Source organism: Diospyros lotus, chromosome 3 (assembly GCF_014633365.1).
Source record: "Diospyros lotus cultivar Yz01 chromosome 3, ASM1463336v1, whole genome shotgun sequence".
In the NCBI taxonomy this organism is placed as follows: Eukaryota; Viridiplantae; Streptophyta; class Magnoliopsida; order Ericales; family Ebenaceae; genus Diospyros; species Diospyros lotus.
In genome coordinates this window covers 18483739-18541994 of record NC_068340.1, presented here as the reverse complement: position 1 = coordinate 18541994, position 58256 = coordinate 18483739, and the positions used below count along the sequence as shown (strand labels likewise).

Genomic DNA, 58256 nt, shown 5'->3' with positions numbered 1-58256 from the left:
AATATTTTGAATATATCCTTGACAGAAAATGATATGAAATAAGTGTAAATAAATTCAATATAAGAAAATTGATCATTTTTAAGTTTTATAACGTTGTTGTTGTGAGTATTAAAACTGATATCAAATTTGCTAAAAGTTAACTCTTGTTGAAAGTAGAATGAAAATGCTGAAGTAAAAGAAAATAAATAGATTAGCACAAAACAAATTTTATAGTAGTTTGGCTCAACCAGCCTACTCCACTCCCTGATTTCTCACTAAGAATTTTAACAATCCACTATAGTTTTTTGCAGGATTAGCTATAATCTATGCTTTTCAATGGCTTAATAGTAATAAAAAACGAAAAAAATTTACAAGGAGTAGTTGGAACCTCTTACATTGTACTTTTTAAGGGGATCAAGCACTACCACAACAAGATAAAAGAAGTTTATAATTTTAAAACACTTTGAGAAGGTTTTACAAGATTGAGAACAAATAATAAAATTAGCTTCCACAACAAAAAAAAAAAAAAAAGAGAGGTGAAGAGGATATGAAGATAAAAAAACACTCTCTCTTTTTCTTGATATAAGATGAATACTTTGAGAGGACTTTGCTTGAGAATGATTGTAGAAGAATTTAGCTCAGCATCATCTTACTCTTCTTGAAGCCTATCTGCCTTTGATGGCCTTCCTTACTTCATAACCGTTAGCCTTTTTGCCCATTGGGTAAAACTTGAAAGATAATCAAGATATATTCCATTCTATTTGATCCCAATGGTTATATATTTAATTTATGCTCAAATGATGTTTTGAAAGCTTTTTTTGTAACGATTAGAATTAAATTGGTCACTTTTTTGGATGTCTATATATAACGACTAGTTTAACGACTATAATTTTCAGTTCCAGCACAACATTAGTCAATTATTTTTGTTCCTTACTCAAGTAAATATAGTTTGTAATTGAGTATTTTTTTACTGCACTTGATTATTTTTAACAGATACTCGAGTGGATTGGAATTTAAATCGATTAAACATAAACAATTACTCGATTACAAAATATTTGTAACCAATTACACTTACTTAATAGAAACTTGAAATAAATACTCAATTCCAACTAAGATTTTAATCGATTCAACCCGATTACATATTCATAGAATCGATTACAAAAACCAAAAAGATGTCAAAATACTTGAGAGTTTATACTTGTTGGGTGCTCTAAAATTTTCTTAAGTCTAAGTAATTTCCCAATAAGTCTTTCTTTAGAGAGTCTTCGAGACGATAGCCTCCCAAGTCCTCTTGAAGGGTCCCGAGGGAACTGTTAAGCCTCCAGTTTGCATAAGTTCGAGGACACCCTTTGAGTTTCTCGGTCCCAAGTCATCATGTGGCCCTGAAGCCTTCTTTGAGACCACCCAGAGATAGCCATCGGGGCCTTGCCTCGATAACGTCTCCCAACCCTCTGGCCTTTCTAGAAGCACTCCTTGAAAGAGCCTTCCAACTCAACTGTGGGTCCCATTCATTCGTTTATAAATACACACCTCCTCGAAGGCAAATGGATCTTTTTCCTGACTCTTGAGAGCCACTTGGCCAATACTCTCTCTATCTCTCTCTCTTTATACAACCCATCTGGGAACCTAAACATTCCTCCATTTGGGACAAAGAACATTCACATGTTACATACATCTGACACTGGACATTCATCTATATATTCTAGACATTCTTCTTGGACTATTGTCTGACTTAGGCATTGGAGGGACTGGTTGGGGAAGTCTCTCGTGTACCTTTCTGACGTCTCTTGTGCTCATAGGCTAAGTCTCAGCCGTGCTCCCTAAAGACCCAGAAGTCTTACTTCCCCAAAGACTCATCGGGGCCCCATTCTTCTTCAACACCTCGAAAGCCCTTCCAGGTGCATAGTCCCAAAGGCCCCGGAGTCCTCCCATATGGGTGTATCCAGATCTGACCTTTAGGACCCCAGCTCTAACCCAATTGACCTTGCCAACAGCATCTTGGACCCTCTGCTTTGGAGAAGGACTTTATTTTTGTTGATTCCCGACAAATAAATTTAATTAGTGTAGTTTTACAATAACAATTTGGCGTCGTCTGTGGGAATCGATCAAAAAGCCATCTTTTTCCAATAGCCATAAGGGTCAGTTGTGTAAATGCTGCTATAACGCTCCTGCTTTGTCTTGCAGTGCCTCCCATTGAGCATAATAAGGAAAGAAACAACACTAGATGGATACCTTTTAGACTGAATGTGGATAAAGAACTCTCGGATTAAGCATGCTTGAGCTAGGGTAGCTTAATGATGGGTGACCCTTGGGAAGTTCATGTAGGCCCATTAGGGTAAGTTGATCTGATTCTTCCTATCGCTCGACGTAGGATGTTACAGCGAGATTGAGGCAATCTTAGACCATCGCATGTTGGAGGTAAGCAAGAAGAACAGGAGTGTGCAATACTTAGTAAGATGGAAGGGAGTTCTAGAGGGGGAAGAAAATTGGGAAAGGGATAAAACTCTATGGTAGTTTGAAGACATCATATGACAGTACTTGTCTTTACTTCTGATAGGGCCGTTGGAACCATCTGGTAGGGGTGGTTTGTGACGTCTCCGGCAAACTCACCAAAAGTTGCCCAGCTCCATTGAAGCATCGTGGCACGAAGGTGGCATGTCATAACAAGATATGGGCAGATGGTAGGCTTAAGTGTTGGATGGCACAGGGTTACCGGGCCAAGGTGGTAACAAGCATGTGAGGGAATGCAACAAACATGCAACAATATGCAGGGGAATGGGTTTCCATGGCTGAGGCACCCGTACATGAGGTAACGATTGGCATTGCTAGCCCTCACGAATATGGTTGGACTCGACTAAGTGGGGGCAGAGGCCATGGGGTAGCCACATAGACTGAGAAACACGGGACACATTATGTAACACCCCGTTTTCCGAGAACGTTAAAACTCAGGACAATTCTGGAATAATTTTTTTTATATATACTACTAAAATTAAAACTAAATCATATCATTGCTCTTATCCATCCTAAAATTTTCATTCATTTATCTCCAAGGAGAATCATTAGAACTAGATCTTCCATTAGAAATGAATGCCAATATGTTGCCTTCCTATCTCAAGTTGAACCCAAAAATATCAAAGAAGCTCTTGAAGATGAAAATTGGATTATAGCCATGCAAGAAGAATTAAATTAATTTGAAAGAAATGGAGTTTGGAAATTAGTGCCAAGACCAAAAGATTATCTTATTATAGGCACAAAATGGGTATTTAGAAATAAGATGGATGAAAATGGAGTTGTAACTAGAAACAAAGCAAGGCTAGTGGCTCAAGGTTATAGCCAAGAAGAAGGTATTGACTATGATGAAACCTATGCCCCTATTGCTAGGTTAGAAGCCATAAGAATGTTGTTAGCATTTTCTTGTTACAAAAACTTCAAGTTATATCAAATGGATGTTAAGAGTGCTTTCTTAAATGGGTATATTAATGAAGAAGTCTATGTAAAACAACCCCTTGGTTTTGAAAATCACAAGTATGAAGATCATGTGTTCAAGTTGTTTAAAGATTTATATGGTCTAAAACAAGCCCCTAGAGCATGGTATGAGAGACTTAATAAGTTTCTCTTAGAAAAAGGATTTAAAAGAGGCCAAATAGATACAACCTTATTTATAAGAAGCCATGATAAGGACATCTTATTAGCTCAAATATATGTAGATGACATCATCTTTGGATCTACAAATAAATCTCTATGTAATCAATTTGCAAATCTTACGCAAGGAGAATTTGAGATGAGTATGATGGGTGAACTTAAGTACTTTCTAGGATTGCAAATAGAACAAGAAGAATAAGGTATATATATTTCTCAACAAAAATACATAAGAGATCTTCTCAAAAGGTTTGATGTTCAAGATTGTAAACTTATGGCTACACCTATGAGTAGTTCTCAAAGCCTAGATAAAGATGAATTAGGGAAGGCTGTAGATAACAAGCTTTATAGAAGTATGATTGGCTCTTTGCTTTATTTAACAGTTAGTAGACCTGATATTATGTTTAGTGTGTGCTTATGTGATAGGTTCCAATCTAATCCCAAAGAATCTCACTTGAAAGCAGTTAAAAGAATCTTGAGATACCTAAAAGGAACTGCAAATCTAAAACTATTTTATGTAAAATCAAATATTTTTGATCTAATAGCATACACTGATGCAGATTATGATGGATGTAAAATAGATAGAAAAAGTACAAGTGGTTCATGTCAATTCTTAGGAAACTGTTTGGTATCTTGGTCAAGTAGAAAGCAAAATACAGTGGCTCTATCATCTACTGAGGCTGAGTATGTAGTAGCTGAAAATTGTTGTGCTCAAATATTGTGGATGAAATACCAAGTAGAAGACTATGGCATAAGACTTCAAAACATCCCAATAAAATCTGACAATACTAGTGCTATAGCTTTAACAAAAAATCCAGTGTTTTATGCAAGAACTAAACATATAGAAGTAAAACATCACTTCATTAGAGACCATGTTCAAAAAGGAGACATAAGCCTTGAATTCATCGATACAAATCATCAAGTAGCAGATATCTTTACAAAACCTCTTGATAGAGAAAAGTTTGAATATTTTAGGAGTGAACTGGGATTAATTATAACATGAGTAAGTATGTGGTATTTGATTTCTTTTCTTATTCATGTTTGTATATATATTTGATAAGGCCAAGATTCAAATATGTCAAATCAATATATAATTGACAGAATGCATTCGAGCCAAAATTTATATGTGATGTTTGGGGCACATCTCTGCAAATTAATCTGTTTTATCCTTAAATATAGTCGACAACATTTGTGCTGTTGTCGACTAAGATGTTGTGAGATTGCTAAGATAGTCGACAGAAGGCTCAGCCTAGTCGACTATGCGCTAAGTGTAAAGAAAAAATCAGTCGAGAGCTATATTGTATTTGTCTACTATTCCTTCGTTTCTTTTAATAATAGTCGACTATACCTCTCTCATCTGTCGACTATACCCTAGAAATTTAATACAATAGTCGACAAAGCCATATCATCTGTCGACTATCATATCCCGCCTATTTAAAGAATAGGCGACTATCGATTTTCTTAAAACCCTAACTTCTCCCTTGTGGCCGATTTGCTCTCTCATTCTCTCTTTGTAAGTGTCGAACTCCATCTCTTCTTGGCATTTTCGATCATTTATCTCTCTCTCTAAAGTGCCATTGCTCTCAAAATGACCCGCTTTTACTCAGCTATATCCAGTAATCATTTTCTTGGCCATATTCCGAGACCTCTCTTGCTCTCTCTCTCTCTCGAGTTGATTTTTCTTCTCAATGGCTCGTACCAAGAACTCGGACAAGGGCAAAGGAAAAGGAAAAGATAAGGTATCAGGTTCTTCAAGCCGTCCTTCATCTCAACCGAGGCCTCAACTTCAACTTTTCAATTCTGAGGGACAACAAGAAAGGTACTCCATTCATTTTGAGTCTCGAGAAGTCCTTGACGGTCATTATTTGGATCTATCATTTCTAGAAACCATTGATTTTCCATACATTCAAATGTTTAAGGACTTTGGTTGGTGGGATTTTTTGACAATTCATAGATTCATATATGAAGATGCAGTTAGGGCTTTTTATTCAAATGCTGACAATACCTATCATAAGAGAAAGTCAGATAAAAAGTTTAAGACCAACATTGGGGATTCTCATATGGAAATCACTTTGATGCTAATCCACAATCAGTTTAAAATTACATTAGATGGAGAGGACTATGCCTCGTGGACTCAAGATTTTGTTCAGGCCAGTAAAGAAGTCATAAGAGATTACTCTCTTACAACTAAAATCTCTGACACATCAAGTATGGACTTGAACACTAGGATTCTTCATCTTATTTGTTGTCAGATGATCTACCCTAGAAATGGAAGTTTCTCTCTTGTTACGAGACTTAACTTGTGGCTACTCCAATGCATTAAGGCTAAAAGAAGGCCAAATCTGTGTTTACTAATGATAAATCTGATGATAGACTCATTTTCAACCAAAACTAGGTCATTTCCCTATGGTATGGCAGTCAGTGTTTTACTGGATAGTCTGGTTGGGAACATGGACAGTGCTAGAAAAGTATATCTCAGCCTCTCTCAACACATAAATGACAAGACACCCATTAGAATTGGTTATGCAAATAAGGATGGGGAATGGGTTAAAGCTGACAAACCTGAAAATCCTAGAAAGAAGAGAAGATCAGAAGGACCCTCTTCATCTCATGAAGATTTAGTGGTTCAAGGTATGACAAATCTAAAATTAGACATATCAAGAGTTGAAGCCAGTTTGCAAGAATTCAGAGAAGAAGTCAGGTTAGATCTACAGAGTCTTCATCAGCAGCAAAAAGATCTATCTTCTCAGATGGGGCACCTTATTCAGATGCTATCCTCCCAGTTTCCTCCACTTGCTGCATCTCCATCCATTCCATCAGTTGCCTCTCCTTCATCAGCTCAGTCTTCTTCTTCATCCATCTCTCCAGATGTTTAGATGATGCCCTCATCATACATTCCATTTTACTTTTGCTTTATGTATGGTAGATTTTCATGTTATTTTTGTTATATGGTTTGTTGAACTAAACTATCACTTTATGAATGAATGTTTAAGTATTGACATTTTACTCTTATTTATGTATGTTTCAATATGGCTGAATGGTTTAGTTGAATTATCTCTATGTGCAGCTTGGTTTAAGGGGGAGTTTCAGTGTGTTTCAAAAAGGGGGAGTATTCTTTTTTTTGATATTGCCAAAAAAAGGGAGATAAAATGAGTGAATTGATTTTCATAATTTTCATATTTATTTTGTCATCATCAAAAAGGGGGAGATTGATATTTTACTCTTAGTAATAAAATAGTTTTGATAATGACTATATGAAAATCAATCTCTATTAATCAATCTCTATTATATGGATTATATGTATGAGAAAATCAATCTTTAAATCTCCTTGAAGCAAAGTTATGAAAATTTATATAGGAGAAATGTTGAAATGTGGTTGAGTGTGCTTAGATTCAAAATAAATATATTTTTGATAATCTCAACTTGCTTTCAAAAGAATCAAAATGAGGTTTTGTTAAGTTTTCATGTTTTAAAAAGGATAGTCGACTATGTGGTTCTGTAATGTCTCGCATCGAGCGATAGGAAGGACCGGAACAACTTACCCTGATGGGCTTACACAAACTTTCCAAGGAGGTCACGCATCCTTAGATTACCCCAGATCAAGCACGCTTAACTTGGGAGTTCTTTGCCAACATTCAGCCCAAAAGGTATCCAACTAGTGTTGTTTCCTTTCTTACTTATCCTCGATATATACTACTCTTCTCTGGGCTCTTGGGGTATTACATTCTCCCCCCCTTGAGCACATGACTTCCTCGTCATGCGACCTTACAACTGGTCCCAGACCTTTTCCCCTTGGGGGCTGCCATCCTAGAAGCCTGTCAGAAGCCGCTCTTTGTACAGGCTCTCGAGCCCCGGCGCCACTCCCCGCCTTCACCAAGGGTCGGCTCTGATACCACCTGTAACGTGTCGCATCGAGCGATAGGAAGGACCAAAACAATTTACCTTGATGGACCTACACGAACTTCCCATGGGGGTCAACCATCCTTGGATTACCCAGGTCAAGCACGCTTAATTTGGGAGTTCTTTACCAACATTTAGCCCAAAAGGTATCCAGCTGGTGTTGTTTCCTTCCTTACTTATCCTCGATATATACTACTATTCTCTAGGCTCTTGGGGTATTACAGGTTCATTCTATTGACTATGCCTGAAAATAGTCGACTATGCATAAGGATAGTCGACTATGCTGGATTGATCTGTCGACTATTTAAGGGTTTTGTCAACTATTTTTACATCTGTCGACTATCAAGAAAGGATAGTCGACTATGGTTTTTCATCTGTCGACTATTTTTGTTCATAAAATTCAAAATCTTCTTCATAGTTTTACATCTGTTGACTATGCCTTTGTATCTGTCGACTATGAAAAATTTGTGTTTGAGATAGTCGACTATACTTTTCTGTTTGTCGACTATGGCCAGTTTTATTTGATAAAATAGTCGACTAACCTATTTTCTCTGTCGATTATGTGTTTCACAGAAACTTATAACGGCTAGTTTTTGGCGCATTAAATGCTCGCCCAACCACCCACAACGGTCCAAAATTCAACTATAAATAGGTGGTTGAAGACGCATTGAAGGCTGTTGAAAAATATTGAATATCTTGAACTACCGTGCCTTCACTGTTACACTGAGCTTTTAACTTTTTCTCTCTGTATTTCCATTTAAGAGGTTTTGATATCTTACTGTTCTATTCTTTTAAACCTCGATCATTCATTTAAAGAGAGAGCTTGTAACTAAGAGTTGTACTCTTAGAATCTCTACTTCAATTTTTGTATTTTTCTTAGCAGTAGCTAGAGGGCCCATTAAATTGGGAGGTTATACACTGCCTAGTGAAGGACTAGAGGACCTGCTTGTATTGAGTAGGGGGTTTGATAGTAAAATTGGTTTTAAAATCCTTAGTGGATAGCTAAGGTAGTGGACTAAGCTTGGAAGGCTGAACCACTCTAAATCTGTGTCTTCACTACTCTTCATCTTTTCTCTTTTACGGTTGCATCCTTGCTCTATTGACTTTGTTTATTCATTAATAAGATTTCATTTTTATTCTTCACCATACGAAAGTTTTTTTTGCTTCTCAAAAGAATTTTTTTTTTAAATTATACCAATTCACCCCCCTCTTGATGTGTGCCATATCAGTTCAATTCTATCACGAACTACCAAGCCCAACCTATAGGATTTTTCTAAATTTTTTTGATATTTTTCTCTATATTCTTTCTTTCTCTTTCTCAAATCTCTCTCTTACTCTCAAATCCTTCTTTCTAATTCAAATCTTCTAACATTTCAAGTTTTCTCTATTTATAGAGGTTGAATTAAGTTTAGTATAATTGTAGTGATCCACTATCTTTTATTATATTATCACTTTTTTAAAATTATTTTTCACTAAATCTCACTCATAATCTTTAATTATTTGTCCATACTCTACTTTATCTTCCACATTTCTCTATTAATTCACCCATTATATTTGATTATTTGGCCACACTCTAGTTTGTCTCCCACATTTCTCCATTAATTCATCCATTATCTTTGATTATTTGTCCATACCAAATTTTGTTTCCTATATTTCTCCATTAATTCACCAATTATCTTTGATTATTTGTCCACACCATATTTTGTCTTCCACATTTCTCTATTAATTCACCCATTATCTTTGATTATTTGTTCACACTTTACTTTATTTCCACATTTCTCCATTATTTCACCCACTATATTTAATTATTTTTTACTTTAATTATTTTTAACTAAATCTTATTTTGAATAGACTATTTTTTCATTTAGTCCATAAATTTAAGCCCACTTTTTTATCCTACTAACTCTAAACTTATTTACTTAGCCTTTCATTTCTCAACTTAGTCTACTAACTATAAGTCCATTTATTTAGCCTTTCTTTTTTCAATTTAGCCCACTAATTCTAAGCTCATTTACTTAACATTTCTTCTCTTTTTTTTTTTTTTAACTTAACCTACTAACTCTAAGCCCATTTACTTAACATTTTATTTTTTAACTTAGCCTACTAACTCTAAACCCATTAATTTTCTCAATTATAATCTCTTAATGGGTGTCAAAAAATATTTTAAATATAAAAATTAATTATTATTATTTTCAAAATACTAAAATATTACACGCTAGCAGGCTGAGTATGTGCGAGACACGGGGGCAATCTGCATAGCCTTAGCAGGAGGCAAGGCTAATAGGCAGGAACGGTTATAGCACCTATGCGGGCGCAACCCACATACTCCCTCAACATGTCGGGCACATTCGCATGATGCACGCTCACGAAGGCCTTACACGCGCGAACGACCGAGGCAGTTATGACAGGTGTCAGTCGGGTGGGCCATGGGACCCAACAGACATTTTTCCCATGTGGTGCATGCAGCCCTTGTGGGTCTGAGGGGACGGTTATGGAGTATAACCACTTGTAATTTTGTACCCTATATATATATGGCTAGATTGGCGATTTTAGTAGTTTTTTAGAGAGTAAAGCCCGTGCCACTCTTTATATTCTCGGATCTGAATATAAAGTTGAGAATTTTCCCGTATTCTTTGTGTGCGCTTTTGTTTATATTGTGCATAAACCCTTTAGGGTTATTCGCTAATCTAAGTGAGCAAACTTAGAGCCATCACAAGGTTGTCGATCGAAATTCAAGGCTAGTCTTGTGATACATAACATGGCATATTCCATAGAAATACTATTACCCAAATAACTATTTATTCACATATATATACACATGAAACACACATAAGTCAAGTAATTTACTTATTGCTTGACTGGTACAGAGCATATAGAGGATTGCAAAAACATTGAACACAATATATATTACTCAACAATAAGGCTCAACATATAACACAAAGATGCATTAGCTTGAACATTATGAAATTTCATTTACAAAAATACATATAAGATGAACAAGATGTAATACCCCAAGAGCCCAGAAAAAAGGGTAGTATATATCGAGGATAAGTAAGGAAGGAAACAACACCAGCTGGATACCTTTTGGGCTAAATGTAGGCAAAGAACTTCGGGGTTAAGCGTGCTTGAGTTGGGGAAGTTCAATATTGGGTGACCCCCTGGGAAGTTCGCATATGTCAATCAGGATAAGTTATTCCGGTCCTTCCTATTACTCGATGCAGGAAGTTACATGTGGTATTAGAGCCGAGCCCCGAGCCTTTGAGCACGGTGGTGGGGTAAACCTCAACGAGGATGCTGAGTCCCTAAGGGGGGTGCATGTGGGCACCTTAGGCAAATTCCACATCGGCAATGCAAATGGGGGAGATTTGAGACCAATTGTAAGGTCGCATGAGAAGACATCATGTGCTCAAGAGGAGGAGAATGTAATACCCCAAGAGCCTAGAGAAGGGTAGTATATATCGAGGATAAGTAAGGAAGGAAACAACACTAGCTGGATACCTTTTGGACTGAATGTAGGCAAAGAACTTCGGGGTTAAGCGTGTTTGAGCTGAGAAAGCTCAAGGATGGGTGACCCCCTAGGAAGTTCGTGTAGGTCCATTAGGGTAAGTTGTTCCGGTCCTTCTTATCGCTCGATGCGAGATATTACACAAGACATATATGATTTATATTCTATAATCTCTAAGCCATCATACGCAAATACTACTAATGCATATTTTGAGTAATTCTTTGAAGATAGGATTTTATTACTCAAATGCATTGAACCTAAACATGATTCATAGACTTAAACAAGCAACATTTGAATGTATTGCTTAGGAAACATTCATCATTAAATGCTTTCAAATACTTGAATAGTTTTGCTTATCAAGCAACACACATTCAATTTTATAAGTTCTCAAAGAGTTCTTCCATTAAATTTCAAAACTTGAGAACTTTAGGGATTTGATATCAAGTATCAAATAGGCAATCTAAGATTATTGGATCAAAACTCAAGAACCATCGTATGAATATATGATCATTTACAACAAGAACTTGATGTGACCTATGCTCTTTGAATCACAACATAAATATTGATCACTTAGGACAACAAACTTAATCCTAAGATTACCTTAAGAATCATAAGATACCTAAGATTACCATAAGATATTTATGCAATATGGATATTTGGAATATCCCTTGAAGTCCTAGAACAACCTATTAACATATTAGGCATATTGATAGATAACACAAACAATCTTAAAACATATTAACATGTTCTTAAGAAATATGAGAATTTAACATATCCTCAAAGATAAAATAATTTTCTCATATAAACAACATATGGATAAGCCTATGAGAACATAACTTACCAAGATTCCTTGAGTTTCTTCTCAAAGCATCCTTAACATGCCTTACATTAAAGTTTTGTATACAATAATCATCATCAAAACATTCAAGAACAAACTCAACAAAATCTTATGTTGCAAACCACAGCCTTTTACATTAACTAGCTTCCAAGCTAGTTCTTCTACCTATTAGGAAAGATACAATACAAGAGATTCAAATCTTACATCTCTTTATCTGAAATCTATCTAGAACAAGCTTTGAAGAAAACTTTACAATGAAGAAAAATAGGCTTGATAAAAAAATGAAGGTGAAAAACAATGGAGCAAAGAAACTAGAGAGTATATAAATTTGAAAACTTGAAAGCCCAATTTTTCAACTCTCTTGAACTTCAAATGGTTTGCCATTTATAATCTTTCATGGTCCCTCTCAATGAATATAACCATTGGAGCCAAATGGTTAAGAAATCCAACTTGCAAAAATCAAGTATAGTTAATCATTAGAATTTTTGCAACAAAACTAGTCAACTGATTTGAGTAATCAGTCGACTATTTTTCAAACTTTAATTGGGCCAATCGATAGTTCCTAAAACTTTTGACTGGAAATGATGTAGTAATAGTCGAAAGCAAGCAACTGAGAGCATGCAAAACAGACAATCAATAGTTTTTACTCTTAAAGATTATAAAAGTGAAAATGCAAGAACCAATTTACATTCTTAAACATATGATTGATAGTTTTAACAGGAAACTTTGACATTTGACTTTACAATGAATGTTTTAATAATCTTTTAATAAAGTTTTATGAAAATAATGATTATGACCAAAACATCATCAAAATTAATACAACATTTACTATTTTGGTTAGTAAGAGATATTAATGATAAATAATGGTAAGTCACATGCCATAAAGTATGAAATGTTCATTGTAAAAATATGGGTGGTTGTTGGTTGAACAATGCACCGAACATGACATTAATAACAAACCACATGATAGAGAGGATTAATGATTTGTTATTAGTTGCAATTGTGTAACTAATCCTCTAATTTGAAACAACACGGTTGTCTTGTGTATAGGTGTGTGAGATTTGCTGGTGATGCTGACGCACCCAAATGCAAGGTGGGAATGTTTACTCTATGTTCTCATTTGACTAGTATATGGAAACAAGTGTTCGTTAGGTAGGATCCATTACTTGTGACTTAAAGTGAATGTCCTAAGCGATCTTTTGTTGGTCTTTGATGGAAAAAGTCCTTAGCCAATGCATGAATGATTGTAAAGGAGTTTTCAACGTGTCATCTCATTATATTAACTAAAATCTATCGCATAGCATCGGATTTGTGAATTTAGTTAACCCATGGCTCTCACTTGGTTAGAACATTAGTAATGGAATGATTGAATTAAATGGTAATTGTCAACAAAATAGGTTCACTTTAAATTAATTTAATTTCCATTTAGATTATCTTGATATGTTGTTAGACATCACTTAAGATTATCATGGTATTTTGAGAATATAGAGAGATTCGAAATAGATCGAAGAGTTTGATTGACTTCAAAGGAATTTGATGTTTCTTAATCACCTTTTGACAATGAATCTAAAAAGTCTCACACTCAAAAGCAAAGCGACCAAAATAAGAATTATGGGGCTTGTATTATATTCTTGATTCTATTGAAAGTTAATTGAGAGTCTAATTGTCATTAAGAGTTAGTGAAGGATTTGTATGCAACAGAATAAGAGTTGTTGGAATTGTCTAAGCAATGACATCACACATCCAAAAGGGGGGTGAATTAGATGATTAAAAATTTTGATTGAGCTTGAAAACTTTTTGCCAAATGGTGAGGTTTTAGTGCAAAATAATGGTGTTTGAGAATAATGCTTATCAAGATCAATGAAATGAAAAATAAATGCAAATGAAACACAAGAAATTTAAAGTGGTTCAGTCAAATGGCCTAATCCACTACCTTAGCTCCTTACTAAGGATTTTAAAGAATCCATTAAAACCTCTTACTTGATCCTAAGTAGACTCTCTAGTCCCAAGACTAGGAATACAACATCCTACTTTGCCAAGTGGGCTTTCTAGCAACCTTGATAGTCAATTATAATGAGATTACAATAAGACAGGATCTAAGAGATGAATATTTTAATTACAAGATCTCTAAAAAATTAAATATAAGGCTTGGAACAAATAATAAAAATTAAGAATAAAACCTTTTGAGAGAAAATTTTTAAAACATTTGAGCACTTGAGAATAATTTAAACATTTAAAGCTTGCAATCAATTCTCTAACCATTAAATGCTCCAACAACTTGATATTTATAGCCTTCATTGACCCTTAGAATTTTATAGCCGTTGGTTTCCATAAATGATCTGCAAAATTAGTCATTAAAATGATATGTGATGAAAACGGTTGGAAGGGTTAAGAGACGGTCGACCGATTTTTATGTAGTGGTTGTCAACCCTTCTTGGCTAAGAGCATGCAATTCATCGATCAAAAAGCTATGAAAGTTGGTCGACAGCAAGGCCTCATGCGGTTGACTATTTCTCATGAGCGGTCGATAGTTTGGCCTTTACATTTAAAAACTTTACTTCAATTTTTCAAGTGCTTCAAAATCGATTTTGATGAGACAAATTTAAAAGATTATTTTGACATAAAATCGTGTTTTTCCAAATGCCATCAAGAGATTTGAGATTGAAATTTTTGGCAGATTGATATTGACTTTCATGATGTGAAATTGATTTTCGATTTCGTGCTTATAGGACTTATAAAATGATTTAGGTGCACCTAAGTGAAATCTTTTACAAAATGTTTTATTATAAAAGTAATATTATTTTTTATCATCAAAACCAAAACAACAAAGGCCTTACAGCAACAAACACCAAATTATCGACTCCTTTCATGAACTGTTAATTGTTTTTCAAAAGTTGAAAACTTTCAACCACTCAATGAATACTGTCAATAGTTTCCATTCGACGGATTGTGCATGGAATGTTTGAGAGTCTATGAAAAGTCAACCAACTCCCAGACAACTTATGACGTTCTAGTACTACATGGATTAATGGTAGATTAATCTAGATTCCATTAATCTTTTCCACTTTAGCATATAAATAGTGAGATTAAAGAAGAATAAAGTTTTAGTTTATGAAGTTAGATTTAACTCTTTATTGATTGCTCTCTTAGTAGCTCCTTTTTGTTCTTCTTCTCCATTCTCTCAATTTGCTCATATGACGAGCATTGTTTTCTGAAAACAATAATAACTTTAAGACCACACATTCCCTTGTACTTTTAATTGGCACTAAAGGCGCTTTAGGGGTTTTTGAAGCTTGCTTGCTTTGGATTAACTAGTCCCTTTACATTTGAGGAGGATAAGATCACATTGTGAAGTATATTATACATCAAATATTGATTCTTCAAGAATGTAGCATTTATTGAAATGTTCGTTTTTGTTGCATAGTTATTGTTTATTGCTAAAACACTTAAGTTTCATATGGGTTTTGTATTTATTGTTGCTGCACATATGAGATGTAAAAAGTTTTTAAAATCAAGCATACCCACATAAGATCCTCAACAAAAAGTAATTGCCAAGTGGGGAAGTGGTAGAGATGATATATATGTGTAAATATATATAAAAGAAAAAAATAAGAAAAGGTGACTATCGTTGAAAAAAAACTCTCCCCGCAAACTCTTTTTTGGATATTTTCTCAACATACATATTAAATTAAAGGCATTTAAGTTGTGGATTTAGAATATTCTTTATATGATGATTTCGTTTGTGACGGTTGATTCAAGTCACTCAAAGATTTGATGTTCTTCCATTGGAATGTGGTTTATTATTTCTCATTTATTTAATAACTTAAGAAGAAATATTGTTAATTATGTGAGTGTTAAAACTTAGTGTTCGTCTAGTTTTACCATTAACTTTTTCTTTGTCGGCTACACCTGATCTATTTACTTACTTTTACGTTTCTAATGCTACCTTTTTCAAAAAGGAAGGTTTCGATCTACTTCTGTAGGATTGGTTGCTCGCTTCCAAAGAGGTCCCATACTGTACTTTTTTAAAAATGTTATATAACACCTAGTTATGACATTCGTATATTGATATATATTTTACTCTATTCGCATCAATATAAATAAATATGAAAATATTATTAAGACACTCAAGTTTGACACTTTGCTATTCTGCATCGATATTTTATGTTATATGTTATATTAATTCAAATGTACAAGATATTAATATAGAATATTAGTAAAAATGTCAAACGTATCCAAATAATTTTTTTAAAATATATAACACATTAATACATGAGTGTCACAAAAAATATCAAAAGTAAATGTTTAAATAATATTTTTATTTTATTTATTTTTAGTATAGGGTGTCTATGCTTGATTAATTTTCATATATTCATGTAAATTACTTTATCTATATATACTAAGTCTCCATTTGAATGTGATAAAACTTAGTCCCAAGATTCCCTTAAATTAATATTTAAGTACTAAGATTGGAGCTCCCACATTTGCATTCCCAACTTGAAGTCTCTATCACTTCAATATTCTAGTTGCACATATACATTGACACTTCATTAATCAATAATTAATACACCTTTCATTGAATTATTTAAACGAGAGGTATATTAATAATTAATTAATAAAATGTTTACATGGTGTTAATCCGGATATATAAATAACATTACTCTAATAATAATGAGTAGTAAAAGGTAAACTATCAACATATTTTTTAAAATTTTTAATGTTGTTAGAAAAAAACAAGAAAATTTATATAAAAAAAGAATCACATCATTAGAGTTGCATTAGAAGTCAACGCCCTGGTATTTTATAATTGACCCAAACCAAATAATGCTTCCAATAGTTGCTAAAGGCTAGGAATCGAGGAAAAAAATATATATATTTGAATTTTTTTCATAACAAACAAGGTAAAGGAGCTCAATCCAAATAGAAAATGAGCATCGAAGTATTCCCCAAAACAAGATAATGATAAATGGATAATTATTATAAATATAATATGAATAGAAATTAATTTTAGAAACATATCAATTAAGCTCTCGCTTTGCGACAATTGTTATATATTAAACTCTCAACTGAAGATAACTTATAAGATTTAAGGGATGAAGAGATCAAAACTTAGATTAAAAATTGGCATTCCAAGTCCTCTTGGTGCCGTTGATCTTATGTGATATGATCGCAATTGACTCATTTTTATTATTTATCTTAAAAAATTTATATATTAAAATGTGAAAAGATTTTTGAGAAACGAGTTAAAAATAAAATATTTAACATTATTTGCTGTCTTCAATTTTCTAGTAACTCTTTTCGACCCCAAACAAGCATTCTTATTTTGTTTACACACACACTCACCGTCTAGATTCTGTCAATGATTGAAGTCTTACGATGACACTTTCAGATATAACACATAATAAAAAAGATAATAAATACATTTCCCAAATCTGACGGACGAGAATATGGTGGCAGTAAGGTCCGGCAGCTAGGGCAGACGACATCGTAAAGGGATCAAGAGGCGCCAAGCAATACGACGCCGTCCAGCCGTGCCGTGCCTGCAAATGCAATTCCTTCTGGAGTGGACTAGTCTTCCTCTTCATCCTTTCCGTATCTTCTAGATCTGTAATTGAGTACTGACATTGTCTTTCGTTCAGCTTTTCTGTGATCCGCATTTTCCACTTTCTCCTTCTTGCCGTTGATTCTTTTCTCCTCCGCATCGAATCTGCGATTCTTCTTCTCCCTAGTTCTCGACCACCTGTTTCGCTATGTCCGGTTACTTGCAATTTAGGGATATTCTATCTTTTTCCTCTTAACCTTAAAGATTTCGGTACGAGGTTGAGTGTTTTGGTGCGTGGCGCCGAGTTTCCGACTGCTCTTTCAGGTGAGTATTCTTCCCAGTCTACTCTGGGTTTTTCTTTTTAGAATTATGTTGATTCTCGATGGCTTTTTCCAATTATAGGTATTGAGAAGTTTGGAACGTTTGGGGTATTGTTTCTAAAATTTATGTTGGTTTTTTTCGCCTTAGCGTTGCTTTGAGTCAGGTAGTTTCAGTTTTTTCTTCTCTTTATTGTTATGATTCGAGGGACGTTTTGCGGTGCTAAATTTGATCAGTAGGGCACTCTCATACAGAACCTGTGGCTAGCGTAATGAATGAGAATTTCTGGGGACGATAGGTAAAGGGTTCCCGTCATACTTGCAGCCAAAATCCTGCGTCAATGGAGAATCAGATAATGAATCTTGGCCCTAAAGGTCGAATCAAGAAGCATGAATTTGTAAGGCTTATCATACAATGTCTCTATTCTTTGGGGTTTGAAAGGTCAGCAAAATCCCTGGAAGGGGAATCTGGTATTTTCTACAAATCTGCGGAGTTTGGATTGCTTGAATCCCAAATTCTGTCTGGTAATTGGGACGCTTGCATAGACACCCTGGATGCGTTAAAGGAACTGTCAGATGAAACAAGAGCTTCGGCATTATTTCTTGTGAGTAGGCAAAGTTTGTTGGAGAATTTGATTCACGGGGATGAATCTTTAGCTTTGTCGGTTCTGCGCAAGGTCGCTGCTTTACGTGTGGGCACAGATAAGGTTCACCACCTTGCTTTTGGAATGATCTCACTGAAGGAGACGGGCCTGAGCAAGGGTGATGACGATGATATCCTCGAATTACGGAAAAAATTGTTGACTGAAATGGAACAATTGCTCCCTCCTCCTTTAACCCTTCCTGAAAGAAGGTTAGAACATCTTGTTGAAATGGCTGTTGATGCTCAAATAGACTCGTGCATGTACCACAACTCATTTGATCTTGTATCACTCTATGAGGACCATGGATGTGGTCGGGATTGGTTCCCTACTGAAACTATTCAGGTACGTCAGATGCCAATGCGATATTATAATTTTTACCTGTACTTTAAAACTTCAAAATAACTATGATTTGAACACTTGATAGTTGATTGCTCTTTGGTTTTATGTGAAGAGCATTCCTTATGTATTGTGTTTGTCCTCTGTATGGGTGAAAATGTGTCACGATCCTAGGGGTAAGAAGGGCATTTGTCAATAGATAACAACTGTATCAGTTAGCTAGTTAGCTGGTAGTTAGACAGTTGGCAGTTGGTTTGTTAAACAGTTGAAGAGCTAAAACGGCCTAACCTCTTCTGTTATACTGTTAGGAGGTAGGCTATAAATGTAATCAATGACTGTGGGAGAAGGGCATCGAATAACAGAAGTATTCCTTTGGTCTCTCTCTCTCTCTCTCTCTCGTCTTTCTCTTTCTCCCATTCTACTCTGTTCTAATGACCGAAATTCCATATTTGTCCAACCCCATTTATTGGGGCTTGACAAAATGGTGAGCTGTTTAATGGATATTAGAATTCTGTTTTACAGGAAAGTCTTCTCTTTTCAGTGAGCTGGTTCAATACCATATTTTTTGCAGAGGCATTCTTCTCCATTGAGTTATTTTCTAATAAATATGGTCTATTATTTATTAGCTTGTGTACTACTATAGTTTAATTTAGGGTAAATTGACCATACACCCCCTGAAATTGGGCTTGTTGACTTGGAGACCCCTTGAACTTTAAAATTAGCCTATTTAGTCCCTAAATTTTCCGAAAATTAGCTACAACACCCTATTCATTACTAATGGTGTTAAGTAAATTGACCGTACGCCTCTTGAACTTTGGGTCTTTGGCCTAGACACCCTTGAACTTTTATTTTTTGCCAAATCAATCTTGGTTTTTTGAGAAAGTTTAGGGACTGATTTGGTGAAAAATAAAAGTTCAAGGGGTGTTTGGTCCAAAGACCCAAAATTCAATGGGTGAATAGTCAATTTACTTAACATTGTTAATAACGGATGGGGTGTTTTGGCTAAGTTTGGAAAAATTTAGGGACTAATTGGGTTAATTCTAAAGTTTAGGAGGTGTTGGAGTTAAATAGCCAAAGTTTAGGGGGCTTATGGTTAATTTACCCTTCAATTTATTTCATCTGTTTCCTTGTTGTATGCCTTGTATATTACAGCCTCTGCTGTACAGTTTTGGTTTTGCTCTGGTTTTCTGTATGTAGTTCAGTTACAAGCAAAATGCTGATAGATTTGGTTGTGCTATTGCCATGGCATTCCTTCTTATGTTGGGTCATCCAATAATTTCAACTTATATATATATATATTGTACACGTAAATGATATGTATGAATGCATAAATTGTATTCTGTTCCAGAGTTATATGAATGCATGAACCGTATTCTGTTATGGCATGCATGCTCTTGAGGTTATGCAATGCAAAATTTAGAAATTTATGCTGTTGCTAGGAGTTGTGAAATTCTTATTTTGTAGAAAGTATTTTGAACATTCTTGGGTCATTTCCTTCCCCGATTCCTGCACGTAATAGAGTGCATATCCAGTGACAGCTTTTATATGTTTTTGTATGATGAGAAGCAATTTATTCTTGGATGTTTGCAATAGATCTTGCTGTCATGATCTTACCCTTAGCAATGAAGCAGAATTACAACATGTAATTATTTATTGCCTCTGTAAAACTTATTGAGAAGATATTTATTTTTTATGAGCAAAAAACCTGTTGATTGATGAAATTTAACCGTGGATTCACATAACTAGCTTACTGGATTTCTTGAATCCTGTGATACGTGTTGTGATTTAAATCCTAGAAAATGTGTCTTTGACCAAATTATACTATATTAGTTCCTATTCTATTGCTAAAATTACATGCTACTCTTGTTTTAAGTTATGACAGATTTTGACTGGCCACAGTAATGAAGTTTGGTTCGTCCAGTTCTCTAACAATGGGGAATACTTGGCCTCATCATCAAGGGACTGCACAGCCATTATATGGAAGGTACCATTTAATCATAGATTTCAGCGACGTGCATTAGATGCATTAAAGCAACTTCATGTCATTAATAGGTTTCTTCTGTTTGTTTACTGCTACATGTTATTGGTAAATTTCGTGTTTTAATGAAAGTCTGATTGGGAGATCTATTTTATTGGGATGGCTGAAAAGGAAGTTCAATATTGAACACCACTAATAGCCAATTTGAAATTTCAGGCTAAATTTTAGTTTTAGATGAAAAAGAAATGGAGTAATGCATACTCAACTGCCCTAGATATTTACAAGATATATTCTAGAATTCTAGAATCTAGGAGGCACCAAAACACTCCAGAACAACTAGAATTCTCTAGAGTAGTCCAAAACTACTATAGGACACTCCATGACGAATTGGAGAATTTTGGAAGATTCCAATAAACCTCAGGGCTTTATCTGTTCTGCTGTTGCAGGCATCAAAATTGGCAGGATGTGACATATGTCACGACCCTAAGGAATCCCCAAGGATATAATAGTAATACGTATTATATGTTCTTCTTTTGGTTGTACTTTTCTGCTATAGCTGTTAGTACCTTCAATTGTAAGCCTATAAATAAGCTAGTGTAGTTAGAGGATGATATGTTTTGAATGATAATGGAATTCAGCCATTGCCCTCTCATCAATTTTCTCCCAATTTCCCTTTAACCTTTCTCTCTTTCTCTGTAATTCTTCCTCAATTACTTCTGTAATTCTCCCCAATTCTTGTTGTATTTCCCCCCTCTTTTAGTCTAAGTTCCCTCGATTTCTTCCAAATTCCTATTCAAACCCTAGGCAAACACTAGGGTTGTGACAAATGGTATCAGAGCCATTGTTCCTTGGCGGACGGATATAGACAGTTGTCTTCGGACGTGGTTGATTTTCGAAACTTGATCTCGATGCACACAGGTTAATTCTCAGTTGAGTGTTAGGAGATCTAGGCGACTCTTGAAGGCTGATCAAAGTTGTTGTAACTGTGCGACTTCTTTTGCTCCTGAATCAAGTTCGACTTTGAAGTAGAATGACGCCAACGATTCTTGGCAAATTGTAGGTGAAGCTGATTTCGTAATCTGATTTTACTTGAGACATTGAAGGCGACGTAGATTTCAATTTGGCTTTTGATTAATACCTAGGCACTGAGAATTAGACAAATTCAGTGCAGCTAATTTCTAACTATTCTAGGTGATATTCCATCGATTTTCGATTGCAACCTCCAGTAGCAGATCCAGAACGAGCGAGTGACTCTCGGATCAAATTTTGCAGGTGAAACAGGAGGTGATTCTCGGTTGTGTTTTTCGACGCTCCTTGAAGGTTAATTTTTGATTGTTCATAGGTTGTTACTTTCTGACTCATGATCGTGTGTTGGAAATTTCAATAGCTGATTCCAGCCATTGGATGGTGATTGGGTGAGAAGAAGGCGCCGACTGGGGTGATCGTTGAATCACCGTGATTGCGACTTCGATTCTGGTGAGTAATGAAGGTGCAGTGTGGGAGAAGGCCCAAGCGATCTTGAATTCGCTTTGATCGTGGGTAGATAGCGATACGTTACAAGGGTCCGACAAGCTAGGCGAACTCCATTGGTAGATCTGTTGCGACCAATATAGGACCAATTGTGAATATCTGCTTTGATTTGAAGTCGACGCAAAGCGAGTGACTCTTGGAATCGATCTAGGTCACTGCATGTGACCAAGGCGAGATCAGAAGCAGGGCCATCGATTCTTGGTTGTGATTCCGACACTTCTATTTGTAGATCCAACGAAGCGGAGCCAGGTGGATTTAGACAATTTAGGCGAACTCTCCGGAAGCTGCAACAGATCCAATAGATTCTCGGATCTAATCAATTCTCGAGGCTACTGAGTTGTGTATTAGGTGAATTCTGTCGGTTGATTCTCGGCTACTGATTTCTGATGCTTCACAACCGTATGGTTCTTGGAAACTAGTCAAGGCAATTGACAGATTGCTGTTTCAAAGGCAAATTTGCAAGGATTTGAATTGAGAAGATGTATATAGGAATTGCAAATACTTGGGTCAGAATTGACAACAAATTGAAAGGTCTATCAAGTAAGTTTGATGAATTCTTGATAAAGTTTACCAAGAAGGATCAGGTTGGAGATGAGAGTTACAAAGAAGAGCTCTACAAGCTGAAACAAGAGGACTCAATTATGGAGTACTTAGACAAATTTGAGAAATTGAAAGCACTAGTGCTCAATTCTAATCCAACTTTGACCTAGTCATATTTTGTATTGAGATTCATTAATGATTTTGATGATATGCTGAGGCCTATGGTGAATATGATGTGTGTTGCCACATTACAACAAGCAGCTGAGAAGTCTAGGATGTAAGAGTGGGCGCTAGAAGTCATTTATAGAAAGCATGTGCTTCTGCCTAAAAGTTATCTTAAGAGCATCCAACAAATTGAAGGAGCTTCTAAGGTTGCAAATCCAATAGAGCAGGAATCTGAGGAAAAATTGGAGTTGGATTGGCCCGTTGTAACTAAAGACTCCAGCAAGGGAAAGAGATTGGACAAGGATATCGGTGAGGATCACATTTTATATTTGCAGGGAGCTGATGAAGTAGCATTGGAAAATGAGGATGGTGATCCAAATGGCTTCTATGCTGCTAATGAGAGGTAGGTATGCAATGAGGACTTGCACAATCCTATTGCTGCTTTGAGCATCAGTCTTGTTGCTACTTCATATGGTGTAGACCAATGACAGGTGTTGGTTCTAGTAGGAAAGGAGCAATTAAAATTGACTAAACAGGAGAACAGTCATATGGTTCAGAAGATGATGGAAAAGGAGGCTGCTGCCATATGGTTCGGGAGTTTGGACATTGGAGAAGGGAGCGTTGACATTGAGATCCTTGAGGTCTACAGTTTATGTCTGTAGGGAAAACAAAAGCAAAGGAGCATAAGAGCAAAGAGGAAGAGGCTTAGAAGGAGAAAGAAAGAAAGAAAATCAATCAAATCACGAAGGCAGGGATTGGATGAATAGCAGGGCCAATAGCTATAAGTTCTTGGGGACAAGAACTCTCTTAATGAGGGGGGAATTGTCATGACCCCAAGGAATTCCCAAGGATATAATAGTAATACGTATTATATGTTCTTCTTTATGTTGTACTTTTCTGCTATAGCTGTTAGTACCTTCAATTGTAAGCCTATAAATAGGCTGGAGTAGTTAGAGGATGATATGTTTTTGAATGATAATGGAATTCAGTCATTTCCCTCTCATCAATTCTCTCTCAATTTCCCTCTAACCTCTCTCTCTTTCTTTGTAATTCTTCCCCAATTCCTTCTGTAATTCTCCCCAATTCTTGCTGTATTTCCCCCCTCTTTCAGTCTAATTTCCCCCGATTTCTTCCAAATTCCTATTCAAACCTTAGGGTTGTGACAACATATTGCTCATAATACATTACATATCCTTGCACACAAAAATGAGAGATGCGGCATCTAATCCTATATAGGTATAAGGTTCACCATATTGATTTGAGTTAATTGCTATTAAATTAATGTAAAGACAAAAATTCCTATTTTTAAGGATTCACACTGTTGTTAGTGTCTATGTTTTCCTAGTATAAATACTTACAACTACAAATGTATCTTATCACAATTTCTTTTGATGTATTCTCCTTGTTTTCAAGGTGATGCTGGGTTTGTGGATAAAAATTTACTGCTATACTTTCAGTTGTAATTTCCTTACTGTAGTAGCCTAGTTTGTGTTACGAAGTGGAATCTTTGCAGTGGATCTAGCTGAACTCACTGCTGTATCGTCCTTTAAAATAGACATGAATGACATCCAGTTGTCAAATGACTTTGAAGGATTTTCCTCTTTGAAAGAGTTAATTTTTTACATCCAATTGTTGCAAGATTTCAAACGCTTGTGGTGGGTGGAAGAGTTAATATTTATCCAGAGGGGGTAGATTACGTAGCCCACTGTCCTAAGTATCTCAAATCTTTGCTTCATGTCTCTCTTTTATGGCATAAGAAGCCTGGATGATGCAAAATAATTCATTTTTGAGTGGGACGGCAAAGAGTTCAAATGTTGTTTGGTGGGCTTAGAGTATGTGAGGGTTTGGGAAGTTGGAGGTCTGAAATCTTTAATATGTTTTGCAAATTGACTTTATGTTTGTTCTTATTGATTGCCAAAAATATAAGAAAACTAGTGATTAAATGTGGTAGTAGTTGGAGGATTTGTTTTCTAGGGAGGTTACCATTTCATACGGAAGGCATTTCCAAAATGTTCCATCATGTTGGATTGGAATATATATATATATATATATATTGCTAAGTAAAGTTGGAATAATATTCCGTGTAACATGAGATTTGTGATGGGAAATGGTAAAAGGGCATGTTTGGAGCAATCTTTGATTTTTTTGGCTGAGAGGTGGGGGTGGGGGGGCTTGGGGAGGGTTTCAGTGGGACCCACCAGCCTACCACCTCCGGGCAAATGCTGAGGTGCCTTTGTTTCAATAATGGTCTATTGGAAATAAAATTTTCCTATTATAGGTATATGGGTTTGTTTTCTTTTTGTAAGGAAGTCATTGCGGAAGTTCTTGTTGGAATCTGGAAATCAATCCCTGATTTAGAGGGAATGATTGAAAAGATTAAATTCCCAAATTAGAGGAGTAATCAAAGGAATTATTGTAGGTCAACTTTCTGTTTTAGTTTTTTGATAGTTTCTTATTCTTGTATAGCATAAGATAAAAAGATCTCTTGCATATATGTATTGTACAGCCAATTGGTGGAGGTAAGAAATCAAGTAATTTCTTCCAAAATTATTTGTTCGTGGTATCAAAGCATAGCTCGACGCTGGTCTAACATTCATCTCCATTTTTCTGAACCACAATATCAGTTCTTCATGGCAAAAATTGACTTTTCTTTGGTAGACTCTTCCGTTGCTCCTGTTATTTCTACTACTTCAATTAATCCCATGTCAACCCTTGATTTTCATTCTCTTCAAATCACCCAACACAAGCTCAACGGAACAAACTTTCGTGAATGGTTTGGATTTGTAATGCTTGTTATGAAAGGCAAGGGCAAAGTTGGATATCTGACAGGTGCTATTCCTATGCCACCTTCAACTGCTGCTAACTATTTGACTTGGGATGTTGAAAATTCTATAGTCATGGCATGGCTCAGCAATTCTATGGAGCTTAAGATAGGACAGACCTACCTCTTCTACAAAATTGCAAAGGAGATCTAGGATGTTGTGCAAGAAATTTACTCGGATCTCAAAAACACGGCCTAGTGTTTTGAAATCCATTTTGTCCTTCGAACTACTAGACTAGGTAACATGTCGGTCATCGAATACTGTAATGTTTTAGCTGGACTTTGGTAGGAGATGGACCTTTTCTATGATATTAATTGACATTGTCTTGAGGATAGTACTAAGTACACTAAAATTCTAGAGGAGGAAAAGGTATTTGATTTCATATATGGCCTTAACAAATATCTAGATGAAATTTGTGGTTGTCTCCTTGGTAGCAAACCTTTCCTTTCCATCAGAGAAGCCTTTAGTGAGATCAAACACGAGAAAGCCACAAATGAGTAATGCTCAACAACCCTTCAAACCAACCCTCTGATTTGGGATCTCAGAATTCTACCTTGGCAGTCCATCTCATTCAAAGGATAAAAAACTTAAAGATAAATTCTGGTGTGATTGAATTGGATGAGAAAAACGAGACTGTTTGGCAATGGTACACTGTTCACATGAGAAAATTTGATTTTTATTGATGAAAAAATGCAGATACAAGAATTTAAGATAAGAAAAACTTGGGTGACCTAAACTATTATGCCACAACAAAACCTTGGCATCGGTTGTGGCTATCAAAACAACCTTATTTGTAGAAGAAAAAATCCTATCCTTTGTCAAATAATAAAGCCCATCCTTAACTTTAGCATTGCCAATCGTCCTCCCCAATACTTGGTCCTGAAATAAACAATATGAAGGAAAGAAGGTCACACAACAATTCATATCTTGAGTAATTTTATGGACTAATAGTAAATTGCATCTTAAACCAGGTACATGTAAAGACTGATTTAAGTTTTAAACCAAAAATACAAACTGTTCCATATCCTTTGGCCGGAGAAGTGGTACCATTAGCCATTGAAATGTCTATAGGATTGCCACACGGGGTGTATTCTGTCATTGAGCGGGCTAAACAGGCCATATGGTCGTAAGCACCCATATCTACTATCCATGTATTCTAAGAGAGTTTGCTAGAATTTAGAGAGTAATGGGAATTACCTTATAAAGTAGTTGCTGCCATAGGAGGACTTGGAGAGGATATACATTGATTCAGTAGCTTATACAAGGTTTGAATCTGCTCCTCCGATAGGTTAAGGCTGGTACTATTTCCTGCTTCCTTAGGTGCATCAACTATGTAAGCAGTCCTTCCAATCTCTTTCTTTCCTCTTAGCTTCAAGTTAGCCGGTTTCCCATGAATTTTCCAACATGTTTCTTTGGTGTGATATGACATTTTACAGTGGTCACACCATTGCTTCTCCCGTCCTAGGTGCCCTAGTTGACTCTCTTCTTGTTTAAAATTTGCTAAAGCAGAATTTTGGTGAGTTAAAGGTGACTCACCTTGTGGATTTAGCATGACCTTTTTTTGGCTTTCCTCCCTCCATACCTCAGCAAAGACTTCTTGAAGTGAAGGCAGAGGCTTTGTACCCAAGATTCTGCCTCTTACTTCATCCAAATCTTGGTTAAGACCATGTAGGAAATCAAACACACGATCCTTCTCAATCATCTTACTATATTTGTACTATCCGCAGAACATTCCCAATTAATGGTGTAGAACAAATCCATCTCATGTCAAAGTTCAACCAAAACATTAAAATAATCAGTAACATTTAGGTTACCTTGTCGTGTGGTCCTAATCGCAAATCTAATCTCAAAGCATTAGGATGAGTTCTCCAAATCTGAGTATATGTCTTGGACCAAATCCCATATTTCCTTTGTGGTTTTATAGAATAGGTAAGTTCTTTCTATTCTAGGTCCCATCGAATTGTTCAACCAGGCCATTATGGTGAAATTCTTAGCTTCCCAAGTACCATATGTGGCTGCTATGCTCGGTGGAGGAGCAGTAGAGTTGGTTAAGTAACCAACCTTGCCTTTTCCCTTGATCACCAACATAACTGACTGAAACCATTCCTTAAAGTTACTCCCATTCAACTTATGGTGAGTAATTTGTATGGGAAGATGATCAATTGAGTTGCTAGAAAGATTTGATGTAGAACTTGAAGGTGGATTGATCGGAGAATTTGTGGTAGAAGCCTTAGTTAGAGTGGGATTAGGTTGGGTATCAGCCATTGATGAAACGGGGTGTGGACAAAAGAAACAAATAGAGCTGAAGAGGAGGACGGAAGAATCGAATAGAGGCTGCTTTAGGATCAAAGAGTAAGCTCTGATACCATGAAACAAGCTTTGAGATAGCTGGAAAGCTTGAATAATTAATTCTAGAGGTACGAATGAAAATATATACGCCCTAGCTACTAATAATTCTCCTACAATTTAGGAGAAGACATAAACTATCTACTTTCTAGAAACTAGGAAAATTTATCTCCTAAAACTTAGGAAATAAATTTAAACTTATACAACAATATCTACAATTTAAAATAAAACATTTAAACTCTAGAATTATCTATTTTTAAACTGGAACCACATCTAGATGATCTCCCGATTCTTCTTATCACTTTTCTGAGTTCTCCAATAGTAAGGGAGGCAGCAGAGAAGGCTAGGCTACAAGAACTCACACAAAAAGCCATTTTTTAGGAAGAACAAGGTTGTAACCAAGTCGTTCCGTACAGGAGGGACCTTTAGTGGGGGGAACTTCTAAGGCTATGGTCCTTGTAGTAGCTTCAGGAGGGCACAAGGGGGGATCCAATGCTGTAGTAAACAGGAGCACCACTATGGAGCAAAGGAGAATGTTGGGTTTATGTTTCAAATGCGGGGAGAAATATAGCTAGGGGAATCAGTGTAGAAGACATTTGCTTAATATGGAAGGAGAGGACAAAGATGAAGAAGAGGAGTTGGATAAGGAAGAAGAAGATGAGAAGAAGGGTGAACCACCAATAGAAGTACTTGAAGAGGAACAAGGATCAGAAGGAGAGATTTCCTTCCATGCCTTAAAGGGAGGTCCTACGGGGAATATAATCAAAGTTAAGGGCCAAGTGGGGAAGAAGAAGCTCATGGTGCTAATAGATAGTGGTAGCACCCACAGCTTCCTGAATGAAGCTACAACCAAGGAGTTGAGGTGTAAACTTACCCACATTACCCCCGTATCAGTGACCGTGGTCAATGGACACAAAATGTACAACCACTATAAATGTGTGGATTTCACTTGGATGATGTAGGGGAATGAGTTCAAGGCTGATCTAAGGATTTTGGAGTTGGGTGGCTGTGATATTGTGCTCGGGGTGGATTGGATGAAGACGGTTAGCCCATTAACCTTTTACTTTAACAAGCTAGAGGTGACAATGGAAATGGGGTGCAAGAAGCTAACGCTGGTGGGAAGTTTGGAACAAGGGGAGTAAGTTGTAGAAGCTGTTGGAGAAAAAGAGGGGACATATATCCCAGCTCTATTCGATACATGCCATAGAAGGAGAGGAATTAAACAGGATAGCAAAGGACCTACATATGGTGTTTATAGATCTAGAAAAGGCCTATGATAGGGTCCCCAGAGAAGTATTATGGAGGGTTTTAGAGAAGAAATGAGTCAAAATAGCCTATATACAAGCCCTTAAGGACATGTATCATGGTGTAGAGACAAGGGTCAGAACATGCGGAGGGGATACTGAACCATTTACAACTACAATAGGACTGCATCAAGGTTCTGCACTAAGTCCATACTTATTTGCCCTAGTAATGGATGAACTCACTAAAGATATTCAGACAGATGTGCCATGGTGTATGCTATTTGTAGACGACATAGTGTTGGTGGATGAAACAAAAGAAGGAGTGAACACTAAGTTTGAGTTGTGGAGAAACAATTTAGAATCTAAGGGATTTAAATTAAGTAGAAAGAAAACAGAATATATGGAATGCAAATTTAGTAAAAATGCAAGAGTGGATGATGTTATAATAAAATTAGAAGACCAAATCTTACAAAGAAAAGACTATTTTCGATATTTGGGATTAGTGATTCAAAAAGATGGAGAAATCCACTAGGATGTCGCACATAGAATTAAGGCAGGTTGGCTAAAATGGAGAAATGCATCGGGGGTGTTATGTGATGGTAAAATCCCATTAAAATTGAAAGGAAAATTTTATAGGACAGCTATAAGACCAGTCTTGCTGTATGGCTCAGAATGTTGGGCAGTCAAATACCAGCATGAACAAAAGACGAGTGTAACGGAGATGAGGATGTTAAGATGGATGTGCGGACATACAAGAAAGGATAAAATTAGAAATGAAGTTATTCGTAATAAGGTAGGAGTAGTGCCAATCGAGGAGAAGATGAGAGAGACTAGATTAAGATGGTTTGGTCATGTGAGAAGGAGACTAAGAGACGCTCCTGTGAGGAGAGTTGATGAAATGGAACAATTAGTCACAAAAAGAGGTAGAGGTAGACCCAAGAAGACTTTGGGAGAAACATTAAAATTTGATATGAAATATATGGATCTAAATGAGGATATGATAAAAGACAGAAATGCATGGAAGTCTAGAATTTATGTAGCCGACCCCACATAGTGGGATAAAGGCTGGATATGTTGTTGTTGTTGTAGCAAAGGTTCTACCAGAGGAGAGGAAGGGCTCCCATGCCACCCATTCTAAGGTAACTACTACTTTAGATAGCTTGCATGTACTACTGGAAAACTTTAAGGACCTATTTCATGAACCAAATTCCCTGCCTCCCTGAATGCCCTTGGATCATGCCATACCCCTTAGACCCCATACTACTCCAGTGAACATTCGAGCCTATCAATACTCACCCACACAAAAGGCAGAGATTTAAAAACAAATCTCTAGCATGTTAGTCACTTCATTTATTCAACCTAGCCAAAGTTCCTTTGCTTCACCTGTTTTGTTGGTGAAAAAGAAAGATAGACCTTGGAGATTTTGTGTTGACTATCGTCAACTCAATTCTCACACCATAAAAAACAAATTTCCCATTCCCCTCATCGATGACTTACTTGATGAATTTGCAGGGGCTAAGATCTTTTCTAAACTTGATCTTAGGTCCAGATACCACCAAATTCAGATGAAACCCACAGATATTCCAAAAACAACTTTTCACACTCACTTGGCCCTATATGAATTTGTTGTCATGCCCTTTGGGCTGACAAATGCCCTAGCCACCTTTCAAGTCCTTATGAACCAAATATTTGCTCCCTATCTTTGAAAGTTCATTCTAGTGTTCTTTGATGACATTCTTATCTATAACCCAAACTTGGAACAACACCTAGCCCACCTTAAAACTGCATTTGAGGTCCTTAGAGATCACCACTTGTATGTCAAGCTATCCAAATGTATTTTTGCCAATGATCTATCTGGGGCATATCATATCAGGAGAGGGAGTCAAAACTGATCCCAACTGATGAGAAATGCCAACTATTGAAGTATCAATGCAAGGGTTGAACCGGATTTTCATAACTTTTTCGAAAAACCAATGAAATGGCAGCGGAAAGAAAAATCAAAAACCCCCTTGCAAGACTCGTTTCAATGTTCGTATGCTATTCAAAAAACTAAACTATGCCATAGGGGGTTTAGTAGATATATCTTTCAACTCTTGAAAGCCGATGTAGAGGCTGAAATGCTCCTGATGACAGCAACTCCTTGCTCCATGCAGCTCCTGAACAAATTTTGGTTAGACTGAAACTGTCCCCCGAAACTATGAGGGGCTTATCGAGTCCACGCTCCAGTGAGATAGTGAATCCCAACACTCTCTCTTTGTGATAGACAGAGAGAGTAAGTGAGATTAGGGCTGGATTTCAAATGGGTTCAAATCAAAGGGCTTCTCAAGTTTGATAGTCTTACTATCAAGAACAATAGCTACAATAGCTATGAGGAAGCAAGAGGAACAATGGAAGAAAGGGCAAATCAGAGAGGGTTTTAGGCTCTCTAGAAGGAAAGGGATTTGGGCTAGGGTTTTTGGGAGCACAACTCTATGTAACAGTTCTCACATTTTGTTTATATATCAAATATATAAACCCTAGAATCCCAAAACCCACCCAATTGGACAAAACTGACTAGGAGAGAGAGGGGGGGACCAAGGGACGACAAGAAGGATGCATGTCTTCGAGCCTCTCATCTTCCCATCGTCCTCCTATGCCACGTGTCCCAATTTTTGTTGCAAAAAACGACAAATCGATCGTGCAGTCGTGACCTCTGCAACAGGACCAGTCGACCGCTCGAAAGGAGTTGTCGATCGTTTCTCTTGAAACTGGTCAACCGGTTCCCTAGCCTGTCGATTGTTTTGGCCCTTTTATCCAAAATTTTCAAAAATTGCATCTAGGCCCGCTATTAACTCTTAATAGCACTTTCATTATCTCATAATGACACTAAGGCCCCCGTTAACTCTTAACGGCATGCCCGTCAACTCTTGACGATTGCTCCTTATTAATTAATCATTTAACCCGATCTGTTAACTCTTAACGACAACGTCATTAACTCTTAATGACGGTTTCAACCTTAATTGCTTAGTCAACCATCACACCCGGATATGCGTGTGACCTTCTAGGTTCACTACTAAGTAGCAATCAGGGTACGTCAACCACCTTGACAATGACCAAACACTTTTGGTCTACAACGAGAATCTCTCCATCTCCTCGAAGTACCTTGAAAGACCCTGAGTGACAACTAGCATTATATCAGGGCGATACTACCAATAATGAAGTCTTACTTCAGAATATAACCTATTTGGGTTTTCGATTTCCGTGTATTATAATCCGTCCATCCGTTATCATCTCGATTGAGTGAGAGTCATGGACTGATCAAACTCACTAACTCGATGATTATGCTAAAATCAGTGTGGTGAGATTGAGACGACACATTGGAATTCTTTCTGACAATGGAACACGTTCCAATCAAGTGTACCCTGGCCAGGGGTTTCTGCAATCAAGACTATCACTGATCGCATAGGATGCTCATCTCACGCTGGAGGTCGATGGATCCCATTAACAATCACCTGTCTCCATATGCCACTACACATGGACCACACAGTGCATCTCCCACCCGATAACTAGATGGTCCTTAGCAATGGCAAATCCCCATCATCGACATATGAGATAATTGTGTTGCCTCCGGTCAAAAGACCAGTAACACAATCGAAGTCTGTGATAGATCATAGATCATCTGAGCCATGTGATCTATCACGTGCGTCATATTCAGTAAGTGTTCTACTAACACCTACCTACATGTATACTATATCCATCTCATGAATTATGGCATGCGACTCACTATCCTTTATCATTAGCATCTCATACTAATCAAATGTAGTATCCCATGTGCCAGTCCGTACTCGACTAATCATAGTCCTCATCTAAGAAGTCTAAGAATTGGGAATAACTATTAAGATGTCCGTATTACAAAGGTCAATTGTCACATATTCTTAATACTTAAGAATACGACATTCAACAGGAAATCTAAGGACTCATTCATATATAATGATTGGAGAGCTATGAATGAAGATATGACCTCAAATATGAAAGCATATTTTATTACATATTGCAAGAATTACATAATTAGTTCCATAAATATAAATACCAGATGCCATCTAAGTCTAGCATTGGGGCACTAATACTAACACCAACAAGGTTAAAACAATGGTGGAGTGGCCTAGACCCTTGACAGTGAGGGAACTTAGGGGATTTTTGGGATTAACAGGTTACTATCGCAAGTTCATAAGGTACTATGGAGTGATTAGCTAGCCCTTGACAGATTTGCTTAAGGAAGGGTTTATCTAGAATCCCCCTAGTAGAAGCAGCTTTCTTAACTCTAAAGAATGCCATGACGCAAGCCCCGGTGTTGGCCCTTCCAGATTTCACTAAGCAGTTTGTGGTGGAGACAAATGTGTGTGAAAAGGGGATTGATGCGGTGTTAATGCAAGGAGGAAGGCCTATCGCTTACATCAGCCAAGCTTTGAGGCCTAAGCACCTGGGTTGGAGTGTATATGACAAAGAACTATTGGTTGTGTTGAAAGCAGTGGACAAATGGAGGCATTATCTAGAGGGCAATCCGTTCGTAATCAAGACAGATCATGATAGCCTAAGGTTTTTGTCCCAACAAAGATTGTAGTCCCAATTACAAAGGAAGGGGGTGTCTAAACTGATGGGTCTAGACTACGCCATCTTTTACTGCAAGGGTAAGGAGAATGTAGTTGTAGATGCACTATCCCTAAAGGAAGATAGAGAAGATGGGGGCCAATGCCATGGGATTACTGCAATAGTTCCGGAGTGGGTGAAAGAGGTGGAGCAGAGTTATGAACATATAGATTGGATGTAGTCCTTTCTAGCCAAATTGGTGATTCAAGCAGAACGGGAAAATGGCTACTCACTGTCCAATGGTCTCATTAAGTTTCAAGGGCGTTGGTGATAGGAGATGACAAGGAGTTGAAAGAGAAGATTTTGAAATCCTTACATTGCTCACCCTTAGGGGGTCATTTAGGGATCCAAGCCACTTATCACAAGATCAAGCAACTATTTTTTTGGCTATGGCAAAAAAAAAAAAAAAAAAAAGATGTAATGAGTTTTGTGTTAGCCTGTGAAACATGCTAGAGGTGCAAACATGAGTAGGTGCCATACCTTGTCCTACTGCAACCCCTAGAAGTATCGAAGCAGGCACGAGAAGGTATAACCATGGATTTTATGGAGGGCCTACCCAAGTCTGAAGGTAAGGATGTGATATTGGTAGTTGTTGATAGGTTGACAAAATTTGGGCACTTCCTCAACCTAATGCACCCATTCTCAATACAAGAAGTGGCTAGGGTGTTCCTAGATTCGGTGATCAAGCTACATGGGGTCCCTAAAACCATTGTGTCTGACAGACATAGGATTTTCACTGGCAACTTCTGGTAGGAGCTATATAAGAAGTTGGGAGTAGGTTTGCAGCTGTCAACTGCTTACCACCCTCAATCCAATGACCAAACGGAGAGGGTAAATCAATGCTTAGAAACTTATTTGTGGTACATGTGCTTCACCAAAGCAACGAGTTGGAAGGGAAATGCTCTCTAACCTTAAGTGGGAGCTAATTGATGCCCAAAATAGGATGAAGTAGGCAGTAGACAGAAGGAGTGACATGGATTTTGAAGTGGGAGACAAGGTGTTTCTTAAGGTGAAGAGGTTCCTGCAATAGCCTTTCACATCCACACCTAATTCGAGCTCAACTCCAAGTATTTCAGGCCCTATGTCATCAAAGCCAAGGTAGGGAATGTGGCTTACAAACTAAGGCCTACCCGAAGGGATACATGTGCGTCCTGTGTTCTATGTTTTTTTGCTTAAGAGATCCATTGAACATGGGGCATCCACGAGCCCACAGCTACCAGAGATCGAAAATGAATTGGAGGAGCACTTGGAACCCAAGACTATCTTAGACAAGAGGGTGGTGCACCAAGGAGCAGTGCCCTCATCCAAGTTTTGGTCCAATGGTTGCACCTCTAGCCTGACCATACCACCTGGGAATACCTCCCTGAGTTGTTGAAGAAATTTCTCAGAGCTACCACAACCTACTTTGAAGAATTCTTGAGGACAAGAATGCTATTGAAGGGTAGGGGAGTGTCACGACCTAAGGGTCAATTTTGTATTTTTTTCAATTTTTTAAAAGTAGACAGTAGCTAACTGATTCAATTATACTGTAAGGAGCAGTTTACCCTCGCTGTATGGCTATAACTGCAAGAGAGATGGCCTTTAAAAGGCTTAGGCTCTTGAGGACGGGAATTCATTCAAGGAAAATAATATTTAATTCTTTCCCTCCAATTCTCCCTCCAAATTCTCTCTGTCTTTCCCTCTCTTTCTCTCTTCCTCAATTCTCTTATATGTTCAGGTAATTCAAGTCTTAGTCTAGAGGCTTGTCAGCCTGTCCTTCCAATCTTCAACTCCATAGACTTAATCAACTAGGCCATGACAATAGAATTTTTAGCTTCCTAAATGCCGTAGGTTACTGATTCACTGTCAGGCTTGGGGACTACTCCTATAAGGTAACCAACCTTCCCTTTTCCCTTAATTACCAGCAAACCCGATTGGGACCGTTCTTTAAAGTTGGTTCCATTCAGTTTATGCTGAGTATTCTAGAGGGAATTGACTGTCGAGAGTCATTGGAACAGCTGGAACTTTTGTACATAAAATCAAGTGAGGGATAGTGGTGGACGTCTCACTAGCTGCTTGGGTTTCATCCACGGCATGCACCTAAAGAACTCTACAATTTGTAGATAAAGAAGAAATGTCTGCCACAAGAACTGGTGGCTCTGATACCATGAACAGAGAAATAATCAGCATGAGTAGGAAAGTCATCTTGGGTGTTTTGGAGGCTGAATGAAAAATAAATGTTTTCCTCACTTTGCATTGATATGTGGGTTGAAATATATACACAAGATATCCTAAAACATCTCCTAAAGTATAGGGATAGGATACAACAAATTCAAACAACACTACATTCAAATATTATAGATTAAAACAAAATTTTGAACTTGACTTCTTCTCATCCATTTATCCTTTTAGTCTGTAATTCTCCTATATTTTCTCTCATAACAGCCTTATCTCTTAGCCTCCCGTCCATAACTTGAACTCATTCTTTTCTTATCTTTTCCAACAGTAAGCAAGTTAGGAATGATTGACATCTATTCACCAACTTGAGGAGAAGTATTGGAATCCGGAAATCAATCCTTGATTTAGAGGGAATGATTGAAAAGATTAAATCCCCAAATTAGAAGAGTAATCAAAGGAATTATCTTAGGTCAACTTTCTGCTTTAGTTTTTTGGTAGTTTCCTATTTTTGTATAGCCTAAGTTTTCTATTCATGTATAGCCTAAGATAGAAAGATCTCTTGTATAAATGTTCTGTAAAGCCGATTGTTGGAATTAAGAAATCAAGTAATTTCTTCCAAAATTATTTGTTCAGTTCCTTGTCATAATGTTTCATTAACATTTCCTGAAGTAGTGAGAATAGAATCAGGCATTCTGTGCCTGTTGCAGGAGTTGCTCGTGCTTATGCTACATAGGGATCAGTTATCACAGAACTAGACTTGGCTGTTGGTTTGTCTTGTCTTTAGTGAAAATGTTCACCATGTTATAGTTCCTCATCAGTCATTTTTTTTCCCTTAAGCTTGAGTATATTTTTACCGGAACTGATAGTAATTGCGGATAATTGCTATGCAGTATTATTTATGCCTTAGCTGAAATGTAGAATATTGCAGATAATTGCTACACATTATTATTCAGGCCTTAGCTGAAATGTGTAATTTCATAGGCATGATGTTTGTAATGTTTCTCCAATGGTCAATAGATCTTTTTGTGCAATTATTGAACACCCGAATAGCAGATACAGAAACTGTAAAACAGATGGGAACTTTTTTGCATATTATTGTTCATCTTTTGTCATACACCACTCTGATCAGGAGACTGACTATTACTCCATATTTTTCACTCTTCTTTTCCCTTGTCCAGGAAGTAAAAACTTCTTAACCAAGCACCTTTGGAAAGTTGGACACTTAATCTTTTAGTTGCTTGAGTGACTCCAACTGCCCATTCAGGTGAGGTGTGAATATTTTTAGCTTGGTAACTGAGCCTAATGCCAAACATTGGAAACATTTAGAGATACTTATCTCCAGAAAGAAAGAGAAAGATAATGGAAACATTTTACTTATGAATATATATATATATATATATATGTTTTCCCACATGTCAACTTTCAAATTTCTTATGCTGTGTGTGGACAAAAAGCTTTCATACCTGTGACTTTAGGAAACCATGTTTTAGTTGTTTATACCAAGTATGGCAATTCAAATATGCTTCTTATGTTTATGATCCTTATTCAAAAACATGGTTGAATTTTAACAATCCTAGTCCAAGGACACATCTAGTACCTGACAAGAAAATAAAAAATTCCTAGACTTGGTTGACTCACTAATTTTTGGTGATGGCTATTGTTGGAAGATTGTCAGAATCTAATTAGATCGGGAGGATTACCTATGTTTCCTTTTGTAGTATTTCCTTTCATAGTTTGATTCCTCTTTTCATTCATTTTCTAGTCTAGAGATTGTGCAAGCAATAGCTTCCTAATTTGTGCTTTCTTCTGCTTATATATTGTTCTCAAATCCAATGGTTGTATCATTGGAAAGTATTATTTTCAATATACATCTTGATTTCATGGTATTAGAGCACAACTACAAACCCTAGCTGTCTAGGTTTCGATCCTTCATCGCCGTCCAGGTTCTAGTGCCTCAGCCAGATCTAGCCGCGACCAAACCCCAGCCATTGCGACTAGACCTAGCCGTGACCAAACCCCAAGTGACTAGACCTAGCCGAGACCAAATCTAGTTGCGCTCAAGCTCCAGTCTTCGCGACCAGACCTAGCTATGACTGAACCCTAGTCGCCGCACCTAGCCCAACCGTCGTGGTCACCCTTAGCAACGCCTAGGACAATCGTCGCAACCATCCCTAAACACTGTCATTGCAACCAACTCCAACCACTATTGCCACGTTCAAACTAGTTTGACCAGGCTAGCTGTCCAACAACGTCATCCACCGCTAAATGAAAACCAGATTTGGCCTCATGGAAAACATTCCTTCATCGCTGACCAACGTAGAGTTCATGGACACCTACTCCAACCACATCCCCAACCCAAATCCGACCAGCATAGTGAGCCTTATTCAATCAACTCCAAGTTTCCAAACCTTTAACTTTAATCCCTCCATTCAAATCACCCAACACAAACTCAACGAGTTAAACGTCCGTGAGTTGTTTCAGTCGGTCCTTCTAGTAATCAAAGGCAAGAGGAAGATGGGCTACTTGATGGGTGAAACTGATGCTCCACTTGCGACCAAATTGGCATGCAAGACTTGGGAGGTTGAAAATTCCATAGTTATGGCGTAGCTGATCAACTCCATGGAATTGAAAATTGGTAGGACATACCTATTCTACAACACAGCCTATGAGATTTAGACAACGGTTCAAGAAATGTACTTCAATCCCCAAAATTCTGTCCAATCCTTCAAAATTCATTCTGCCCCCTATAACACTTGGCAAGGAAATAGGTCAGTCACCGAATGCTTCAACACTTTAATTGAGTTATGACAAGAAATAGATTTATTTTACACAATTAAATGGAAGTGTTCCAATGATGGTATTCTGTATACCAAATGTTGGAGAAAGAAAGAGTGCTTGATTTCCTTCAGGGGCTTAACAAAGAAGCATTTGCCATGGTAAGGAGGGAAGAAAGCCGAAGGAAGGTGATGTTGGACACAAATCCAATGAGAGGGGAGAGACCCAACTTGGATCTACCCTAATTATAAATCGAGGAGATGTGAGCAACCACTCTTGACCCCAGCGCTGTAAAGAGAACAGATCTTGGTGTGAACATTGTCACAAGCCCTATCACACCAAAGAGACATGCTGGCACCTTCATGGGAAACCTCCAGATTGGAAACCCAGATGTCAATGAAGGCAAACTGCTACTGCACTTTTTGCAGGGTCCACTATAGACCAAAAGAGGCTGGCTGCACTCCCTTTTCATTGAGATGAACAAATGGATATCTTTAAAAACCTACTAACTTTGTCCAAATTGGAATCACTTGCTCCTTCCACTGTTGCAAATGTTGCCCAAAAAGGTAACACTCGGTCATCCTTTTTGTCAAAATAGGTAAATAGTAATGAATGGATTGTTAGTTCAGGGGCATCCAACCACATGACTGGGTCATCCACTTGCTTTTCTTCATATGAACAGTGTGGAGAGGTAAAAATTATTATGGCTGATGGGAGCTCTTCAATTGTTGTTGGAATTGGAAATTTGAACTTATCCGGGTTAAAGCTAGAATCTGTCTTTCATGTCCCAAGCTTGTTGCATAAACTTGTCGCCAATTCAAATTCTTTGTTTTGACAATGGTAAGGAGTATTTCTCCCATGAATTCAATGACTACCTTGTGGAATATGGTATTCTTCATCAGAACTCCTATTTGCATACTCCTCAACAGAATGGTATTACTGAGCAAAAAAAACGTCATATTCTTGAAGTTTCCCTCTCCCTCATGTTCACTACCAAAGTTCCAAACCATTTTTGAAGGGAAGTTGTTCTCATTGCTACTTATCTTATCAATCTTCTTCCTTCCAAAACCCGTCATTTTCAAACTCCCCTCCGTTGTTTAAGTCAAGAGTTTCCTTATGTCTTGCTCCTTGATTCCCTTCCACCCAAAATTTTTCCATGCACGATCTTTGTCCATAATCCCAATCCTACTCTAGGAAAACTTGATTCCAAGCCCTATAAATGCATCTTTCTTAGCTACTTTCCTACTCAAGAAGGGTACAAGTGCTACTACCCTACTTCCAGATGCTTATATATTTCCTATGATACCACCTTTTTGGAAAACCAACCCTTCTTCCCCAATGCTTTTCTTCAAGGGGAAATCTCAACTGAAGACCATCATTGGGACCCATCTATTTCTCTTCCAATTTATCTTTCGCTTCCTAATCCCACACCCCAAGAACTCTTTGTCCAACAATTTGAACCTGGACCCAGACTGGTGATTGGTCAAGGGAGAGAAGCTGAAAAAATATCTCAAGAAGAGCTTACAATCTACTCTAGAAGACCACGAGTTCCTCAGCAAAGCCAACCACTAGACCCAAAGCCAAATCAAGTGGAAGACACACAGTTTGGAGAAGGTAAGTGTATGGTTGATGATTTGGATATGCCTATTGCTCTAAGGAGTAAGGTCCTACACCCAATACCCCATATGCAGCTATCTTACTTACTCTAAGCTCTTCCCAAAGTTTAGGGCATTCACCTCAAAACTAGACCATATGGAGATTCCTAACAATGTGTATGAAGCTCTTTAGGATCAAAATTGGAAGGCAACTGTGATGGAGGAAATGATAGCATTGAATGAGAACAAGACTTGGGATATTGTTCCTTTACCAGAAGGAAAGAAGGCTGTGGGGTGTAAGCAGTGTTCGAAAATGCGGCCTAGGTGGCCGCCTAGGCGTTTGACAGCCACTGGCTGCCTCGATTAAGGGCTGCTTGGCACCCCTAGGCACCGAGCCCGATTAATCGGGCCATGACAGCGCCTACGCAGCGCTTAGCTGCCTGGGTCGCCGCTTAGGTCACGCGCGGCCTGGGCCACCTAGGTCGTGCGCGGCCTTTCCTTTCTTTATTTCCCCTTTCCCTTCTTTATTTCCCTTTACCCTTTCTCTCTCTAGTTGTTCGTCTCGGATTGTTTCTCTCTCTCTCTCTCTCTCTCGCCGTCGCCGCCGCCACCGATCTCATCTCTTGGTCGTTCTCTCTTGTCACTGCCAATCTCATATGTTGGTCACCTTTCTCGTCATCGATCTTGTCTTCCTCTAGTATGTATCCATCTTCCTCCACCTCCACCACCAACAGCAAGCAGCAACGCAAGCTTGCGTGCTTGCTGTTGCAGCAATCATCAAGCATTAAGCGGTAGGTTGCTGCTCCTTGCTGCAGCACCGAGCCTCGTCAGTTTAATATTTGCTCGCACCCCAGTTGTCTCCTTGTTGCTGCCTTTGTTATTACAATCAACAAGTAGTGTTACATTATTTATTTTAATATTTGTTAATGTATTAATAAAAAATATAAAAAATTCTAGGCAGTACCTAGGCGGCCTAGGCGCTAGTCTGCCGCCTGACTAGCGCCTAGCGCTTTTTAGAACACTGGGTGTAAGTGGATTTTTATCACAAAACTGAATGCTAATGGAAATACAGACAGATACTAAGGCAAGACTGGTTGCTCAGGTGTACACTTAGACTTATGGTATAGACTAGGAGGAAACGTTTGCTTTTGTTGCCAAGTTGAATTCTATTAGTCCTTATTTCTCTTGCGGCCAATTTGGACTAGGACTTACACCAAATCGATGTAAAGAATGCATTCCTAAATGGAAACTTGGAAGAAGAGGTATATGTGAAATTTTTTCTTGGGTTTGAAGAGGACAGAGCAAGCATGGTGTGTAAATTGAGAAAGGCCTTGTATGGACTAAAACAATCCCCTAGAGTGTGGTTTACTCGATTCAATACAGCTATGAAGCAGTTTGGTTACACTCAAAGTCAGGCTGACCATGCTTTCTTTGTGAAAAAGTCTAAGGATGGAACAGGATTATGCTTATAGTCTATGTAGATGATATGGTGATTATTGGGGATGACACACAAGAAATTATCAGACTCAAAGGTTAATTGTAAGCATAATTTAAAGTAAAAGACCTTGGGCACCTACAATACTTTCTTGAAATGGAAATTGCTAGGAGTAATAAAGGCATCTTTTTTTTCCAAAAGAAGTACACCTTGAACCTATTGAAGGAGATGAGGAAATTGGGATGCAAACCTACGAGGACTCCCCTAGATTGAAAATGGAAGCAAAAAATTACTGAAGAGGATCCACCAGTTGAAAGAGAGAGATATCTATACCTTATGGGGAAATTAATCTACTTATCTCTCACCAGACCTAATACTGCTTATAGCATCAATGTTGTAAGTCAATTCATGCATGCTCTCACAAAGAGATATTTAGAAGCAGTGAATTAGATTCTTCGTTACCTAAAGAGTACTGGTTTACTATTCAGTAAAAATGACCAAAGGGGTGTGCAGGGAGTCGGATTCTTCGCTACCTAAAGAGTACTCTGCGGAAGGGTTTACTATTTAGAAAAAATGACCAACGAGGTGTTGAGTGTTATGCAAATGCATATTGGGCAGGTTCAGTTGAAGACACGAAATCCACTATTGGGTATAGCACAAAAATATGAGGAAATGTGGTGACTTGGAAAAGCAAGAAACAAACAATGATTGCAAGAAGTAGTGCTAAGGTTGAATAGAAGGCAATCACTCAAGGAGTGTGTAACTAATTTTGATTAGTGGATTTCTGCAAAATCTATCTATTCAAATGGAAGAACCCAGTGTTGTTAAAGGCCCAAGACGTACTAAGGCGCAAAGGGTCTTGGAGCCTGAGGCGCAAGGCGAGGCGCGCGCCTGGCAGGTGCAAGGCACATGCTGACTAAGAAGAAAGAAAAATATACTTCTTAATTGAATAATAAGTCATAAAATAGATCCTAATCACATATCAACATTTATGTTATCAAAAAATTCAAGAATTCAACATATATTAAATAAATCACAACATAAAAATAACTTCATGACATACCTGTAAATTTCAGCAAATTAAATCCGATTAAGGATTAAAACTTCTATTCTATTTCTAAATGCTGCAGTTCTATATGAGTATACTTGAAAATTTGTAAAGACTAAGGCTAAATTATGCGAAAAAATGTTAAAAGAAAAACAAAAAAGAAGAAGAAGTAGCAGTAGGCATCAACAAATAAAAATTAAAAAAAAAAAAAAACTGAAGAAGAAGAAGAAGAAGAAGTAGTAGCAGCGTAAGAAAGAAGAAGAAGAAGCTGAGGAAGAGAAGAAGAAAAAGAAAAAGAAGCAGGCTAGCAGTAGTAGCAGCGTAAGAAGAAGAAGAAGAAGTAGCAACAACGTAAGAAAGAAGAAGAAGAAGCAGAGGAAGAGAAGAAGAAGAAGAATAAGCAGGCTAGCAGTAGCAGTAGCGTAAGAAGAAGAAGAAGAAGAAGAAGAAGAAGAAGAATTATTATTTTAGCAACAGTGGAAGAAGAAGAAGAAGAAGAAGGAGGAGGAGCAGGAGGATAGCAACAACATAAGAAGCAGCCGTGTAAGAAGAAGAAGAAGGATAGCAGCAACGTAAGATTAAGAAGTAGCCGCGTAATAAGAAGAAGAAGAAGAAGAAGAAGAAGAAGCAACAAGGATTGCCAAAGAAGAAGCAGGCTAGCAGCTGCCAATAGCGTAAGAAGAAGAAGAAGAAGAAGCAGGGATTGTCGATATGTTACCTTGGACTGGAGAAGCAGAAGCACCTCAATCAGAACTGGAGAAGAACTTGAGGAGTTGCAGTTGTTGTGTTGCGTGAGAGAAACGAGTGTTGCGTAAGAGAGTTTTGGAGCCTTGGAGGTGTGGTCTTCTCTTGGCCTTCTAGAAATTAGATGAGCTGGAGCATCATATTTTTGAGTTTTGTTGACTTTTCAATATTATATTTTATTATTTTATCTCTTTAAATTTTAACAAAAATGTTTAAAAAATAAAACATGCTGATTTTTCAACTGGGCATGTGCGCCTGAGGGAGGCGCGCCTGGCTAGATCTCACCTCGCCTGGACATGGCAAGGCGAGATGGCTACACCTTGAGGGGCCTTGCGCCTAGGCGCGCCTTTAACAACACTGGAAGAACCTATGAAGTTATAAAGTGATAGTAAATCCACCATCAACATACTTCATAATCCTATTTAACACAAAAAGATGAAGCATGTGAGGATTGACAAAAACTTTTATCAAGTTAGAAATTGATAATGGGACATTTTCCTGGCACTATGTTCCAACAAAGTGGTAGGACACTATGTTCCAACAAAGTGGTAGGAAGCTGACCTTCTTGCAAAAGCCATGCTGAAGCCAGACTTTGAGTCAAATGTTAACAAGTTGGGAATGGTAGATATCTATTTACTAATTTGAGGGGGAGTGTTAGAAGATTGTCATAATCCAATCAGATTGGGAGGATTACGTGTGTTTCCTTTTGTAGTATTTCCTTTCATAGTTTGATTCCTCTTTTCAATCATTTCCTAGTCTAGAGTTTGTGTAGTCAATGGCTTCCTAATTTGTGCTTTCTCCTGCCTATATATTGTTCTCAAATCATCGGAAAGTATTATTTTCAATATGCATCTTGATTTCAGCTCCATCACTCTATATATTCAATTTATTTTATCTGATGATTGGCTTAACTGTACAGTGCCAATTTTTTTACCAACTAGATAAACTCTTACCCTCTGCTGATCTTTTTTAATTTTTTATTTCTTTTTCATATTAGTTACAGATTTGTATTGAGTCAATCTACTGTTGGATTTATGCTTTGTCTAACTTTTCTGCTTTTCCATTTCTTGTTGCACAACTTGAGCTTTAGATTTCATGCTACCTCAATTTGTATTCGGCATTTTTTTGCAAGGTGCTGGAAGATGGTAAATTAACATTGAAACACACGCTTCAAAACCACCAAAAACCAGTGTTCTTTTTAGCATGGAGCCCTGATGACACGATGTTGCTTACATGTGGAAATAAGGAAGTCCTCAAATTATGGGATGCAGAAACAGGTACATACAAGCACACTTTTGGTGATCAAGACTTCATTGTTAGCACATGTGCCTGGTTCCCGGATTCAAAACGATTTGTCTGTGGCAGCTCTGATGCAGAGAAGGGCATTTACATGTGGGACTGTGAGGGTAATGAGATTAAGGCTTGGAGAGGCACTAGGATGCCTAGTGTTTCAAATCTTGCTGTGACACCAGATGGAGAAAACCTTGTCAGTGTATTTTCAGATAATGAAATCCGAATTTTAAATGTAGCAACAAATGCCGAACAATTAATATGTGAGGAGCACCCAATCACATCCCTTTCCATATCTGGGGACAGTAAGTTCCTTATAGTCAACCTCAAGAGTCAAGAGATCCATATGTGGGACGTTAGTGGGAAATGGGCAGAACCCTTGAAGTTCAAGGGCCACAAGCAACACACGTTCATTATCAGGTCCTGCTTTGGTGGGTTGAACAGCGCATTTATCGCAAGCGGCAGTGAGGATTCACAGGTGCAACTTCATGACTTGTTTTAACAGATGACGTCCTGAGTACATCCATATATGTATTAAGACATTGATTGTGTTCGATATTCCCAGCAGTCACAAATTCGAATGTTCTCTTAGCAGGTTTATATATGGAACCGGCAAAGATCTAATCCCATTGAGGTCCTCGGTGGACATTCAATGACTGTCAATTGCGTAAGCTGGAACCCTAAGAAGCCTCAAATGCTAGCATCAGCAAGTGATGACCAAACAATTCGCATATGGGGACCAAACCATTCTGCCAGCCCGAGTAAAGCAGGAGATTAAGATGGGACAAATGTACTTACTTACATGGCTCTTCTCTTTTGTTCTCATTTTTTGTTGGTTGATGCATTTGTAAATATGTGGCTTCAATTTCATTCTTCTTTCCAAAAATGATGTCACTTTCTATCCCTTGTATATGTCTGCATCTTTGAGCCTCGTTTCTAGATGTCTGCCTAGACTTGTAAACCCCTGTGTTAGTGGTTGGAAGCATAAATACTAGTCGAATAAATTGTGCTGACAGAAGAGGTGTGCTTTGCTTCTAGTTGTTGTAAGGTTGTCTTCTCTAAAGATTAAATTTACTGCTAAATCTGTCTGTCGATATGTGTTGGATGAGGATTAATGTGGCATTTGCAGTACCAACTTTAACACGTTCACCTTCTTTCCTTTTTTCCTTTTGATTAGTTTTTGTTTTGTTTTTTAATCTTGATTTGAGATTTTGGCTTTTGAAAACTCGCCCACCTTTGAGGGTACGGATAGAATGCCCATCTTCTTGCTTGCATTCCTAATTTATCTTTGCTCCAATATCTTGATATTGGTGTTTTAATATGATAGTCAGCTAGTATTGGTAATTGGGGGGTGGGACGAGACGGGACGTGATGGGTAGTCTCAACCCCATATCCCAATACCCCATCTCGCACCCTAGGGTTGGGGTGAGGGCGGGCTCGGGAAATCTGGACTCAACCCTTTTTGTAAAATAATGTCATATATCTTTTTTAGAATAGATAATATTTTTTTATGTTTAGGGTTTATGTATTTATATCTATACCCTTATATAAATAAATAAAGTATTTTGCTCTCATGAAATCATGTTTATATTTTTTGTTTTAAAAAATAAAAATAAAAATAAATACACTAAGATTTGATCTCATGAGTTTGTAAGTATAAAGTACTTAATTTTATCACTTTGTTAATTTTAGCTTCTGCTTAAATTTTGTCTTATGAAAATATAAAAATTAGACAATTATTATCAATTGTCAATTAATAAATTTTTATTTAAAATATTTTATTTTTTCATTTGCAAGTGGATGACTTATGTCACACTTGTACATATATAGAGTTTTTGGGGTGGGGGGTGTAGAAGAGATTTAGTTTTTCTGTTACATAGTTTATTATATTTTGTTATAGTAGTTGTAAAATTAGTTAACTTTTATAGCTATACAAATTCAGTACAAGAAAATTGTACTTAAACAAAATCAATTAGTATAAATACTTAGTTGATTTTTTGTTTTCAATATTGAAAAGCTCATTTTGTGATACCCTAATTTCGAATTCTCTTTAATTTTCTTTCTTCAAATACTCTTCAATTTTCTTTCTTTTTTAATACTGCATTCAAGCTCTCGTTTCATGGTATTAGAGCTATAAGTTTGCATCAATGGCTGAAAATTAAAGAGTAATGTTTTCTCTTTTCATTGATCTCATTCTTTGTCGTTTGCTTTGCAATTTGATTTTTCTTCGGCTATGAGAGATTTTAACTACATTCCAATCAAGTTAGATAGTAATAACTATCTTTTTTGGAAAGCACAAATTCTAAGAATGACAAGAGCATTTATAACATTCCAAAATTTTGAAGATAAATAATAAATGTTAATTTTGACACTTGAGGTAATTATTGAACATTTGAGGATTTAAGAGAAAATATTATAAAATTTATAACATTCCAAAATTTTGAAGATAAAGAATAAATGATAATTCCGTTGCTTGAGGTAATTATTGAACATTTGAGAATTTAAGAGAGAATATTAATTTATAATGTTTTGAGGAAATAGAAAAATATTTGGTAAAGTCAGATATAAGTGTAAGTATTAATTTGGGATGAAAGTGAAATTTTTGAAATTTTTAGGGCTTAGGTATAATTTCGAGAAAGAGGTCGCAGGTTTTTTTAAAGTTAATCGGGGCACCATATTAATGGGGAAGTAGTCGTCCTAGCTGGTCGCGCACGTGCACGTGTGCGAAGGAGGTCGTGGGGTTGACCCGTTGCCAGTTGTGCATGCGCAAGGGAATTTTGCTGGAATTTTTCCAATCCAAGAGACCCTTGAAACGACATCTTTTCGGGGGGAAATGGGGGTGGCTGCGCGACAACAGCTGGGCGAGCCACGTGGGACGTTGTAGGCCACTCATTTGCCTTGCCAGCCAAGTTTCTTCTGTTTTGCAATATAAAAGGCCAATTTTGGCCAAATATTGGCCATTTTGGAGCCCAAAACTGAGAAAAAAATTGAGGGAAAAGAATGGGAGGTGCTCAGCAGCAAGAATGGAAGAAAATGGGAGAAATCAAGGAGTTTTTGGGTTATTTGGTGTTTAAAAATACCTAAGCAAGTGAGTAAAATTATTGGAAGTGTTGTATGTCTAGTTTATGAATTATTCATGGTTAGATTATATATTTTATGCGGTTATATCTTATTAATATAAGCTGCAATCTTGTTATTTCATATAGAATGTTTTACTTCGTAGTGGGAGTGTCAGAAGGTCAAGGAACGACCGTTTAAAGGCAAGCTCTTAACCCTCTCTTTACATTCTTAAGTTCCTACGTGTTGGTCCCTTAGGATATGGTCACTCAAGAGAAGGGGTGAATTGAGTGATTAATTTTTTTTTAATTTTAATAAATATTCTCGATTAATAATTTTATTAAAAAAATATATTTGATAAATATAATAAATTATATTTGAGATTAATAATAAATATAAACCACAAGATATAACAAAAATAAATACAATGAGGCATAAGATAATTTATAGTGGTTTAGTGTCTTTACATATACATAGTCCACTCTTCCAAGATCTAACTACCCTTGGGATTCCACTAAAATAATTTTACCAAGATTCTCATACTAGCTCATATTGGAAACTAGATACACACCTAGATTACAACGGGTTCTAGGCAACCATTACACCAAAGTTTTCTTCCTAGCTTACCTTGGAAACTAGATTCATCTAGATTTTAATAATTTTAGAAAACCTATACAATCCACAATAGTAATTTAAATGTTACAAATAATTTGTCCACACTTGGACACAAATAAGCAATTAAGAACAAATTATACAAGGCAATAATATTTAAATAAATAAATAAATTTGTAATCTCAAATGGAGAAGCTTGGATTTGTCGTAGAAAACTTGAAGAACTTTTCTTCTCTTGCCTTGTGGCTCTTCGGTGGATGTGCAATAATATTTCAAGAGCCTCAGATTACTTGGATGCTTTACTTGAGAGCGTTTGAGAGTTTTCGGGTACTTTGGATATGCAATGGAAGCACTTGGATACCTAAAAAATAAGTTTGGGGGGTATTTATAAACATTTTAGCCACTAAAAAAAGGGTTAATATGAAGTTTGAAATTCAAAAAATATTTAAACTTTTTCAAACAATAAAAAAACATGTATCACATTTAATTCAAAATAAATTTACTTTTTACATGAAAAATCAAGATTTAAAAATTCAAACATGAACTTTTGAGACATAAATGATTAAAACAAGAAAACATGTCTAAAAGCAATCTCTTTTAATTTAAAATAAATTTATTTTTTGTATGAGTAAGAGAAAACATGTCTAAAAATAATTCTCCTTTAATTAAAAATTTGAAAATTCAAATATAAGGTTTTGAGACATAAATGATTAAAACAAAAAAACATGTCTAAAAGTAATTCTCTTTCAATTCAAAATAAATTTACTTTTTGCATGAGTAAGAGAAAACATTTATATTATAAAAATATTTTTGTTAATCATCAAAACGTAATTAATATGAACAAGTTGGCTCAACACTACGTGAGTCTTTATTATTTTTCATATTGTATTCTCTCCCTTTCTGTGACTCGGTTCCACACCTTAATAATGTAAATCTGCGTGGCAACCATCCTATGATTTAGGCGTTATTGCTGGGTCTATTGTTGAAAAAATAAGTTAAGTAAATGATATTTTGGTGTCGTTGCTTATGTCCGTCACGGGGCTTTGTATCGCTCTGCTTCCTTTGGGAATGATGTCGAACCCGTTGAGGCTAGGTTCTTAGAAGGGTTGGCCATGGTTTTATGGGATTATGTTAAGTCTTAATAATAAAAGGATATTGTTCAGTGATAAGAGTGTCAAGGCAAGTTCTTATGCGTGATAAGAGGTGAGAACATGAATGGTATATTGGTGATTATGTCACAAGTGTATGATGAGTCATGAGGGAAGTTATGAAATGCTAAGTCTAAAGTGATAGGTCTAATGATCATTATGTGTGTCTAAGGGTATGGGGTACAAAGCCACTAACTGTCGACCGCGAGTCGTGGCAGCTGATGGCTAGATGTATGGGCGTCAGTCATCAGTTGTTATGATAAGTGATAGACGGGCCAAAAGAGCTGGTACTGCCAGATTCCCACATTGACTTTGTGCATATCATGATGTGTGTGTTTCATGGGTGTAATACCCCCATATTGCAAAGTGTCAAGTAAGTTCAAGGAACTGAAAATCAATTTGAGAATTTAGTTAATTAATTGTTGAATCGATGGAAGGGAGTACCCTTGAACATAAATATCTAAGGAAAAAGGTATGTCATTGACAAGTGTCTTGAGACATGATTTATGACACTTAAAGAAATCAAAACAGAGACAATTTCTCGGTACGACTAACTTTAGCCTGGAAAACCGAATGATCGTAAGGGATGTAATACTCGAGATTTTTAGATTCAAATACTTGAGGGAATAGGATATTTTAAGGGATTGCAGATGTTTGGAGATAAAAGTTTAATTTCTGAGCTATGGGTAAAATTGTAATTTTTGAGATTCGGGTAAAAGTGTAATTTATCTAAAAATTAGGGGCATTAGTGTAATTAGTCCATTTTTCAGGGACTAAAATGCAATTAAAAATTAGTCCGGGGACCATGTTGAAAAGGGTCTAAGTGCAATTATCCAAAATTTTGGGCAAAAGTGTAATTATTGAAATAAGATAAAGGCATTTGGGAGATTCAGGAAAAGCCTCATAAATGACGTTAGAGATAAGATGAAGCCTTATGATGACATTAGAGATAAGATAAAGGCTCATGATGATGTTAGAGATAAGATGAAAGCTCATGATGACTTTAAGGATAAGATTTGATTGGATAAGATAAGATTTGGATAAGATTTGATTTGATATGATTTGATTTGGATAAAGATTTGATTCGGATATCAATGATTATATAATATCTTGGAAGATTTAGAATGATTGCAGAATATCTTAGAATATTTGGTAATAATTATATAATATCTTGGAAGATTTAGAATGATTGCAGAATATCTTAGAATATTTGGTAATAATTATATAATATCTTGGAAGATTTAGAATGATTGCAGAATATATTAGAATATTTGGTAATGATTATATAATACCTTGGAAGATTTAGAATGAATGCAGAATATCTTAAAATATTTGGTAATGATTATATAATATTTTAGAAGATTTAGAATGATTGCAGAATATCTTAGAAGATTTGGTAATGATTATAGAATATCTTGGAAGATTTACAATTATTGCAGAAGATCTTTAGAATATTTGAAATGATTGTAAAAGATTTTGGAAGATTTGAAATGATTGCAGAATATATGTTTCTTGGTGGCTAAGTTTCCAAAACCTATAAATAGGGGTTCATAATCAAAGGTTTCTCATTCGAAATTGTGAGAAGTTCGTGCTAGACAAGAATGCTTCGGGTTTAGTGGATATAAGGCTTTTTAAGCATACGCAAAGTATCACAAGCGCAGAGCACTTGAGCAACACGTTTGGGTGTGTAACGAGGTGGTTTGGTCAAAAGACTTGAGGAGTTGCACAAAAGTCAAGGTTCGACACAAGATTTGAGGTGTTCTGAGTTTCGTTCAAGGTGAGTGTTCGCCCCCAAAATTTGATTTATTGTGCTTGTTCTATCTGAACATGTTGAGATTTCATGCAAAATGGTTTTGTGCATTGAAACGGTAACCGGTGACGGTTCGTTTTATTTGAGGGAGGTTCGTCCCTAAATGTTTTGAAATTGTGCATTGCATTTTATAAAGTTGTTGTTTATATGATGCATTAAATTGTGAAATGTGGCATTGTCTTGAGTTTTGTGTGTACGTATGAAATGTCAGCCTCGGATGTTGTTTGGATAGTGTAGCCATAATTCTCCAAAGGCGTGACAGAATAATAAGGGTATCTGATGCTGGTGTGCATGTCTGGATAGCTGCCTTGGTTTCTATGCCAGACCGTTTGGTCAGGAAAGTTGCACTAGGACGACTAGGTGGTCCATACTGTGTTATTCATGTGGGATGTCAGCCTAGAATGTTGTCTGGATAGTGTCGCCATAATTCTCCAAGGCCGTAACGAAATAATAGGGGTATCTGATGCTGGTGAGCATGTCAGGATAGCCGCCTTGATTTCCATGCCAGGCCATTTGGCCAGGGAAGTTGCACTAGGATGGAAGTTGCACTAGGATGACTAGGTGGTCCATATGAAATTTTGGAGTTGGGATTGTATGATGGTTCCCGGATGCTTAAGGTGGGAATGTATTCTGGTGAGATGCGTTGGCAGCCCCATTTAAGCTAGAATTGCGTCGTGCCGTCGAGCGGTATGGTGGCATAACTTTTAGAGAGATTGCTCTTTTCCCTTGGTAGGGTTAAGCGCTGAGGATTCTCTTGGGTTAGGGCTTATCGGATGTATTGGTTTATTTCATGTCTTGCATTCATTCATGAAAAATGTGTTTTGAACTCTCACTTAGATGATTCAGCATCTAATTTGGACTATGTTCCTGGAATATTCAAACGTTCTAGGTGAAGGCAGCGGTGCAAAGGGAAAAGGAATTGCCGAGGAGTGACGACGTTTAGAGGATGTCTTATATTATGTCCTTTTAGTTATGTTGTTTATTTTGAGAACGTCATGTAAACGTTGGTGCAATTTTATATTATAAATAAAGTGGTTTTGGTTATGACCTGTTAAGGTTTCGATCTAGCTTCCGCATTTGAGTTGATGAACCTGTCTTAGTTTATTGATAGTTCATAATTGATATACTAAGAAGGTGTAACGGGATCTTCGGGGAACGATGTTTGTGTTGGATTTCTGTTGTTTATTTGGAAAAAAAAAATTATATCCCCGGAATCTTACGTTACGTAACGCCCTCTTGAGAAGTGGGGTGTTACAATGGGGATTGGGTTGCATTCATTGGGGGGACATGCTTTGTGTGTGATGGGATGTGTGAGCATTGGCATGACCTAATTGGTTTAAAAGCCAAATTGGGTACCCTAGGTGAGCAAATGCATTTAAAGCATTTCGCATGCGTGTCTATGTGGACGTAGCATGGCCTGATGCTTGGTTTATGGGGGCCTTGTCATCACATTTATGCTACAAAAGCCATTGCATTTCCTATTTGTTGCATTACTTGGTAAGAATGAATGGCTATGTGTGATGGGTGTGGCCCGCCACGGAGCCTAGGTTGTGAAAGTGGCCCACGACAATGGCATGTTATGATGATATGTTCTTTGAGACTCTAGGGAATGATCTGGTGTATACTCCAAGGGTGTTTGTTGAGACTTTGGGGACTGATCTGTATATACATCGGGAGTCCTTGGTAGCCTATATTGGGCTACTAATAGATTTGTATGCCCAATGTGTGTACTTTATGTGGGCCCCAAGGATATCCTATGTGTAGTTTACTTTATGGTTATGCATTTAGAGTTAAGACATGTATTGAGCATAACATGGTATGTTGTTGCATTGATATGAATTGCATGAGATGTTGGGGAAGTCTATCTTTAACCTATGACTTTTCTTTCTTTAGCTTGCTGAGTCTTGTGGCTCACATTTGTTTTCCATCATTCCAGATAAGGGATTCACCTAAGTGGCAGATGCGTTCAGTGGGGTTTGGGTCTAGACCGTCAAGCCATGATAGCAAGTGCAAAATTCTCCAGAAACTAGATCCCGAGTGTCATTTTGGTTTTGTCAAGGTAATGCACTTTATTTTTGGAAATCGAGGCATGCTATGTGGCCTCAAGTTGAGAATGTGATGTGAGTGGTTATGTAGGAATGGTTATGATATGTCGTATGTTCAGAAGGTTATAGGTTCTAATGTATTGAGTTTGGTGTGTGTTTATTGCTTGCATAATTGTTTTATATCATTCAAATAATGACCCTCTCATGGATCCTCTATGCTAGCAGGGGTTCCGGGAGGCGGGTCGTTACAACATTTTATCTAGTTTTGTTTATCAACAAATTAGAGAAGGCTTCGGTCAAGTATCTGTTGAATCCAACTTTAGATGATCCTCAAGAATAAATAATAAATGTTGACTATCCCGCATGGATCAAATCTGATCAATTTCTCATTGGTTGGTTGTTTTCTAGATTGAAAATGATGTTTTTGCATAAGTGATTCATTGTGAATCATCTGTTAAAGTTTGGTCTGTCCTTGAGAACTTGTATTTTCAAGAAATAATTGAAAAATTAATTTAGTTAAAAACAACAATTGAGATCTATGAAAAAAGACTTTGTGAATATGTTTTGAAAATTAAAACAATGGAACATGCTCTAGGTGAGCCAATTAGTGATAAGGATCTACTATTAGCTATTCTAAGTAGCCTAGATAGTGACTAAGAAATTGTAGTTAGTTTAATCACTTATCAAATGGACAATATCAACTTAGAAAAGGATTAATATCTTCTATTAATGTATGAATAGAGACTGGCTATCAAGAATGACTCCATGTCTTCGACCTTAAACTTTCAAACTAAATCTCCAATGACCCTAAATGTTACATCTTATTGGTCAAATAATGGAAATAGAAGATATGGTTATGCTAATAGATGAGGCAGAGGCAGAGGCAGAGGCAGGTCTAATTATAGGAAAGTTTACTGTTAACTATATGGAAAACTAAGACATTTTGTTAACAAGTGCTATCATAGATTTTATAGAAATTTTTTAAGATTTTCTAATCAAAATCTTGGTAAAAGTAACAATATGTCTTAATCTAATCTATGAGCCTTTCTCACTACTCCTAGTGATTCAAGTAAGGTATTTTTGAGTGAGATAGGTTATGTTCAAGGATTTCATTATGGCAACTTTAATCATTATTGAATCTGTTGCACAACCCCTTGAATTGATTTTTATGCTTAACAAAACACGGCTTAAGTGTTTATATGAAATCTCAAGGGTTACCCAAGTATCCATTCCTAAAAAGCTAAATTGGGTGTCTTATGACAAGTAGAGAATATTTGAACATGTTTTGAGACTCATGTGAATGATTTGAAATGAAATCATAAATGTTCAAATAGGTATTAGTCGAGTAATACATATATTAAGATTGATCTTAACTTATTACTCGAGTATCACATCATATTAGTCAAGTAATATCATTAAATCTCTAAGACTAAAAACTTGATGGAAGTGTTAATTCAGTAATACTTTTACATTACTCGAGTAACCTACAGTAATAAAGTGTTTCAGAAAATTAGTTAAGTAATACATCCTATTAGTCGAGTAATGTCATTGAATTCTAAGGCTAAAAACTTGATGTAGGTGTTAATCAAGTAAAACCCTCACGTTTCTTGAGTAACCTGTAGAAACAGAGAGCCTGAAAAAGTTAGTTGAGTAACACGTAATTTTTACTCAAGTAACCTGTAAGGAAATTGAAATCTTATATATTACTTGAGTAACTTGAAACCATTCAAAAATGGACTTAAAATTTTACTCGAGTTACTCTAGCATATCACTCGAGTAACGTTGGCTCCAAAGAAGAAATTCAAATTTGTTATTGCATTACTCGAGTATTGCTCTTATAATAGTCAAGTAATACGGCCCATGAAAATTCAGTTTCAAAATTTCTAGTTGTTGGACTGCCATTAATGCTATTTGAAAGCTCATTTAATGCTATCTAGACAATAATAAATGCTATTGAACAGGTTTATATATGATTTTACATAGATATATACATGCATTACCCGTGATTTATGGATCTAATCTATCTATATTGTAGAAATAGATTGTTTCTATCTTATTAGCTGTAGAAAAAGTTAAAGTGCTAATTGTCTCTACTTTCAATCAAAAACCAAGTCATATATATATGTGTGTGTGTGTGTGTGTGGAGCTCAAAATAAAGGGCGACTAAGAATGAGAAAGAAAAAGAGCAAAGAGATAAGAAAATCAAGTATTGAGCTAAAGTGAACATTAGTTAGAATCATTCTTAGCAAACAAAAGAACACCCAAAGATATTGTCTTCATATTCTTCATTCTTTTCTCTAAGTTGTTCAATAGTACTCTAACCCATATTGTTTTCTCATATAATCTTAAGAGATGAGATTGTATTGTGAGCTTAGTCTCCATACTACTTCTATTCTCATTTGTTTGTTGTAAGGGTTAGTGCTTAAGCCCCAGAAAAAGTCATCTATGGTTATAGCTAAGCCAAGTAAAAGCTATTGTGTAAAAGAGGATAATGCTCGCCTCTCTAATCAGGCACTCGATAGTAAGTGTTCAAACTCTTGATGGGAAATTAAGGTAGTGGACATAGGCAGTTGGGATTGAACCACTCTAAAATCTTTTAGTAGAATCTTCCTTGCTCTCTTGCTTTTCATTTCATTATTCACTTTCTTATACTTAAAATTTCTAGGTGAGCTTAATTCACCCATTTCTTAAGCTAACAATATTTTCAATCATTTTTCAGATAACCAGTTTTCTTCTCCATCAAATAGCAATGATCCATCCTAGTTTGTTGACTTTGGCACAACAAACCATATTACTTCCAATCTTAATAATCTTTTTTTGCACTCTTCTTACCAAGGTGTTAATGAGGTTACATTTGGAAATGGTAAGAAATTGTCCATTTCAAATGTTAGCCTTGGTCTACTTTATACTCAAACTAATCCTACTTCTATTGTTTCTCTATCTAATATATTTCATGTTCTTCATAATAAAAATCTTATTAGTGTTTCTCAACTTACAAGAGATAATAATATAATAATTGCTAAATTTCATTATGACTCTTGTTTGATTAAGGATAAGGATACAAGACTTGTATAAATTTGAGGACACCTTAAGGATGGTCTCTATTAGCTGTCACCAGCATTTGATTCCACAAATCTAAATTTGATTCAACAGATTTGTCTCATTTGTCAAAGCATTGTAGTTTTGTACAATCTATAATGTCTAATGCTCAACTCCATCTTGTCATGCCCTGTCTTTGAATAAAAAGACAGTCAAAAGTAAAACTATGTGTAATCAGTGGCATCATTGTTGTTAAAATTGTGAGTTGACTTATGCGATTATATGAGTCATCAGGCATAAAACGAGTCAACTCTCTTGTAGGATTGAGTTTTGGTAGAATTGGACCCAACTCAGGAGTCAAATATGTAAAATCGGTAAACTCGGTTCGAGTTTACCCAGTCAATCATGCATTTAGTATAAAATCAATCTTTGTGTATATTTAAATAAAGAGGCTTGTAGCTTGGTGGTTGCGTGTGCGAAGTGAGTGTCTTGGGCAACAAGTCTTGAGTTCGAGACCTTGGGGGAGCGTTCCAATGTAAGGAAGAAGAAGTCAACATGGGAAGTTTTGCTAAGTCTCCCATTTGATGCTAATTTAAGAATAAGATAAAAGGTTGTCATTTTCGATGTGATTAAAAATGTAAGGAAGAAGAAGTCAACGTGGGAAGTTTTGCTAAGTCTCCCATTTGATGCTAATTTAAGAATAAGATAAAAGGTTGTCATTTTCGGTGTGATTAAAAAAGTGAAACATGCAAGTTTTTTTTTATAATAATTTATGACTTAGTATTTTTATTTATATTTAATATTTAAGAACGATGTTTGTGGATGATGATGGTAAGATTTGTTATTTCAAATTTTGATTATGGATGGATGAATGATGAATTGATGATAAATGATGGACTTAATATTTAAAAATTTCATATTATTTAGTATTTTTGAAATTGATAGATGAAATAATTTTGAAATAAAGTACATGTATATCATTTATAAGAAGGATTATATTATTATAAACACATATTTACATAAATTAAAGTGTATTTTTAATTATTTGTAAAATTTTACAATTTTAAGATCCGATTTTATGGATTCTCTTACAATCCCATTTAAAATCTCGATTTTAACATTCTTGAGTGGCATGGAAGGTTGGGGCATCCTTCATTTTTTGTATTACAGATGGTGTTTAATAAAATTCATGTTCCCTGTTCAGATTCTTTTATTTCTTTTTGTGATTCATGTAAATTTGGAAAACTACATCAACTTCCTTTTTTAATTATAAAATCATGACAAATAAACCTTTGAAATTAGTCTATTCTAATCTCTAGAGTCTAGTTCCCAATGTATTTATAACAGGTTATCAATACTACATCTTTTTTGTATATGTTTATACTAGATACACATGACTATGTCTATTGAAACTTAAATTTCATGCTTATCTACCTTTATTACGTTCCATAAATTTGTTGAATTGCAATATTAGTCTAAATTCAAAGCCCTTTCAATTTGATAATGAAGGAGAATTTCAATCTTTTTTTTTCCATATTTTAAAATCCATG

At 36.5% G+C, this 58256-nt stretch overlaps 1 protein-coding gene across 8 annotated transcripts; it reads left to right on the top strand.

The window, feature by feature from the left end:
* The first annotated feature begins 17332 nt into the window (after positions 1-17332).
* On the top strand, positions 17333-46154 carry LOC127797120 (WD repeat-containing protein WDS homolog). 8 transcript variants are annotated; one of them, XM_052329687.1, is made up of 6 exons: positions 17344-17727; positions 17806-17887; positions 17976-18706; positions 20583-20684; positions 44838-45473; positions 45591-46154. In XM_052329687.1, the coding sequence occupies exons 3-6, from the start codon at positions 18062-18064 to the stop codon at positions 45771-45773; spliced, it is 1566 nt and encodes a 521-aa protein (XP_052185647.1). In that variant the 5' UTR covers positions 17344-17727; positions 17806-17887; positions 17976-18061; the 3' UTR covers positions 45774-46154. The 8 variants fall into 8 exon arrangements, with proteins under 8 accessions (XP_052185650.1, XP_052185649.1, XP_052185647.1 ...); XM_052329688.1 differs by having other exon boundaries at positions 17961-18706; XM_052329690.1 differs by lacking the exon at positions 45591-46154 and having other exon boundaries at positions 17333-17727; positions 17806-18706; positions 44838-44982; positions 45071-45314.
* Positions 46155-58256: the final 12102 nt, after the last annotated feature.

Excerpts from the sequence above, each read along its gene's own strand:
- LOC127797120 (XM_052329689.1), top strand. The coding sequence starts at position 18,062 with ATGGAGAATCAGATAATGAATCTTGGCCCTAAAGGTCGAATCAAGAAG. Across the intron at positions 20,685-44,837 it reads GCACAGCCATTATATGGAAG|GTGCTGGAAGATGGTAAATT; the intron begins GTACCATTTAAT and ends TTTTTTTGCAAG. Across the intron at positions 45,474-45,590 it reads GCGGCAGTGAGGATTCACAG|GTTTATATATGGAACCGGCA; the intron begins GTGCAACTTCAT and ends TTCTCTTAGCAG.